Below are 72089 nucleotides of genomic sequence, written 5' to 3' on the forward strand. Positions count from 1 at the left end.
CCATCTAGTTCCCAAGGCGGGTTGCCACCATGCCAGACATACACATCCCGATTCTGTGATGGCCCAGTGTGTCCATCCACCACACACTCCCTTGAACTCAATTTAATCGCCACATGAAAGAGCACACAACACAATAACCTCTGATCCAATTGATAAGACGTAATTTCACACTTAGATAGACTCAGCTGGCTCATCTAGCTACACAAAATCCTATACACATCCATCCCTTAAAAATACTCATAACCACTTGTAAATGTGCAGAGAGGAATCTTAACATCTGCCTCCATGTTCACTCTGCTGCTCTCTCTCTCTGTGGCTCCAGCCTCCTCCGCCCCTCTCAAATTTTTCTCCTGCCCATTCTTCCTTCTCATCCAACGACAGGCCTCATTCTACCTTGTACCTGCCTTCACCTGCATAATGACATCATCCTACAATTGCTGATGTGCATCCTGACAGGAGCCTGATATAGCTGTCTCCTGAGATGTTCTGCCAGAGAATGACAAATGCAGAGGCAAATGCTCTCAGTCAACCATTGAACTAAGAACGGGTTCCCCATTTGAAGAGTTAGAGAAAGGATTGAAAGAGTTGAAGGGATTTGCAACTCCATATGAACAACAATACCAACCAACCAGAGCTCCCAAACTACCATCCAAAGACTACACATAAACAGGCCCATGGTTCCAGCCGCATATGTAGCAGAGGATGGCGTTGTTGGGCACCAAAAGGAGGAGGAGCCCTTAGTTGTGCCAAGGCTGGACCTCCCAGTGTAGGGGAATGTCAGGGCAGGGAGGTGGGAAGGGGTGGGTGGTTGGGTGGGGGAAAGGGGGTAACATATGAAATGTAAATAAAATGTATCCAATTAAAACAAATTCTCAACTGAGGAATATCAAATGGTTGAGAAGCACCTAAAGTAATGTTCAATATCCTTAGTCATCAGGGAAATAAAAATCAAAACAACCCTGAGAATCTACCTCACACCAGTCAGAATGGCTAAGATCAAAAACTCAGGTGACAGCAGATGCTGGTGAGGATGTGAAAAAATAGGTTCTACTCCTCCATTGTTGGTGGGATTGCAAGCTGGTACAACCACTCTGGAAATCAGTCTGGTGGTTCCTCAGAAAACTGGACATAGTACCACCTGAGGACCCAGCTATACCACTTCTCAGAAGCTCAAACATACAACAAGGACACATGCTCTGCTTTGTTCATAATGGCCTTATTTATAGTAGCCAGAAGCTGGAAAGAACCCAAATGTCCTTCAATATAATAATGGATACAGAAAATGTGGTACATTTACACAATGTAGTACTACTCACCTATTAAAAACAATGACTACATGAAATTCTTAGGCAAATGGACACAACTAGAAAATATTCTGAGTGAGTCACAAAATCACACCAATGGTATGCACTAGCCGATAAATTGATATTAGCCCCAAAGCTCAGAATACCCAGGGAACAATTCACAGAGAAGAATTCTCAAGAAGGAAGACCAAAATGTGAATGCTTCTGTCCTTCTTAGAAGGGTGAACCAAATACTCATGGCAGAAAATACAGGGAGAGAAAGTGGAGGAGGGACTGAAGGAAAGGTCATCCAGGGGCTGCCCAACCTGGGGATCCATCCCATATACAGCCACCAACCCAGTCACTACTGCTGATGTCAAGAAGTGCTTGCTGACAGTAACCTAGTATAGATGTCTCCTGAGAGGCTCTGCCAGAGCCTCCCTCATACAAATGAGGATGCTTGCAGCTAACCATTGGACTGAGCACACAGACCCCAATGAAGGAGTTAGAGAAAGGACTGAAGAAGCTGAAGGGGTTTGCAACCACATAGGAAGAACAACAATACTAATCAACCAGAGCCCTAGAGCTCCCAGTGACTAAACCACCAACCAAAGAGTACACATAGAGAGACCCATAGCTCCAGCTGCATATGTAGCAGAGGATGGCATTTTCTGGCATGAATAGGAGGAGAAGCTCTTGGTCCTATGAAGTCTTGTATCCCCAGTATAGGGGAATACCAGGGTGTTGTGGTGGGAATCCGTGGGTGGGAGTGGGTGCATCTTCACAGAAGCAGGGGTAGGGGTGGGGGTGGGTATGTGAGAGGGGGGAAAGGGGATAATGTTTGAAATGGAAATACATAAAATATCTATTAAAATGCTATAGAATACTCCCAATTGTGAGGGAACTGGCAAGGGATGACTGTACAGGAGGGGATCTTTCAAGGAGTGGGAAATAGAATATCGTGTTACAAAAAGATCAAAGGGCAAATAGAACAAGAGAACTAAGAGGAATGGGGAACAGGAGAACAGGATTGAGCAAGGGATCTGAAGAGTGGTAAGTAACACTAAAGGCCTTTTGAAAAGCTATGTGGAAACTCATTAATGTACAAGGTTCCCAAAACACATACATATGAAAAGGAGTTTAAATTGTATTACTGTATAATTGGGGAACCTTAACTAGACATCATATACTATAAAATAAAAACCCAGTACTAGGGAAAAAAATAGAAACCCCATAGGAAAAACAGCAATATCAAACAACCTGACCCCCCAAAATTTCCAGGGACTAAACCACTAACCAAAGAGTACACACAGAAAGACCCATCGCTCCAGCTGCATGTGTAGCAGAGGATGGCCTTGTCGGGCATCAATGGGAGGAGAGGCCCTGGGTCGTCTGAAGGCTCAATGCCCCAGTGTAGGGGAATGCCAGTGTGGGGAAGTGGGAATGGGTGGGTGGGGGAGCACCCTCATAGAAGCAGGGGAAAGGAATATAGGATAGGGGGTTTCTGGAGGGGAACCTGGTAAAGGGGATAACATTAAAAATGTAAATGAAATATCCAATACTAAAAAAAATTTTAAATTTAAGAAATTAAAAAAATGTTAAAAATTAAAAAACAGAAAAGATTTACTCAGTGTAAACTGAACTTTCCAAGTCAGTCTTGAGGGTTGAAATGAGATGAAAATTTAGAGGACCAAGGATAAGCAATCTAGGTCAAAGTATGGTCTTGCCCTACATTGAGCCATCTCTAAGGCTTGTTAAAGCTGTGTAAAAACTCTTTTTAGGACACATGTTCGCACCCTGGCTGGTGCCTTTTCCTTCTTCCAGCATGCAGTCCTGGGGAAATTTCCCTTTCTTTGGGGTCTATTGTATGAATAACCTGGTGGTCAGATTGAAAGACACGAGGGAATCTTTAGAATGTCTTTATTTCTGCCAGGTATGTTACAGAACAAAACTCACTTTTATTTTCTACTTGCATTCTGGGAGTTAGATGGATGAGTATTCACTGGGTACAGCCTAGTATAAACCCTGCGACAGCCTCTACATGTTCAGTTATATGGAGACATTTTACTCTCTTGAAAGAGCTTGAGAGTCAAACTCAAATCTATGAAAAAAAATCCTGTTTTCCATCCAGCCCTGCTCATGGAGTGACGACTCTGAGACTCATTATTTGTTAGGAAATGCCTGGGCCATAAGCTTCAGCTTGTTCTCGGACTCACTCTTACCTTACTTCTTAACTCATTATCTCTTTTGTTCTAACGTGGCTTTAGCTACATGGTGGCTTCCTCTCCTTGTCGTCTTACTCCCACCTCCTCAGCATTTTAGCTTGAATCCCTCTGTGTTCTAGCCCTTGAGTTTCTCTACCTGCTGGTTTATGTCCTTTTCCTTGGTGTTCCAAGAGAATCTCTACTCGAGATCTATCCTGAGTGACTGCTTGCCTCTGCTCAGCTCCTATGCCTCTGACCTTCTTTGTGTTCTCAGGCGAATCTTCAGGGCCCTCTTCTCCTATTTCCCAGAATTCTCTATATCCCTGCTGAATGTCCCACCTATTTCCTGTGTCAGCTCATTGGCCATAAGCTTTTTTATTGACAGGTGACGCTCTACACCAATCACTTCCAGGAATATCTGGCCACCACTTAGAAGATGCAGGGCCCAGTCACTGCACTCAGCTACGTAGTGAGTATACAGTGTGCAGGGGTGTGGATGAGAGAGCATGCTCAGACCACAGGAAAGGGTGCAACCCTTCAGCTTTAGGTTTTCACTCTAGAGGAAAGATGAGTTGAGATAGTCAGTTTCCTGAGGAAGTCACGCCCTTGGAACGTCAGGCCCAAGACTTAAGCTTCTGGTTGCCACTTTACTGGTTTGGATCCTCCTCTCTTGCCTGATGCCCTGCATGCCCTACACTCCTAGAGAGAACCCAGGGGCTCAAGGATGTGGCAGTTTTGCATTCTGTGCCTCTGTGTACTCATGGCTTTTGTGACTACAGGTCAGATGGCAATTGAGGAATCCAGTGGGTGGAGGGAGGGAAAGAGAGGCCGGGATCTTTAGCTTAGTAAGCAGAGAAGCCACCCTTAAGTCTACGACAGTCACCTGGCAAAGCCACTCTCCCTGTTCAAGGCTTCTCACAGCCTTCTGTCTGCATTATTCATAGATTTTCTTCTTCAGGATGTAGTTGAGTTGGCTATACATAGGGTTCACTAGTTTCCCCCCTTTCATCTTGTTTCAGACCCCACAGTGACTTTTCTGGAACAAACACCAAGGTGGCGTCTGGTACCACGTGGTCAAGCTGCGAACCTGCGCTGCATCTTGAAGAATTCCCAGTATCCCTTTATGAGCTGGTATCAGCAGGATCTCCAAAAGCAACTACAGTGGCTGGTCACTCTGCGAAGTCCTGGGGACAAAGAGGTCAAATCTCTTCCTGGTGTTGATTACCTGGCCACACGGGTCAGTGATACAGAGCTGAGGCTGCAAGTAGCCAACATGAGCCAGGGCAGAACTCTGTACTGCACCTGCAGTAGAGACACAGTGGTTAACTCTGCTGGGGCATTGGAACAAAAACCACACATACACCCTGCCCTCCCCTCCAACCCTTGTTCCTCTGCAAGCCCTTCTGAGCTTTCTTCTTTTCTACCCAGACTTCCCCATCACCTTGTCCTAGCAAAGAGTGCCCTCTACTTGCTGATTTGCCACTTTTTCTGTTTGTGTCTGATTTATTCTGTGACTCAAGGAGATCAGAGCATAGACTTTAGGTCTTCCATTGTGAGATTGAAGATGTCCTTATCCTCCTATATTGTAGTTTCTGATTTGTGGATGTAGACAGCTAATGTGGCCGCCCCAGCAGGCAGCCGGGCAACACAGTTCAGGTGCACTCTTTGGTACAATATGATGCAGAGCACCAAGGAAACCAGCGGTTGGCATTAGTTCTTCTCTCCACAATATGGGTAGTGAATAGCAGGTTGTGTGTGGTGCCTGAATCAATTCCCAATGTGGGGTTGGAGTAAAACCAAGAGAAATTTCCAGAGCTCATATAAACACTGGCTGAATGTGCAGCTGTGATGACACCCTTTAAATAAGCACCCTTGTTTCCACAATGCCCAAGTGTTTATTACCTGCACCCACTTTGCCTTCACAAACTCAATCTTAAAAGGGCTCTTTGTGTCCCTTTTTTTGTCTAATTTATTTTGCTTTAATTATGCTATTTAAAATATTTCAATATGACATTTAACATAGCAAAATAAATTTAAAAGAAAACTAAATCTCCTTCCCATATCAGACTTATGAGCTCAAAGCTACTAAATCTAGATTTTTTTTTAGCTAATTACTAGTTTATCAAAGCAGTTAAAGAAAAACTGATGAAGACTTATACCTGAAGAAAAACATTAAACAAATTACATTGAGCTTGGGGAATAGCTCAGAAGATAAAGCCTCTGTCTTACAAACTTGAAATAGCCATAATCCACACACACACACACACACACACACACACACACACACATACATATACATGTATATATATACAGAGTACACACACATATACACATACACATAGTGCACACATACAACAAATACACAAATACACATATGTATACATACATTTGCACACAGTATACAGGCATACACACAATACACATGTACATATACACACACTCATTCAAGACACAATACATTCACACACAGACATACACAATATACACACATATACACACTCAGGCATGTACATACACACATACATACATACATATATACATACATAGAGGGGGAGAGACAATTGCTCTAAATAGAGGTATATTTACTGAAGAGCTAATTTGACCACATATTACAGAAAACATGTCCATCAGAAGCATAAAGGTCTAAAATTAGCATTTAGGCAGCAGTAAATGTACTAGAAAGCCCTGAGTTAAACTCAATTTACAATCTGTGGAAGGCTACACCCAGAGTAAAGAGCAGAACAAGACTGCTCAACTGCCAGGCAAATAGCTAGAAATCAACAGGAAGTTCAGAATCACAGAGCAAGGCTGGGGTGTCAGGGGGGAGGAATGGAGGGAGAAAAGGGAGGAGAGTAGATCAGAGGGGAGAGGAAGAAGGAAAGGAGGGGGGAGGGGAAGGAGGTAGGAAGGGAGATGACAGAGAGTGGACTATCATGAAGCACAGGATCCTGAGCCCGGTCTGAGGTAGGTCATGGACAACTGAAAGGTGCGGGAGTGAGGAATTGCCAAGACAAATTAAAGCTTCCTCTTTGGTTGAGATACCTCAGTCCTATGGAGAATGAAGGGTCTTTCCACAAGGGGGAGCCATTTGCCATAATTCTTCATGGCGCTGAAGTTTGTTTGGTAACCCAACAAGGCTTCCTTGCTCTCTTACCTGTCTCTCTCATCTGCTCTTTCCAATCTTCAGAAGTTCATCTGCTTGAGACATTGACTTGCCTCATGCCGGAGTTGTATGCCCTGGCCCCAAAGCCCTGGCCATGGGCTGCTTTCTGTTTATGAACTTTTCTAAAACCCTGCTGTTGAAAAGGCTGCTTTTAATAAGACTCTCAGACATTCGAAAATGTTATCTGGGGTAAGAACAGAAACTGTTCCTCCAGAAATGGTGCCACCTCCACTTAGAGGACTCCTAAGTTCCCTGACTTTCACAGTAGCTTCCATGGCTTTTCTGTGACCTTGGTTTGGCCTCTCTATCTATGCCCCACATGTTAACACTCTCTAATGCTCTCACATAGCAGCAAATGGGAATGACTACCAAAATGTCCTCCTAGTGACCATATGACTTTTCACTCACATTCCTCATGTCCTGTGACAAAATCAGGGGGATAATTTAGGGCCACTAGACCTGGTAGAAATAAAATCACAGTCACAATCCTAGTCAGATTTGGTTAGAGGAGGGAGTGTGGGGTTCAGATGCAAGGAGCTAGTTAGCTGCTTGTATCTCATACAGGATAGGAAGGTGACAGGAGAATTAAAGATGAGCCATGGATAGAAATATGGAGTTGAAGAACCTGTACTTCAGACCAGAGACTGGGTTGCTCTCAAGTGAAAGCTCTCTGGATAGTTGTTCACATTACTGCAGAATTTGGTTTGGATCCTGTCCCTACTGTTTCCCTCAGTACAACCAAAGATTCCACATATGAAATCATACAGCTGCCCACTGTAGACTCCATGATCACACAACTGGACATGTCCAGACTCTGACGCCAAAGATGTAAACTGCCAGCAGAGATTCTGAGAACTTTAATTTTTTTTTTTTTGGTTCTTTTTTTTTTTTTTCTGGAGCTGGGGACCGAACCCAAGGCCTTGCGCTTTCTAGGCAAGCGCTCTACCACTGAGCTAAATCCCCAACCCCTTAATTTTTTTTTAAAGACAGGGTCTCATATAACTCAAGCTGTCTTCATGCAGCTAAGGCTGTTGAATTCCTAAGCATTCTGTTTCAACATCTCCAGTGCTGGGATTATAAGAGTGTGTTCCTATACCTAGAAAAATATTCTTTTAAAACATTAAACTTATAAATATGATTTTGAGGTGTTTGAAATATAAATATATCTATACCCTAAATCATTTCATCAATATTTTAGTAAAAACATCTAAGTCTTTTTCTTTGAGGTGTTTTTAGACACACAGTGTATAATTGTTGATGCTTTCTCTACTGTGCAGTAGCATCAAGGGACCTAGTCCAGTCTGAATAGATCACAGCCCCCCCCCACTGATCCACGTCTTCCCTCCCCTTCTTCTTTCTTATTTCTTCAGCCGCCTGGTAACCACCATCTCATTCTTTCTGTGGCTGAATAGTATTATGTTGTGTATATGTGTCAAATATTTTAATCTATTCATTTTATGGAAACTCAGTTTTTATTTCTTGGCTATTGCTATAATTATGTAATAAACATGGGAGTTCTAATCTTCCTTTGACATAGTGGCTCAATTTCCTTTTGATCTATTCCCAAGAATGGTATAGTTCCCTCATATGGTACTTCTATTTGAAAATTTTTGAGAAGCTTGCATATTGTTCTCTAAACTGGCTATATGAATTTATGTATACATCATTAGCCTACAAAGTTTCCTTTTCTTCACATCTTCACTATCATTTGTTATCGATTCTCTTTCTTTTCTCTTTTTTCTTGGATATTTTATGTATTTGCATTTTAAACATTATCCCCTTCTCCCTTCCCCATCTTTTCCCCTCCCCCTCTCCTTTCTTCTATGAAGATACTTCCACTCCCACCCACCCACTACAACCTCAATGTCCTGGCATTTCCCTACACTGCGGAAAGGAGCTTTCACAGGACCAAGAACTTTTCCTACTTTTGATGCCAGATAATGCCATCCTGTGCTACATATGCAGCTGGAGCCATGGGTCCCTTCATGTGTACTCATTGGTTGTTGGTTTAGTTCCTGGGAGCTCTAGGGTGTTTGACTGTTTAATATTGTTGTACTTATCTATTCTCTTTTTGACAAGTCATTCTTAGTGGGACAAAGCAATATCTTATATGGTATGACTTACATTTCCTTTATGATTATAATTCTGAAGAGCTAAATACTTTTTTGCATACATTAACTATTTGTATGTAGACAAGCAAGTCTGACTTCAAATCTAACACTATCAATGGACTCTAACATCTAATAAATCAGAAGTATTTCTGAAGAAATAATTCTAAATATTCATTGTGGTATTTGGTACTTGAGATCAACCTCACTGCCTTTATGGGAAGGTAGCCTTTTTCTTGGGAGAATGAAATCTGAGCCCATAAGATTAGACAGATATGTAAGGATGAGGACAGACAATGGTTGAACAGGAGACCATTGGTATCCACTGGGAACTGGAGAACTGCCAGATATATTTACATGAAGATGATGAGTAAGAAGATTGAAAGAAAATCCAAAGACAGGCTATTTGCTTTGTAATTTCCTTAGCTCAGTCCTTAGAAGTTGAAGCAACAATCCCTCTCCTATTTTATACTTAAGGACTCCTCTGTCATTCTAGATTAAATGTCAAATTATATCACAATATTTATCGGCTTTCTGATTCTGATTTTGTAATCTCTTCTCCGATTAAGTGCTACATTTGAATGTTTGTGTCCTCTCTAAGATGTATGTTGAAACTCACCTCAAGCATAGTAGTTTTAGAGGTGGGGGCTACATTTTCATGGATGTGAGTAGCATCTAGTAGAAGGATTCCAAGGAAATAAAATTATTCCTTTACTTATTCTTACTTTTTGCCATTTTGCATCCTTCCATTAAAGGATGTAGCAAAACAGCTGTCACCAGGTTTGTTTTCATTTGTAGTTTATAAGTTTCCAGTTTCATTTTTGAAGGAATTCCAAATAGACTAAGACAATAGGTATAAGGAGATGGTAATATGGATTCCAAATCAGTTCTGGACAGAGATGTGAGTGCCTTCAATGTGTTAATACAATTCTGCAGACTTGAGTAAACTGTCTTATTCATTCTTGCAACCCACAAGAGTCACTGGTCTCATCTTAAACCATTGTAAAACAAAGAACCAAACAAGAACGATGAGGATTTGTATTACATCATCTTTGTAATCACTCCCACTCTTGAACTGCACCATGACTTAATTGTTCTAACTCCCCTGTTACTAAATGTATTTCCAGTAAAGGATGTCATCTCTTAGAGCTCATGGTGAGACAGACAGATGGCACCCACACCCATGCAATTCAGATGCCTCAGCTGCTATGTGCCCTGCTCATAGTTTTTGTAGTGGATTAAGCTGGAAACCCTTTTTTTGCAAGGTGAGATGTTATGAGCTTATATGTTCCTTTCATTTCTTTTTTTTTTTTTTTTCCGGAGCTGGGGACCGAACCCAGGGCCTTGCGGTTGCTAGGCAAGCGCTCTACCACTGAGCTAAATCCCCAACCCTATATGTTCCTTTCATAATGAAAATTTCACTTCATAAAACAAGTGAAGATGAAGCTCTCAGATCCACACTTGGCAAGTCAAGTGCAGTTTTGGTTCCAGGAAATCTTAGGTGAGGCTAAGATAACTTGGAGGTTTTAGGACCTCTTTGAGGACAAGATTTGGCCTCAGAACTTTCGGTATTCAAAGGCTCCAGTGGTCTACTTGGAGTGGCTACAGATTGTCTTTGTGCTGCTTTTTAAACCTTTAGTCAACTGGCCAAGGAAAATTCCCCATGAAAACCTGTCAGTTAAATCTCATCGGCCATTAGTGAAGCTGTGCAAGTGAGCAGAAAGAGGAGGAGGAAGGATGCTTGAGTGATAATCAAAATGAAGTAGAGCTCCCAAGGCAGCTGATGTCAGTGCATGAAGGCAACGTGTGAGCTGAATGTGTGAGGATGCTGTGATGAAACCCATTTCTTGGAATATTATTCATCTCAAAACATTAGCTACATAAACAGGCAGACATACACTGGGAAAATTAAATCTTCAACCCTATTTATCTGCTGTTCTAAGTACCAGTGAACGTTGAACTTTAACCCTATGTTGCAGTACAGATTCCAAATGAGTGACTAAGCTTTATCCATGTCTGATATTCGAGTTGTACGGTTATGAGAATTAATGAAGTGCCTCTTCCAATTCCTATTTTAAAGTCCTTTCTCCAGTTGATACCCCCATTAGCTCCCTCACTGACAGACAATCTTTCCCCAAATGAAGTGTTTAACTTTCTGAAAACACGCATAGCAAGTTTGATAACCACAAATGACTGCAAAGTGGCCACCTTTAAATAACTCTGTTACCAGCTACATTGAGAAATGACAAGTTTTCAGCTTCCCATTGTCAGGGATAGGAAAAGAAGGGATTATATGCGAGTGACTACTAATCACTGAATTCACAGAAGTGAGACGCGGTGCCTCTCATGGTCCCATTTAATTGTGAGGTTGGATGTGGGCACATGCTTTGTCACATGTTTCAGAATTCCTCCTGTTGTGAGAGCTCAGTTATTTTTCATGATATTTTCAATCCAGGGCATGTAGTGAAAGATGCTAGCATAGATGCCAACATCAGCTCTCAAAACGCAGCCATCTGCATAAGACAATATTCCATAAAGTACCCCATTGCAGACCGCTGGGGCAGCCGTGACTTCCTACGGGAAAAGAAAACCAGGTTATCGTTCAAGCACCAGATAAGGAATCCAATGATGAAAGGAAGGTATCACGAGTCCATTACCTTGCAGGGCAGCCTCCGTCCTGGCACGATGCCCACACAGATCATGTTTTCTCGGATGTCAAAGGCTTTATAGGCATTATGACACTCAGCCTTGGAGATTACAGAGACGTTCACAGTCTGCAGTGAGTCAGGTTCCTTGGCTAGAGGAAAAAGGAAAGTCATATTTCCCGTGAGTTTTTCTAAGTATCAGAGCTTCCTATGCTTTCCTTCTTTTTTTTCATATCTATTCTATTATCAGGAAAGGAGTTCAAATTTTGAGAAATGAGAACCAAGAAGTTTAAACATTAAGTATACGAGAGATTTTCAGATTAACAACTTGTCATAATGCAAATGCCCATCCCCTTAGGAGGTTGGCTGGAAAGTGTCAGACATTCTTGCAACAAAATGAAACAAATTGCTTGAAATTTTTTCTGGAAATTTAAACATTTAGAGAGTGTCCTTTCCTATGCAAATTTTAGAGCTTGAGGTAACTTGTAAATATAGAGGCAGATGCTAAAACTAAATAATTATCTGATATAATAATAATAATAATAATAAAACAGTAATAGAACCACTTAAGGCATTAGTAAAAGTAGAGGAAAAAACCAACTAGACTAGGTGGTACAGTTTAATACTGTGTCTTCTGGTTTCTAATTCAAGCTGTTTTTTTTTTATATCAAAGTCTCATAATAAGAAAGGTTTTCTAATCTGTCAAGCAATGAGAATAAGGAAACCAGAGTACTATCTATCTATAGGTGCTCTTCTTAGGGATTCTTGGGCAAAAGTTCTATATTTGAGATTTTACCTTTTAAATTTGAATGAGTGCTTACTTCTAAACCTTTATTTGAAAATATGACACTTTTTACAAGTAAATATTGAGCTCCTTTGCCTTACTTTCTAGTATAACAATACATTCACAGATCCACATTTCTTTTGAGAGTAATTTCAGAAATGTTTACTTCATGAATTAGAGTTAATTAAGATACATTTATGTGTGTGGGGGTAAGGGGGTGAGGGAAGTCATTTTTCTTTTTTACACCCAGTGAAAGTAACCTAGGTAATAATTCTCTGGTGCTGCTAGCAATACTCAAAATTTATTATTTGATGAAGTTTTCTGTTTTGAAGTATACAATATTATTATTTATTACAATCACTTTACTGTGCATTCACTGTACTATACATCACTTGATCAACTTCTTCCCATTCTCCATCTCTTTAGTCTTCAGATATTTTTTTCAGTCCTACATAGTAATGCTCTGTCTGATTTGCCACAATATTATGATTTTATTTTATACTTGATATCTTATTATGCCTTTCCTCTTTCCAGAATTTGAGCTCATTCATTGCTTGAAATGGTTTGAAAACTTTTGATAGTATGTCATATTTCATTTTGGAGGGAAGAAAAGTAATACTCTGAGACAAAAATAAGAGTTCTGATACATATCATGAGGTATTCTATTGAAACTATTTCTTTTATATTTATAAGCCAAGAAGATATAAAGATATGTCAGAGGAAAGACTTTAATGTCTTCTAATGAGGTGAAGGAAAAGGAAATGGTGACAGCAGAAGCTTGAAGAAAGTCCTATGGAAGCAGAAGCTCAGAAGCTCAGAGGAGTCCTCAGAGAATGCCAGCAAAGTTAGACACCATCACTTTATGCTTTGAACTCACTGACGTCACATAGATTGTAGGCCCAGGTAGACACAGAGCACATGGCATTCACAGGCACAGTGTGTTGAGGTAGCTTGACTGCTTTTGCATAGTAACTGTGCTTAATCCCTCTTCTCAGTTTGATTAACATAAGGTCATATGAAATAGAAGAGACCGAGAAGTATGGATGACGGAACATTTTCTCATAGTCAGACACCTCCACGTCATGTTCTGTGGTATCTGCTGGGTTTGTTATCCCAAGAATCGCCCGGAGGTCCCTACAATGATAAGGAAATATTCATAAAAATAATTTATCAACTTTCTGCAATAATATGGACCTTAATTAGTTTTCCCCAAAGAACATCCCCTGAAGATCTTTCATGGATCATTTATTGAGAGTCATATATAAGTTGCTGGGTCTATGTGTGACTTGAGAACTCAAAGAGTAAAACAGTCTGAAGTTCTTATCACTCACGGTAAATTGCAGTGTGCAGATGTGACCACCCAAAGAGGATGGATCAGGACTCCAGTACAGGGCAAGTAATCAGACTTCAGGTAGACTAAGTAGGGGGGAGTGGTGCCAGCTATGTGATCTGGATTATAGGCAAAGGTACCTGGAAAGAAAGGAATGGGAATTTTTTTCATCAATCCCTAAGAAAAACATTGAAACAAAAACAAAATTTCAAAAGTACAACAACAAAAATCAAAAAAGGGGGGGGATATGTTTCACTATCTTCAAGTTATTGAACCCTCCTCTTCAGCACTTTTAAATAGTAAATCAAATCTTTAAAGTGACTTATTTTGTTCTGAAGACAATGACAGTTGATAGAAACAGTTACTTTAAAATTTTAAAACTGTTTATCCTTTTAATTGTAAAGAAATATTCTTCTACTTGAATTGTGAGTTCTCTTAGGCCTGTGAGAACTCTCAGTAGGTGGGACAGTTGTTGAGCAAGTCTGACAACCTGAGTTTGATTCCTCCAGAACTCAAAGATGAAAGGAGAGTACCTACCTCACAAAGTAGCCTACAACATTCACAAATGTACCATAACCAATGGATCCCCTCTTCTTACATATATAATAATAAAGAAATGACTTTTAAAAGAAATACAAGTGCTCTCATTTTATACAACTTCGTGGAATCTGTAAGAGTAGCTAATTACTAAACGAATTTACCAAGTTTAAATTGTTATTAACATTCGCCTGTAAAATGCCCTCTATAGGATCATATATTTGAACACTTGAATGCCAGCTGGTGGTGGTGTCTGGGGAAGTAGATCTCTAGAGAGCAAGCTTTGAGGTTGTTAGCCTATTCCACTTCCTGTCTAGTCTCTGATTTGCATAGATGTGAGCAAGCAGCCTCATGTTTCCACTACCAATTTAGAGGTTGCTCTTGTTGTCATGTCTTCTCCACAATAATAGACTGTTATCTCAGCTCATAAGCCAAGTGAGCCTTTCTTCTTTATGTTGCTTCTTGTCAGTTCTTGGTTATAGCAATAAGAATAGTAACCGATACAAGGACTTTCACAAGTTATCTCTTTCTTTCAACAGTTGTACCATGAACAATGAAAGCCAGTACCACGACAAGAACAGGGCAAATGCTCTCAGAGTCTAAGGACAACAAGGGAGTAAATAATTCCACCAATTAATGTCAGGTACTAGTATATGGCAGGCTCTGTTTAGGAATTTGAGCTAGCTTATAAGTGAAACAGATAACCATGCTCTCAAACATCTGAATTTGTAAACATATTAGAAAATAAAAACCAGAAAACCCAAGTAAATAAAATAGCATGTTTTGTGGTGATTAAAACTATGGGAATAAAGTTAGGCCCATTAAAGATATAAAGTACAAGTGCAGAAGGCAGGTATTCTCATAGGAAGTAGCTAAACTTGGTAGGTGCGGTGGCAGTGCTGAGAGATAGAGAAACAGTCAAACACTAAGTCTGAAATGATGTCTCTATCATTTTTCCTATCTTTCATGTCTTCCCAAGGACTCTTCTTTGACAAACAGTGGCAGATGTGAATATACTCACCAAGCAGGGTTGAAAGAATGAAGAAGACTAACTTCATTATGATGTTGAAAGCTAATTTGAGATGGAGTTTAGCTCAGTATCTCTGTAAAGTGTAAAGAAGAGAGAAGGAGATAAAACACTGATCAGTGGTGAAATTTACTTTTTGAAAAACTCTCCCCATCAGAGTACAGAGTGGTGTCAGAGGAAGGAAATAACTTGTCACAAACTTGGTCTCTCACGCTGTCTAGAGCTGAATTTTGACTTCTCTTGAAGTTACTTAATCCAAGTGAGATGTTCACAATGTCTCCACAGCCTCCTGCTCTTTGATTTGTGCAGGAAGGCTGATCCCTGCGCTACATACATGATGCAGACCCCTCCCATCTCTATGATGTTGTTTACCCCATTTGTGTGACACTAGAATTTATCTGTACTCTCGCACTGACAGTAACCCCTTTGCTTAGCACTTGGTGTTTCTTTGAAGTACTTTAGCTGTCTTTTTCATGACAAAAACCAGCCATCATTTAAAACCTCAAACCTTACCAGAGTTGGAATATGTCTTGATTTTGGTTGGGTACCCTTATATTTAAAGTTTCCATTTCTATCTTCAAGGAGCTCTCAAGCTGGAAGAAGTGATAGACAGTGAAGCAAATGGGTGCTACCAAAAGTATCCAGACACAAAGACACTGATATATTATACAGACTAGGTAATACTATTTGTAAATCACATCTGTTAAAATATCAGTAATCCAAAAATATAAAATATTAAAATGCAACAATCAACAAGCAACCTGACTTGAATGTAGGCCTAAGATCTGAGCAGGTTTAGTCTCCTTGGATTGCCAAAATAAATAGCACAGTCTATGTGCCTTGAACAACAAACATTAATCTTCTTATAGACCTGGAGGTTGTAACTTATTTCTCCAATTACTGACAAATTTGGTCAAGGTGGTTGAGGGATAGTTACCTTCTTCTGGGGGCTCACTTGGCTTTTCCAGTATGTGTATATGCACAGCAAAGGAGGGGAAATAAACTATTATTTTTCTTATAAGAATCTAATACTTAGAGAGTTCCCAAAATATGGAACAGAAATGACTGAGAAATAAATTTAAAATGTGCAACATCCATAGCCATGAGGAAATGCTAATTAAAATTACTTACTTTTATCTTACTTGAGTCAGAATGGTCAAGGTAATTAAACGAATTATAGCACCTTTTAGATAGTGAGGATGTGAGGGAAGGGTAACACCTATTTCTGGTGGGAGTGCAAACTAGGAGAGCCACCGTGGAAATCAGTGGGTGAGGTTTCTCAGGAATCTGGTAATTGATCTGCCTTAATATCTACTATAACTCTCTTGGGCATATACTTAAAGGATTTTATGTCCTACTAGAGAAGCTCACCTATGTTCATTGCTGCTCTCTATATAATAGCCAAAAATCAGTAGTGTGAACATCTGTCAAGTGATGAATGGATAATGAGATATGGTGCATTTACACAATGGAACACTGCTCCACTATTGAGAAAATGAACCATGAAATCTGAAGGCAAATGGATAACAATAGAAACAAATATCCTTCCAAGTGAGGTAACACAGACCTAAAAAGACAAATACTGCCTGCTTTTCTTATATGCAGATGTTAGCGTTTAAGTTTTCTTTGTGTCCTTTAATCTGCAGCTGTGAGTACCCAGTAAGGGACAGGAGATAGTGGTCCAAGAATGGGGAAATATAGTGTTATAATGAGAAAAATGAAAACTAGAACAAGATGTTGAAATGGAAGGGCAAGATAAATGAGGGAGTGTGGCAACGATAATTAACATTAAAGGTCTTTGAAAAAAACGATGAAAATATACTAAAACAAGCATTAAAGGAATTTAAATGAAATCATCATGTAATAGAGGAGATAATACCCTAATTAGTTGTCTTATACCACCAAGTCAATGTTTCAGTAATAGGGATAGTTTACATAGTGTGGAATCATTAACTAAAGGGATTCCTTAGTGCCCTTGAAACATCATGGGTTATTACCAAGGCTATTGGTTACTTTATGCAATATGATGACCAGGACTTATTACTGAAAACACTACTAAATTATGTCATCAAATTGAAGCAATCAAGCTGGTACACAAACAGAAGTTTCACCCCCTACTGTCTAGCATTCTATTGGAAGAGAAAATTAATCATTAATCACTGTGCTGCAAATCTTCTGGCCTATAACACAATTCTGATTATAAGATATACTCATGTAATAGTGGAGAAAATGTCATAGAAGTAACCAACCACATTTTAAATGTAATTCAAGGCCCACTGTGTGAGATGGAACTCACACCAGACACTACTAAAGTAGTCAGGAACCTGAAACTAAACAGGTTCTGGACCTTAGGGGAAGAATCTTCTACTACTATTCTGATAAGGGAATATAGCAATAAAATTGGCTTCTGATGACTTTGCTATATACAGAAATCAGTGCATTACTTAAACTTCACCAGAGTTTATTCTTGCAGTAGTTACTAAGACAGAAATCTGCAACTGGAAATGTAAAGAGTTAGAAACGTTGGCATACTCACACCTTTGTGAGTCATCCTTAATAAAATCCCTCCCTTCAAGGCTTAGGGATCTTTGTAGAAGAAGTGAGGAAAGACTATAAGAGCAAAAGGTAGTAGATGGCTCCGAGAAGGCATTATCTTTTAGTTACAACAGTATATGTATATATATATACATATACATATACATATACATATACATATACATATACATATACATATACATATACATATACATATACATATACATATACATATACATATACATATACATATGCAGAAAGTGTGACAGCATGCATAAAATTAGTACAGTTTCAAAGGAGACAAGATACCAGCACACAGAAAAAGAAAACACAAATCCCCACCCTAACCAAGAAGGTATTTTCAACTGATAACCACTGGGAATGGAAAATAAATACGTTTTCTCCAATTACATGCCACAGGTATATTAACCACACAACTCAGACCAAACCTTATGTTTAGGAGTAGTTGACCAGCACAAAACCACAAAATGGACTTCATACTTTTTTTCTTGGTATTTTGTTTCATGTGGATTTGATCTTTTTATCTTATTGTGTTTTGCTTTTGTTTTTGTTCAGAGAGAGAGAGAGAGAGAGAGAGAGAGAGAGAGAGAGAGAGACAGGGAGAGAGAGAGAGAGAGAGAGAGAGAGAGAGAGAGAGAGAAAGAGAAAGAGAGAGAGAGAGAAGTTAGGTGGGAACAGAGATAGAATATTATAGAAGTTGTAAGGAGAAGGAATATTATTAAAATATGTGGAAACTTTTAAGTAAAATAATTCTTTTTGGAAGAGTAGTAATTCTGAGGGTGGAGACATAGCTCAGCAGTTATGATTACTTACTAGTTTTGTAGAAGACTTCAGTTTATTTCACAAACACATGTCAGGTGGCTTGTAATCACTTTAGCTCCAGGGATCTAACTTCTTCTAGTCTTTGCACTCATATACATACTCTCATACAGATGCACAGGTATGCACATAATTAAAAATAAAAACCTTCAAAAGAGAATTCTACCTCTATTAGATTTTCTCCCTTCCTCTGTAATCTCATGTAATCCTGACAAAATATGGTAATGCTGGCTTTCAGGGAGTCTAGAAGTTTGCTCAGAAGCTAAATGTCAATATTCCATATATCCAACCAATCATATTCCTTGTTTTTTACCTAGTGAATTGAAAATATTTACACAAAAAATGAAGATTAATATTTACAAAATCACTATCCATAGTTGCACAACCTTGAAAGCAGGTAAGTGGATAAACAAGGTATGCTAAATCCACATGTGGAAATATTTAATTACATTTAACTACAAACATCACAGAAATCTATGTGGTCCTCTTCACTTAAACATGAGCAGTGCTTTTGACTTGCTTAATAGAGTACTCTAGAGGTTGTGGGATGTCTCCATATGATGATGCTACTGCATAAGGATAAATTATATGCTCTATGAATTTTTCCAATGCCCACAAGAGAATCTCCATGCTTGCTTGATTACATCAAATGTTGTGAAGCTTAAAGTCAAAGAAGGTATGGTGAGGAAGTTCAGCTGTTGCCAATCTCTCAAATCAATACAGTCTATGAACCTATTGTGGTACTCAGCTAACAGTAAGCAGGAAACCAGGGCCCTGTGAAGTGTAAACACTAGACATGAATTTTACTGGGAACTTGAATAATGGATGAATTGTTTGAAGGTTTCTCAGGAGCTGAGGAGTGAGTCTAGCTTAGTTGTGCCTGAACTATGAAACCAGGGAAACTGAGGTCATAAGAATTGTGCTATTTTAAGGCACTAAGTTTGAGTTAAAGACTTGCATACAGCAATAAAACATAATACAAATATATACTTTGTTTGAGACCATATAATAGTGTCTTTGAGAGGAATTTCTATACTCCATGAGAAAATGTTTGTGACTAGAGGGATGGTAAACAGTAAGAAATGGAAAAAATAGGGAGAAATCTGTGGAAAGATGAATCAGGGTTTAGGAGAAAAGAATTATGAGTAGAATGACAGAGAAGGACTATTATAGAGAGAAGGATCCTATAAAACTGTTGGAAAGTGGATCTAATTCTTTGTCTTAAATTGGCTCCCCAAATCGCATGGGAATCTGCATGTCCAGACTCTGAGGGTCCTTGTCCCCAATTGGTTTTTGATTAATCAATAAAGCTGCAATGGTTAATGGCTGGGCAGTGTGAAAAAGGTGGGACTTTTAGGATTCCCAGGCAAGAAGAACAAATCACCAAGACTCAGAAGAATGCATGTATCCCACCTTTGCCTTATCTTATGCTCGGGTCATTATCATTGAAGGACATTTATTTTCAACTGACTTGATTTTGTTCAAGTCGTGTGTGTGTGTGTGTGTGTGTGTGTGTGTGTGTGTGTGTGTGTGTGTTCAAGTATGCAGATGTGGGTATTATGTGTGAGTACAGATGCCCGTGAAAGCCCATTTGATCCCTGAGAGCTGCGGTTATAGTTGTAAACCACCTGATATAAGTGCTGGGTGAACTCAGGTCCTCTGGAAAAGCAGAACATGCACTTAATATCTGAACCATCTCTCCAGTCCATACTTTCACAGTTTTTGTGTGCTATTGGTGAATTTAAATTAGTGTTTCTTGCATAAGCCTGTAGCAAACTCATTAATTATAATATGAGGAACTCATTGGTAGCTAGTTCACCAGGGAAACTTTGAGGAGAAAGAAGCTTTGAAATAAAGGGCTTCTGTGGAGAATAATACGATTAATTGTAATGTATGCTTCTCAAATCCTGAAGATGTTATTTAAGAGTTATGGCAGGGAGCACTGCCAAGAGCCATCTAGGAGTAACTAAAAACTAGCAGGTGATCTTCCTAAGATGGTTCTACCATGGACTAATATTTATGACAGATTTTGCTTCTCTAGGCAAGGCCAAGAAGATTAAATCCTAGGAAAGATTTCTGCTGTATGATTTTCCTGTTATTATTATTATTATTATTAAATATGTAACAATCAATAGGTATTGGCCTACTTTCTGAGCAGATTTCTACAGACATACAAAGATGTACTACCTTGTAGTGATACTATATAAATAGATAATGACTCTATAGAATTCCTCATTTGATTCAAATAATTTCAGGAGAATGATTTTAGAGATGGTCTTAGTTGCTAGAAAGATGTAATAAAGTTAGAACCAGGAATATAAAGTGCCCACTCCTCATAATAGTAGGTAAAGGCTGAATTATAATAAATACAATGAGCTTTCATAATTACACTAAAAATAGAAATAGACTTGGGATAATTTTGTGTTCAAAGAAAAACATTTAGGTCCAAGGATAAACTAACAGTTGTGCACTTTGATTAAGCAAGGCAGTGTAAAAATTGTTGCTCTGAACTTATGAGTATATTATAATGAAACAATGCTTTGATGTTAACATCATCATTCATCTGTAACTTCCATCCTATGTAATATTTTATTTCTGAGGTAATTTTCTAAAAAACTTTTTGTCTGTGAAGGTATAAAAAGACCAGAGAAAAAGTTGCTGTTTGAATGGTTTGGCTTGGGAAGCTTTGCCTACATACATGCATGCATGCATGTATCCAGATGTATGTCTGTTTGTCTATATGTTTGTGTGTAGGTTTTGTGTATATATGTAAGCATATATGAATACTTGTTTGTGACAGACAGTCAGGCCTGGCCAGAGTGTGGATATTTGAATATTTGAATGTATATGTGTCTGTTGTCTGCATAAAGCATCTTACTCATTTTCCTTTTCTTCTCCTCTGGTTCACAAAGAGTTAACCAGCTTAGCCAGAAAGGCTTCTGGCATTCACCAGAGCAAGGGACACTAGCAGTAAATCCTTTTATTTAATTCCCTGCTGCTAAGCAGCAAGTGTTAATCTCCAGATATTAGCACTGATTAAAGCACAAGTAATAGAATTAGCTTTAAGCACTTAAGAAAACAGAGAAGAGTAAGAAAGAGTTAAGTTTTCCTAGTGCTTATTTAAGTATAAAATGTTGAATACAGCACAGAGAGTTATGTTAATAAAGCACAGAGTTAGAGTAAAGAAGACAGAGGTTTTGTTTTTTTAGTTTAAATTTTTTACAGTCCAGTTGTTGCCCCTCTCCCAATCTGCTCTCCCACAGTTCCTCATCCCATTGTCCCTCTCCCCTATTTCAAGAGGATGCCCCCTTCCCTCCTCCCACCAGGCCTTCCCACTCTTTGGGGCTTCAAGTCTCTCCAGGGTTAGGTGCATCTTCTCCCACTGAGGCCAAACCAGTCAGTCTTCTGCTGTGTATTTGTCTGGGTCCTTGGACCAGCAAGCGTATGCTGTCTGTTTGGTGGCTCAGTGTCTGAGATATCTCAGGGGTTTGGGTTAGTTGAGACTGCTGAAACCAGTTTTTTTTAAACCATAAAATAAGCAAGAAAGATTTTGGAACCTTTTAGAAGTTATCAGCAAGCATTCAATATAGTTAGAGAGCTAGATGGCCAAACTGCATCTGGAGAACATCAGTCTAAAAGGCAACATCCAGTGCTGAGTCCCACTTCAAGCCCACTTCAGGCCAGGCAGGCTCCTGGCAGAGCACCAGTCAGGGAAGCAAAGAGAGGACTTGGGTAAAATGGAATGAGATGGGAAGAGATGGGCAGAGAACAGCTTGTAGTTTAAATGTTGCCAGCGACTGACTGTGGGGAACATAAAATTATTTTATTATTTCTCCTTCCCTAAAGCCTGTTTTCCCCCCATGTATTGTTATGCGGTTATTTTTATGTTATTCACATATTTCTTAGGATGCATAGCAGTTATATACTCCTTTGTTTTTTAATCAATTATGTTTAGTTTATCTTCTCCAAGTTCCTTAGTGCCTCTCCCATCATGCAAAATAGTTAGAATTATGTTCCAGTGAAGGCTATCGGTCATTTCCATTAGAGTAATCATTACAAGATTACAGAATTGACTGAATTGTGACAAAGGACACTTTATACTCACACAGTTTCTCATTGCACAATCTTGTGTGTGTGTGTGTGTGTGTGTGTGTGCAAATAAACAAGTTTGTTACTAAATTTCTCATTGTTCTCAAGGTTTACATTCTGATAAGGGTAGGAGTCATACATTTCCGGTGATTTTTTATTGGGTGTTTCCCTTGGATTTTTTTTCATTAAGACAGACGATGAGTTGTCGATCCTCTGTAGAGACTGCATGATTTTACACTGAGTGGAGTGACTTCTCAGTGTGAATGCATCACTCTTAGGATCCATCTTGCATAAGGATGAATTTCAGTGAAGAAGCCTTCACTTCCGTTGGTTATACCTGCTTTCCCCCAGGACAGTATTCCATGCACCCTCCCACTGCAGATGGCTGGAGCAGCTGAGACTTCCTGACAAAAAGAGGTAAGATGTCAATGTCACTTTGTTGTCATAGATCAAGAAGAAATCCTAAGATATGGCATGTAGTAGTAGCCAAGTCATCTGGGGGAATGAATCCATTGTGTGGCAGAAGTGACAACTTTTACTTCTGTCCGCTGTATTCCCTCCCTTTTCAGTTCAAGTTTTATATAAGCTGAGTACAAGTAGGAGTAGGACAGATGGTCCCCCTAGAGTTCTCCTACTCTAAGATCTGGGAAGGGAATGAGGTACATTGCAGAATCCTAAGTCAGGGAGGGGGACTTGAGCTCTCTTCCCTTTGCTCTGTGGAGAATGCTTTTGATACGTGATGTTTGATATTCTAACACTACCTCTCTCCTTAGTGGATCCTGGACTATCTTCTTGGATGGAGAAAAACAAGGTACCTTAGTTGAAGATTTAACATTAAATGAATGTCCTATGCACATGATGTTTATTCTCGTTTCTTGTCTCTGTTGATGGAGAGTATTCCAGCAGTCACTTGGGGAACGAGAATACTGATTTGTCCATGTCAAAGTGTCAGGATCACTATCTGTGGGAGAGAAAAGACAGATGAGATTCAGAGCTGTTCTTCTGTCCAGTAATCATGCACCAGCCCCTAGTTTGTGAATAAATCAGTCCCTGAGTAGATTCAATGCAAGTAGATATAGACGCTCGAATCACTCTTGCAGAATCTCCATGTTGGAGAAGTAGATTCCAAAGTTCTTCATCTATCCATCATTAGATACATAGTTCTATCTGCTGTGCATAATTCATAATGGTTTGAAAACGTTGTATGGAGATTATAAATGTCCACAAAGAAAAAGAAGCAATATACCTGTTATCCAAAATTTCTACTACAAACCTTATTGGGTATCCATCTCATCTTCTTTACATTTTATCACATAAAAATGTACATAAAATTACTCTTTTGATCTATCTGTCTGTCTGTCTGTCTGCCTGCCTATCTATCTATCTATCTATCTATCTATCTATCTATCTATCTATCTATCTATCTGTTTATTGTGAGTATTTGTGTATGTGTACATGTATGTGCATGTCTGCATGTACTTTGTGAATTGGTGAAGGTCAAATGACAACTTGTGGGATTCAATTCTTTGCTTCGATTGTGTGGGTTCTGGATATTGAACTCAGACTGTGCCTTTACTAGAAAAGACACGTTGCTAGCCCCAAACCTCAAATCATGCCTCAGGTAACAATGGAATGCTCTGAGAAATGGATCACTAGGCAAAATATACTTGCACAAATCTAAATTGTAAAGACTACTACTTGTCTAAGCTACATTTTATAGTTTGTCATGCCTAGGCTATAAACCTGCCTAGCATGTGACATCAGTGAATGTTGTCACACGGTGGTAACAAATCATGCATTTAAACATACGTGAATGTAGAAAACTTTGGTATAATACTTTTGGTGTTTTTTAAGCTGTAAAACAGATTTTGCAGGATTGCTGTTGCATACCTCTCCTCATTGTCTGAAACACCGTTATGTAGATCTTGGTTATTAACGGTTATTTATTTGAATGTGTATCTCCGTAGAGATGCACATGCACATGTTCCCTGGAGAGCTTACATTGCTCGTCTCCATCAGAGAAATTGCCACTGTACTCTAAATGTCTGGGTAAAGGAACTTCAACCAATATACTAAGTATTTTAATCTCTAATAGAGATGTTAAGAAAAAAACCCAACAACTTATCAAGTGAAGCATTGTGATACCCAAGGAGCTGATAGCAAATCTAGTAAGACAGAGCCATGTAAATTAGACCAAAACATAACATGTAAGAGAGAGAGAGAGAGAGAGAGAGAGAGATAGATAGATAGATAGATAGATAGATAGATAGATAGAGAAAGAGAGAGAGATTGATTATGTTCAGTTTTAAGTATTTTATTTTCAAGAAAAAATCACTTGAAAAACTATGTGGAAATAGAAGGGGTCTTTTAGAGGTAGTCTGCCATTCATTTTTACTGTTTTGATATACAAAGCTGACACAATAAAATCTTCATATAGTGTAGTTGGCTTTATTTCAAATGACACCTAATAAATTAGTTTTGTAAGGTGTGATGAAATTTCAAATAAAGCTTAAAAAGTCAATGAGAAAAACCACGTGAAATGTATTTTGTTATTTATAAGGAATATGCTCTTCGATTCCTAGTCAGTTTCTAAAGTTAAAAGTTACAAACTACTGAGAAAATTCAAGTCCCTATAGTTTATTTTATGTGAAAAAACATATTTATTTGGAAAGTCCTCATTTTCTTTTCATGATACCAGAGGCTGGATTTAAACCTGACCAAGCAACTATGAGAAAATCTAAAATAAGCAGGAAGTAACAGCCATCAAGGACTAATAACGTGTATTAGAAAGCCATGTTGGAAGAGTAGCTCCTGCTCACAGCACATCTCTCTATTCTTCCCAAGTGGGGCCCATAGGGGAGAGAGGTGTGTGCTCATACTAGGGTCTGTGATTATTTTCCCATGACAGGTGTCACATTAGAGATATAAGTACAAGCATGCTGTAAGAGCCAGCTCCTCTATGAAACCTCCACGTGTGTACCCACAAGTGCAACACAAAGTATGAAAATTATACTCTGTAGGGAATCAGCACTGGCAAGAGGGTAGATTTTGCTCTTTCAACATTTCTTCGTCATACAGGGTTCAATGGAAAGAATGTGTCCGTATGCTGTAGACACAGTCTGGGTTCCTATGGTAGAGAGTTGAAAGCACCCTATCCCCTCACTCATAACAAAAGGTTTGTTTTGCTTTTCCTAACTTCTCCTCTAAGATGTGCATGGTAGGCTTTCAGCAGTTCCTGGACAGAAGCCCATCCTCCACCTAGAATATCATCTTAGTCAATAAGGACTACCAGTTTTTAAAATCTATTTGGATTTAGTTCATTAGTCCCAGTTCTCCAGTATTATAGAAATAGCACGATCTCTAAATTACTGCCTGCCCTATTTGCTGCTGTCAGAGTAGTTTTCCTGCACCACTCTCATGAGTTTATCCTGTCACCTCCTGGGAGACCAAGTCTTGCTGGGAATCACTGCAGATTAAGACCTTTAAATATTACCTCTTCCCATCATGTATAATCAACCACATCTTTCTCAGACACAACTTCCCCGGGATGAAGAAATCAGAGGCAAGCACTTACAGTTATTGTAGTGATTCCAGGTCCATGTGGGTATAAAGCAGGTTTCATTAAATACCATTGGTTCCATAGCTATGGCTATAGTCCCCACATACATGTCGATAGTAGCAGGATATGAGAGTTTTATCAGCATCAAGTCATTTTTCCGGATATTTGCATCAAAATTGGGGTGGACTACAGTCAATGAGTAACCATGTATCTGTTCTTTCTCATTTTTGATGTTGGGTCGGTAAACTCCCAGTCGGATTTTAGTTCTTCGAGAAAAAGAAAGACAGAGAGATGGAAGAGAATACAGTCACTGAATGTTAAACTACTAAAAAAAATGTAAAAAGTAACCTTATTCAATCAACCTAGCTTTACTTTTCATCTGCATAATTGAAGCTTACTAACACTGTGTATAAAATAATAGTTTACAGGATGATTATGTTTTTGCCATTCATATGGGATGACCAACATGGGATCTGATATCCAGAGCCAACTCAGTAGTTGGCTTTTTTTTTTTTTTTTTTTTTTTTTGAGCTGGGGACCAAACCCAGGGCCTTGCACTTGCTAGGCAAGCGCTCTACCACTGAGCTAAATCCCCAACCCCAGTAGATACTATCCTAATTAAGATTTGAACAATATGAACTAGCAGCCAGTAGATAATTTATAACATTTGATGGGTTCAGAGATTTTATGTATATTTGTGCAGGCAGATTTTGAGCAGTACCTAACTGCTGCTAACATTCTTAGCCTATCCAATGCTCTTCTTGGGACTATATAATTATTTTTGTCATGCATTTTCTACCCTTCCTAGATTCATAAAACTTCCTAAATAGTGTTGTAGAGATAGCAAGTCATCATTTCCTGTTATAGTTTCTAGGCAAATTCTGAGCCAAATAGATGCCCCTTTGACAAACTAACCAGTCATGCAACATAACAAAACAAACAAGCAAGCAAACAAACAAACAAACAAAAACACCATTCCATTTTCAAAGCAGTTCATAGTAATTATGGATGGTACTTTGATTTACAAACTGCAGCATCATATTAACTGCATTTGTTTCCTATATAAGTCATTCTAATGTAGAGAGCAGGCTTCAGACTCCATTGAGCTAAATTTGTCTTAAACAACCAGAATGCTGAGTCACAAACAGAGTCAAAGTTCTGAAGAAAACTTCCTTGTCCATTCTTCTTTTTTGAAAAATTCAAATATTGTTTTTATTTAATGTGTATGCATACTTTGCCCGCATATACGAATGTGTACCATGTATGTGGAAGCATTTCTGAAGGTCAGAAGAGGTCATAAAATTCTCCTGGATTTTTGAGTTGTGAGAAGCTATGTGGGTACTGGGAATCCAAGCCCTCTTGCAAGAGCAGCAAGCACTTTTTTTTTTATTAACTTGAGTATTTCTTATATACATTTCGAGTATTATTCCCTTTCCCGGTTTCCGGGCAAACATCCCCCTCCCCCTCCCCTTCCTTTTGGGTGTTCCCCTCCCCATCCTCCCCCCCTTGCCGCCCTCCCCCCAACAATCTAGTTCACTGGGGGTTTAGTCTTAGCAGGACCCAGGGCTTCCCCTTCCACTGGTGCTCTTACTAGGATATTCATTGCTACCTATGAGGTCAGAGTCCAGGGTCAGTCCATGTATAGTCTTTAGGTAGTGGCTTAGTCACTGGAAGCTCTGGTTGGTTGACATTGTTGTACATAAGGGGTCTCGAGCCCCTCCAAGCTCTTCCAGTTCTTTCTCTGATTCCTTCAACGGGGGTCCTATTCTCAGTTCAGTGGTTTGCTGCTGGCATACGCCTCTGTGTTTGCTGTATTCTGGCTGTGTCTCTCCGGAGAGATCTACATCCGGCTCCTGTCGGCCTGCACTTCTTTGCTTCATCCATCTTGTCTAATTGGATGGCTGTATATGCATGGGCCACATGTGGGGCAGGCTCTGAATGGGTGTTCCTTCTGTGTCTGTTTTAATCTTTGCCTCTCTATTCCCTGCCAAGGGTATTCTTGTTCCCCTTTTAAAGAAGGAGTGAAGCATTCACATTTTGATCATCTGTCTTGAGTTTCATTTGCTCTAGGCATCTAGGGTAATTCAAGCATTTGGGCTAATAGCCACTTATCAATGAGTGCATACCATGTGTCTTTCTGTGATTGGGTTAGCTCACTCAGGATGATATTTTCCAGTTCCGACCATTTGCCTACAAATTTCATAAAGTCATTGTTTTTGATAGCTGAGTAATATTCCACTGTGTAGATGTACCACATTTTCTGTATCCATTCCTCTGTTGAAGGGCATCTGGGTTCTTTCCAGCTTCTGGCTATTATAAATAAGGCTGCAATGAACATAGTGGAGCACGTGTCTTTTTTATATGTTGGGACATCTTTTGGGTATATGCCCAAGAGAGGTATAGCTGGATCCTCAGGCAGTTCAATGTCCAATTTTCTGAGGAACCTCCAGACTGATTTCCAGAATGGTTGTACCAGTCTGCAATCCCACCAACAATGGAGGAGTGTTCCTCTTTCTCTGCATCCTCGCCAGCATCTGCAGCAAGCACTTTTAACTGGCGAGCTGTGTCTCCATCATCTCAATAGATTTCGGACACCCACAAAAATAGATTTTCAGAAAGTAAAAGACACACGTTCTTCCTTATATGTGTATCCTAGCTTGTACTACAAATATGTATATATTAAGCTATTACACCTGGTTATAAAATAACACAGAAAGAAGGACAGTGTGTGGTTTAGTAGTGTGTAATGAAGAAGTATAACAGGCAGAAAAGGAACCCATGGGTTATGAAAGAAGATATAAAACTACGTTTTTCTCCTTCTAATTCTGTCGTGACTTTTTTCTTCTTGTGGTAAATACGTGCATAAGAATGTAAGTGATAATGAAACTGCAAATCCATATGTGGAGCTCCATGGCTTCAGAATAGCCACTCTAAATGTATAGAAACTCAATGATACTTATGGAGTTTGGGACTGGGCAGTGTTTGCTTGGGTGATTCTGTTACTCTAGTTGTTTGGTGTTGATATTTGTGAGTGCATTTCAATAAAATGATTGACAAATAGATTTTTAAGAGGTGCCTTATATTACACAGAGCTTCCTTGCCTTCTCTTGTTTACTACCTACATGATGTGATCTCCATCTAAGCCTTCAGTTTCATTCTGTGACTACTACCTCTATAGTCTGTGAGCATTGATTCTTTTTTTTTTTTTTTTTTTTTTTTTTATTAACTTGAGTATTTCTTATATACATTTCAAGTGTTATTCCCTTTCCCGGTTTCCGGGCAAACATCCCCCTCCCCCCTCCCCTTCCTTATGGGTGTTCCCCTCCCAACCCTCCCACCATTGCCGCCCTCCCCCCATAGACTAGTTCACTGGGGGTTCAGTCTTAGCAGGACCCAGGGCTTCCCCTTCCATTGGTGTGAGCATTGATTCTTAAACATGCCATACCCTCAGACCTTTGTTACATCACATCAGAGATTACTCAGTGTTGTTCCCTTGCTCTGGAACACCCCCAGGCTTTATTTATTTAGCAGACGTGTGTGTGTGTGTGTGTGTGTGTGTGTGTGTGTGTGTGCTTTCTTTTTGTTTGTTTGCCTCGTGTCTTCAAAGAGGTCTAACATAACCACATTATACATCCCACGTGACACATATCATTTCTTGCTCTACTGTTTTAATTTTACTCTGGATCCCTTCCCTACTTTGGATTATTTATATTAGAATGTCCACTCCACAGGGAAAAGTTCTACCTTATTCCCTCAATGGTTCTATGAAAAAGCATTTATGGTATAGTAAATGATTGATGGGCATTTATTGATGAATATTTGAAGTCGAGCTTCAAAGACTTCTCCTTGATTTCTTAAGGAAGTGCATAGAAGTGGAAGAAGAGTCTATCTTCTTGGAGCTTCTAATTCCATGGAAAGAGTGGAAAGTTGCTTCTCAGACCAGCTTCAATAGCACAGATCCCCCCAAGCTCCTAGGAGTAAGGAAACACTTACGGTAAGGAGCAATGAGCAGCAGTGAGCACCCACAGAGGGTCAATGAGAGTTCCAACACAAGGCTCTGGGCTGGACTTCAGATAGGCCATGTAAGGGACATTAAAATTTTCTGGTAAATATTCATCTGAATCCTGGTCTCCTTTTAGAACAACTTCTGGGTAACTAGCTACTAAAGGAAGAACAGAAGTGAAAATTTTAGTAAGCTAGTTTAGTTAGGGTAGCTTCCTCTAATCAAAGTTATTAAAAGATAGCAAGGTCTTTATTTTTGACATTTAAAAGTTTCACATAAAATAATGTGTCATACAATCTGCACATATGAAGGAAACTAATGGTTATTTTTGTTGAGATGTAACTATATCAACGTTGTCTAATACTATCACATGATCTTATCTGATGCTGTTCAGAAATTCTGACATCACTGTGTATTAGGAAAATGAACAAAATCAGTAAGTACTTTAAATATTAGATCTTAACAACCTTTGCCAATAACAGGTGCATAAATAACATACTTTTTTGACTTTGGCAAACTTAACTTAAAATTAGTCTACTTCCCTTCCTGATCCCAAATGTCTTAGCATCTTCTCAGGGAAAAGGAATGGTGGCTGTGCAGGAGAAATCATGTCTCAGGTGCCTCCTGTGGATTTCCTAGGGATGTCTCTACAGAGGTTTGGCCCAAAGGATATTCAAAATGCTCCCAGATATCAGAGAGACCTGGACAACATGTTGCTAGAAAAATATGAGAGTCTTTGATTTCCTTCAGCAACTAATTTTGTTTTTAAAATGATTTACCCCCCCATCCTATCTCATAAACTATGGGTCGTTATATCACCTTGAGGTCAACCACTGTTACACTTTTCTGGATCTCACCCTAGACAGAAACTAGACTCCAAACTCACCTGCTAGACTCAAGAGAGCAAAGATGATAAAAGTCTTCATATCAATTTATGATCTCACTAGAGCAGACTAGGTGTTCACACAGGCAACTGCCACAATCTTGAGACCTGGATCCTTGATCACAACAGCTGTAGGAGAAACACTGTGACAGGAGGAAAAGGCAAGGATCTTACAGAAGTCTTCAAATTGTTTCCTCAGGATCCAATCTATCAAGATGTACGGGAGTCAGCAGGGTTTGGCTCTAACATAGATGGAGAGGAAGAAGACCAAAACTGGTTCTTGGTGCTTCCTGTGTGATACTAAAACCTTTCCCAGTCATCAGATGTACCTGCTGACTGCTTCCCTCCCCTCTTTGTGACATGACTTTTCTCCCCTGTCTCCTGCTTGTGACTTTGGACCTGCCTCCCTGGGCACCTCTGCTTTTGCAGTCTCTGCCATCCTCAGAGGCTCTCAGAACATTGATGTATAAAATGCACCTATCAACCCCCTTTTCTTTCTCCTCCCACTTTGGAGCCAAAGAGCCTATTGTTTTTACAAAGATTTGTGGCAAAATCAGGACACAGTGAATTCTTCAAATTCCCTGTGACAAGACTGAGTTTTCCTGAGTCCTGAACAGTCCAGCAAACATCCTTGGCTATGAAACCTTCTCATAGGTAGATTCTGTGACTGGAAAAGTAATCAACACAGAGTACAATCTTCCCTGAGATTTAGGTCAGGCCTTCTGTACATTTTCTTTTCTGACTCCAGTAAGACCGTTCACTCCTTTGTTTTCCCACAAATCCAAAAGCTTATACTGGGCCAGATATAAACCTGCCAATCTCTCTTTTTTTTCTTATAAACAATGGGGTAAGATAGAAGTTTATTTCCTCAATATTAGCTATTCTTACACAGTTTTCTATTCAGCAAACTGGGATTTCCCCATAGATTGCAAAAACAACCCTGACTCTTTAATTTCTCCATCTAAAACTAACATAATCTTCCTCATCCCATAAAGGTTTGGGGCAAAACTGCCCTACAGATACTATTTGGATGGAATAGTAAATAAAACCAGTTTCTTTTTTACTTTTATGTTTTGTGACTTTTGTACACTGCTTTTTTTCCAAATGAACCATATTTTTTATAAGAAAATCTGACATAATTTCTTGATTGCTATCTGCACCCTGAGATAGGTAACAAATAGTTAATAGGTTTACCTATACTTTTATTGAGAATTTTATTAGTGCATATAATTATGATATATTTTTCCTCCAATTTTCCTCCCCTACTCTCTCCATATCTCTCTCAACAAAACGACGTGATTTAGTGACAACTAAGGAAATTATGCTGAGGTGGTGACTTTACACTTGGCATTGTATTGGGTTCACACTTAAGAAACTTCTTTAGCGTCATCTGAGGGGCAATAATAATACTACATTTTAACTCAGAGTATAGTATTAATACTTAAATATTCCCAGGTGTGGGGTTGCTACCCACTTCAATGGTTTATGTTTCCCAGTGAAAGACACACATACACAGCCTTTATATCTTAATATGCCTTAAGCACATAAATAGCTGAGTGACTGCTTAACTTCCATGCTGCTGGAATCTACCTTCTGCTGATTATTCTGAGTTACTACTTATTAATTTTTATGTTGCATTTTGGCTGCTCTCAACTTCAATTAGTCAGCCATCTGGGCCACGAAAACGTGGCCCAGAGCCTTGGGTGCTCTCCTAGCTTCTTTATCCCATGGTGGTTGCTGTGTTTCTCCTCTTTCCACACTCTCCTAAAGCAAGGCTGATCTTTCTCTCTCTCCTCCTGCTTCCTTGGAGTCCAAGCCCAGAACTCTAAATCCTGCCCACATCTCTCCTCAGCTATTGGCTGCTGCCATCTTTATTTTCCAATCAAAATTATTAGGGACAGGTTCCCAGACGCTATGTGCAGAGCCTCTTGTGCAAACAGTTTTGGGGGGGACCTAATTAGCATCAGAATATAAACCGATACACTGAGTTTATCTAATCAAAAACCAGTAGGAATTAAAAAGGGTTACCCAGCAGGTAATGGTATAGTTATCTTCCTGTATACTGTTTATTGTCAAAGTATCTTGCAGACAACTTGCTTGTATTCCTCTGATAGTTGTTTTAAAATATTAACCTGAGGTAAGATGGTTCAAAACAGAGGAGGCTTGAGAAGTAATTAGGGTGAACTACTTTGAGAAATGTGAACATCCTGTGAGGAACTGTTTTTAAGCTGGAAGGACTAGCGGTAGCTCGTGTGACCACATGAGGATGCAGTTATAGGAGGTATGAGGGCACACCAGAAAATCAGGACTCTCGCCCTCCCAAGACCTTTTGTTGCCTTGATCTTGGACTCAGCACCCTCCAAACCTGTGAAGTGTATATGACTTTTAGTCCCATGGGCTCTGGTGTTTGGCAATGGCTATTTGAGCTGACTTACACATTTTTTAAACCTTATCAGCAGGGTGGGCTGCACCATGGGTTGCTTCCTTATTAAAGCTACTCCATTTGCTCAGTGTTATCTGTGCTTAGGCACCACTTCTCATTGCGTCCTTTCCATTGCATCATTCTCCAGATGATATCAGGAACTAGGAGGTAGGATTTCTACCTGACGCATCCCTGGATGGACTGGTGGTGCAATGATGACTTGGGTGACAGCCAGTAAGGAACAAAGGCTGTGTGTGTGTGTGTGTGTGTGTGTGTGTGTGTGTATGTGTGTGTGTGTTTGTGCATGTGAGTATATGTGTGTGTGTGAGTATATGTGTGTGTGTGTGAGTATGTGAGTATGATTGTGAGTGTTTGTGTGCAGGTGGTTGTGTATGTGCAGGTGTTTGTGTGAGTATGTGTGTGCATGTGTATGTATGGATGTGTGTGTGTGTATGAGGGTGTATCAGTGTGACTGTGTGTGCATGTGTTTGTGTGTGTGTGAGAGAGAGTGTGTGTATGTGTGAGTGTGCTTGTTTGAATGTGTGTGTGTGTGTTTGAGTGAGTGTATGTGGTTATGCATGCATATGGGCGCATGTGGGTATGTGTGTGAGTATGAGTGAGTGTGAGTGTGTGTGTGTGTGTGTGTGTGTGTGTGTGTACTAAAAGCACAGATAATCACCATTGTTGGAACTAGATCTTAAATGTTTATACATTCTTTTTTTATTAGATATTTTTTATTTACATTTCAAATGTTATTCCCTTTCCTGGTTTCCCATCCATAAACACCTGATTCCATCCCTCTCCCCTTCTACAAGGGTGTTCCCACTCCCCAACCATTTCCCTTTCCCGATTCCCTGCCCTGACATTCCCCTACATGGGGGTCCAGCCTTGGCAGGACCAAGGGCTTCTCTTCCCATTGGTGCCCAACAAGGCCATCCTCTGCTACATAAGCAGTGGGAGCCATGGGTCTGTCCATGTTTAGTCTTTGGGTAGTGGTTTAGTCCCTGGGAGGTCTGGTTGGTTGATATTGTTGTTCTTATGGGGTTACAAGCCCCTTCAGCTACTTCAATCCTTTCTAGAATTCTTCCAACTGGAACCCCGTTCTCAGTTCAATGGTTGCTGTTAGCATTCGCCTCTGTATTTGTCATGCTCAGGTTGAGCCTCTCAGGAGATGGCTATATCAGGCTCCTGTCGGCGAGAACTTCTTGGCTTCATTACTATTGTCTAGTTATATATATATGCAGGATCCCTAAATGCTAAATGGGGCAGGCTCATTCTTTTTGAATTTTTCTCCTTAGTTACTTTCACACACATCTGGGTTGATTGGTGGTACGGGATGGGGTAGATTATTGCTAAGGACCACAGCTACATCAGTGGTGAGATCACCAGCTTTTCATTATTTGGAGCAATATCAAGATAATATGAGGAAGTACTTATTTTTGCTCATGATTTCAGAGGTCAACTATTTTACTCTACATTCATTTTTGGGTCGTGGTGAGGCAGAGCACTGTGGTGATGAAAGCATGTGGCAGAGGGTATACCTCAATGTGGACAAGAAGCTATCGAAAGGAGATGAGACTGAGGACCATGCATGTTCTACAAAGCTACACCCTCGGTGGTATATTTCCTCCATTTAGACCTTAGTTCCTAAAAATTCTATCGCGAAGATCCAAACATTCAACACAGACTCCATGATAAGTAATAGTGCACTTTTGGAATACTGGTGGATGAAGCTTAGTAAAATGGAGAAAGGCTGTGATTTTAGATTTTAAAAAATAGAATAATAATAAAGAGAAGGAGGAGGAGGAGGAGAAGAAGTAGAAGAAAGGAAAAGGTAGCACCATGTCACAGGAAGGAGCAGTGATGCTTTAGGAATGAGGACAGCCTGGAAACTGTTCTATCTTAATTGTGAGCTATTTGAATGACCTTGGGTAATTAATTTTAACTCTGAATTTTAGTGTCACTGTCTTAGTTTCACAACTAATGTTAAATGTTAATATTAATATTTAGCAAATGTAGCAAAATTTCTCTAATGCATTATGAAACATCTAATTTTTTTTAATGTAATGGACACTGTCACCTTATTCATTTTCACAACTGCAATGTTCACAGTCTGTCCCACATCAAGCCATCAGGGATCAGGGAGAATTTATTGGTTAGGTTAAATGACTGACAAAAAAAATCCTTCAAATTCTTTCCATAAAGTTGTTTGACATTCCGCCCAGGTTCTCATTTTTCATCTTTTTCTCTTTTGACCTATTTTTATTCTTTGACAATCTTATATATGTGTCTACTGCTTTTATATTTTATTCTTTTCTTATTCTTGAGATTATAATGCACTTATATTTCTCTTTTTCCTTTCCTTCATCCAAATGTTCCCATGTACCCTTCCTCACCCTCTCATTTCTTCTGTTTTTACTACTTGTTATTGCATGTACATATGCACATGTTTATAGATCTACATTCCTGTATATAAACTATTCAGCTTGTATAATTTTATTCTGAATTCTGAGCTTTCATCCCTTTTCCCCTTTCTTAGTCTCCTACCCCGATGAAATCTTTTTTTTCTTTTTTCCAAAAAAGCTTCCTTATGTTGGTGTCTTTAAAAAAGTCAGCCTAGTAAGGGCACCAGTGGAAGGGGAAGCCCTTGGTCCTGCCAAGACTGAACCCCCAGTGAACGTGATTGTTGGGGGAAGGACAGTAATGGGGGGAGGATGGGGAGGGGAACACTCATATAGAAGGAGAGGGGGAGGGTTTAGGGGATGTTGGCCTGAAACCCGGAAAAGTTAATAACAATTGAAATGTAAATAAGAAATACCTAATTTAATAAAGATGGAGAAAAAAAGTCATTGAGTTTAATTATGGTTGGTGCCATGCACAGGAATTTATTTACTGAAAAATGAGTAGTAAATAAGTGGCTGTGTCCTTGAAGAAAATGACAGCCTTCTCTCAGCAAGTTTGAAGAGAAAGTTCATCATTACCAAACAGACAACACATCAATAAGTGTGTGGCAGAATACAATGTTTTTATTTCCATAACCATCTCGGATTCAGTACAGAAGTGAAGTTGTCTATGAGAGGGTACCTCAGGAAAGATGCTTAGTTGGCATTAGTGGTCTGCTGAATCCAGTCCAGGTAGTTGCACACTTTGCTGTAGACACCAGTTTTCCCTTTCTCACCACAGCTTGTGCCCCAGGAGCGAATAACTTGGAATCCTTCATTGCGGATCATGGGGCTACCAGAGTCATACTGAACAAGAAGAAAAAGACCATCTGTGTTCTTGTTGATGCGCAGATGAGATAATGAGACTAGAGGTATTCTTTCATTATCCTAGGGACTATTTCTTCAGTCTTTCAAATGGTACTCACAATATTCCCAGCACACACAATCTTCTTACTATATCATGGATAAATTACTTTTTTATGGTCCTACTTCCTTCTGTTATAGTCTTGTAGGAGCAGTAAAAGGTGAAGACTGGAGATTTATGACCACCTCAACAGCTCTTCTTTTCCAGAAGAGTTTCTTGCAATCCACCTTAAAATGTTGCCTGTGTATATTGTCTGGATACCATTGCTGTGATATCCGTTTTTATTATCATTAAATTATTTTTATTTATTTACATTCTATACGTTGTCCCCCTTCCTGTTCCCCCCTCCCCAAGTTCTTTATTCCATCCCCCATCTCCTTTGCTTCTGAGTGGGTGGTCCCCTCACCTACCCACCCACCCACTCTCACTTCACCCTGCCAGCATCCCCATTCCCTGGGGTATCAAGTTTCTACAGGATTAAGTGCATCTTTTCCCACTGAGGCCAGACAAGGCCATCCTCTGCTACATATGTGCTGGGAACCATGGACTAGCCCATGTATGCTCTTTGGTTGGTGGCTTAGTCTGTGAGAGCTTTGAGGGGTCCTGGTTAGTTGATACTGTTGTCTTTCCTTTGGGTTACAATCTCCTTCAGCTCCTTCAGTCCTTCCCCTACCACTTCCTTAGGAGTCCCTGACCTCAATCCAAAGGTTGGCTGTAAGTATTTGCATCTGTCTTAGTTAGCTGCTGAGAAAGCCTCTGAGGACAGCCATGCTAGGCTCCATTGCTGTGGTGTCTTACCCCTGATTCTAACATAATGTCATCAATATAGTGCACCAATGTACTGTTTTGTTAGAAGAGAGAGGTGATCAAGATCCCCTCTAACTTAGTTATGACACAGGGCAGGAGGGTATTATATCCTTGAGGCAAAACTTCAAAGGTATTCCTCTGGCCTTTCCAACTGAAAGCAAATTGCTTTCAGTGGTCCTTATGGACAGGTACTGAGAAAGCATTTGCTAGATCAATACCTGCATACCAGGTACCAGGGGATGTGTTAATTTGCTCAAGTAGCTGCTAAACTACATCTGGTACAGCAGTTGTAATTGGTGTTACTACCCGATTTAGCATTTGGTGGTCAGCTGTCATTTTTACCATGATCCATCTGTCTTCAGTGGACAGATATGATAGTTAAAGGGAGATGTGGTGGAAACCACCACCCCTGCATCTTTCAAGTACTTGATGGTGGTAGTAATTTCTGCAATTCCTCCGGGAATATAATACTGGAATAATAATTTTCTTTGGCAGAGGCAATTCTAAAAGTTTCCATTTGGTCTTTCCAACCATAATATTCCTCACTCCACAGGGCAGGGAACCAATGTGAGAATTTTGCAAATTTCTAAGTATATCTATCCCAAGTATACATTCTGGAACTGGGAAAATGACTACAGGATGTGTTCAGGAACCTACTGGACCTACTGTGAGTCAAATATCAGCCAAAAACTCCATTAATCACCTGTCCTCAATAAGTGCCTTCTTTAATTGGCATTCTTTAATACAATGTTTCTTGGAATCTCTAGGAATCAGTGCCAATTCAGAACCAGTATCTGATAGATCCCAGAAAGTCTGATTATTTTCTTTCCCCCAGTGTACAGTTACCCTTGTAAAAGGCCACAGGTCTCTTGGAGAAGAACTGGAGAAAGGCTAACAGCAAAACTTTTATGTATCTTATCAAGATCCTTCCTCAGGGTAACCTGGCCACCCCTTCACTCAAGAGGTTCTTGGCCTGCAAACTGGCTCAAGCCTGGAAACTGATTCTCTGGCTAAGATTGCCTTTTGCCATGACACATTGTAGTGTTTCTTTCATTTGAGATTTTTTCTGCATATCCATATCAGATATGCAGTAGGCTTTCTATCTATTTCATGCCTGGAAACACCAGGAGTGATTATCTGGTAGCAAAAGTCTGTATGGGTCATGCCATTATAAATTTCACCTTTCCTGTGCTGACCATTAAGGACTACTAGGTCATTATAAATGTTGTTTTGTTTATGCTATCCATTATAACTATGATCACCTTGTCTCTGGCGATTTAATGCGGTCATCTGGTCCTTGCTACCTGGAGGCCCAATTAAACCCATTGCATTTAATTCATCTAATTGAGCAGCAGCATCTCCCACCCTAAGGTCTGGCACAAGAAAAAGGGAAAGGACAAAACTCTTCAAATGTGCTGCTGCCCATTTCACTAGTTTGAGTCTTACAGGATTTGTGAAGGGCCTATTTTCTGGGCCTTCCCACTGTGGAGGATTAGGTTTTACACAAAGTTTTCCACTCTAGCATTACAATTTCCCTGAGCTTTAAAATCCTTTCAACAACACTAAGCCAAGGGATATCAGGCATCTCCAACTCCTTTTCAGTAGGCCATCCTTTGATAAACGCTTCCGTCAACCATTCAAACAAACTTCTGACTTTTTTGTTTTTTTAGCTACGTGAGCTTCCACATTAAACCTAGAATCTCTAGTCTGAGGGCCCATGTCAATAAACTCAGGCTGGTCTAGTTTTATGTTCCTTCCACCATTATCCCACACCCTTAAAATCCATTCCCACACACATTCCCCAGACTTCTGCTTGAATTAATTAGAAACTCATTAAGCTCCTTAGTAGTGTATCACATTTCCTCATGGACTACACTTTCTACCTCCTCTCTAGAGGCCTGCTTTGCCTTGAGTCTGATAATAGTTCTAGAAGAAACTATTAGTGGAAGTTGAGGAACATCAGTATTGTCTTGCCTGACATTTTTTTCAGAGAAAGTCATCACTAGTTTGTCAGACTCTGAGGGATTAATTTCCTCATGTGAAAAAGGCATTATTTCAAGGAGTGGGCTGAGGGCACTACTTCCACTGGTGAGGTAAACCCCTGAAAATGAAAAAATTTAAATTTCTCAGCTTTAACAGGGCCCTCCCACCCATCCCTGTCCCAAGTGTGAGGATACAGTTCTTTGCCAATCAATGCCCTTATTTTAACTGCTGTTGCCCTCTGGGGCTGAGACTTGAATTTTCACTTTAATTCAGCCAACCTTATAATGAGGGCTTCAGTTTGATTTTCTGTAACGCAAGCTCTATGGCTGCTGGACAGATTCTCTTCAAGGGCACACTTTAGAGACCTTTAGATTGTTTATTTGCATCTGGAAATCTTTCGATTGTTTATTTGCATCTGGAGCTGTTCAATTTTATCATACAGCTCATTCTTTTCCTTCATCAATTTTTTCCAGAGATATTAAGAGCAATAGGCCAGCAAAATCATTTTCTGATTTTTTTCCCCTCAAATTTTATAAAAATTGGTAAACCGGGTCACCTAATATATTGCTACTTATCAATAATAAGGAATCAAGATAATCAAAGGTGTTAGCTTCTTTAAGCTTGAAATATAGTTTCCCCCACAGGTCTTCGATATCCTCCGAGCTCTCAGGAGAGAGAGAGCCTATGGAGAGGTTTCAGTAGTTGTAGGTGCTGGTGAATTAGAAGATACTAGCAAATTATTAACCCGACTCCAGATTCTTAAAAGATTCATCTTTATACTACCATTTCTTTAGAACCACTCCTGTTACCAACTTCTGTATTAGTCAGGGTTCTCTAGAGTCACGAAACATATGGAATGTTTTTCTAGATTGCGTTTAGAATGATGACTTACAGTCTGTAGTCCAACTCCCCAACAATGGTCTGAGGTGAATTAGCGGTTTAAGAATCTAGTAGTTGCTCAGTCTCACAAGGATAGTTGTTTCAGCTGGTCTTCTGGAGAAGTAGATTCTAGATGTGCTGGCAAGTAAATGCAAGCAAGTGAAGAGCAAATTTTCTTTTTTCCAATGTCCTTATGTAGGTCTCCAGCAGAGGATGTGGCCCAGATTAAAGGTGTGTACCACCATGCCTGGATCTGGGACTTGTTTCATTTCAGGCTGACCTTGAATTCAGAGATCTCCTTCCTAGTCTCCTGGGATTAAAGGCGGGTACTACTTGCCCGGACCTAAGCTTTACATAGCCACTATGCCTCAAGATCTCCATGCCAAGATACAGGTCAGAAAACTTGTGTCTTCAAGCCTCAAGATCTAGATCACAGGTGAGCTCTCCAATTCTGGATTGTAGTTCATTCCAGATAGTCAAGATGACAACCAGCAACAACCATTACAAGTAACAAAGTAATACAAATTTGATATTACTAGTACTAAAATAGAGAATTCCCTCATTTCCCCTCACAATCAAATGACATGTGACTTTATAGTAACAAGAATTCATTAACTGTTTTTTTTTTCAAAACACAGGTTAAGGTTTTATCTGTGGCACATAAGATATCTTTGCCATGCCATATCCCTTCTCCCTGGGAAATAACCAACTCTTCAGTCTGCAGGCTTGCACTGAACCATTAACACCATGTTTTTAGAGATCAGGACCATCATTTCTTCTATGTGGACTACTGTTTCCTTTTCTTCCCTAATTTAGAAAGCCTGCCAAGTAGTTTAGAACAGGTTTCAAACACTGGACACTGAAGTTTCCATGAATTTTCTCTGATGAAAATTAGGCATTTATAAACAGAAATGCTACACATTAATTTTCCTATATTTCTACCATCTTGCTTTCATGTTGATTTCTAAGCTCAAAACATATGTTTATATGCAATGCATATCTCTTTGGATGCATTCTTTTGAAATACTCACCAGCAGCTCCATGGTGAACCATGAAGAGAACGATCTTCATGGTTACTCAGTAGTTCTGCACTGGGCAATAGGAAAAAGGCTTTTTCCCCACAGCTATTTATATCTCCAGTTTTGATATTGACACTCAGGGCCATGGATGCCACAAGAGAGATTTCACTGTAAAGTAAAAGAAAAAAAATAGAGTTCAAGCCTTGACAGATGAAGGACGACTCAGGACCACATGTAAGCATTCCCTACTTTCTGAGACGGCTATGGGAATGGGCGCTGCAAACTCAACCTAGTGGGGACTGCCCATTGCAAAATGAAATAAGTTGTATTCAACACATGGTACAAAGCTGCATGGTTCTTATAAAATATAATATCCTAGTTGTGCACTTTAACCCAATGGGCTATGTGAAACCGTGTGTCCTTGGTATGTAACTAATAGCTGTTTCAACATACTTTGTTGATTTTTCTTGGCACAAAGTATATGACTAAATGTAATGCATATACCTGCTAATTCATTCATTAGAAAACCGGATGATAGCTCTGATCTTTTACATGCATGCTTACTTTTCATTGTTAGAGGGACTGAATTTGAGATCACCCTGGGCTGGTAGCAAGTTCAAGGCCAGTCTGTACAACTGTTCTGGTTTGAGTTTCCAAATGCTAGGATTACAGTTGTGTGCCACTGTGGGTGGTGTGACATCATTTTGTGACAATTCCCCCTTTTGTCTGAATAGTTTTCTCTGAATACACTGCTTATAAAACATTCTATGGTTTGATTTTAATTGTGCCTTGTCACTGGATGGCAAAAAGCTTAAAGCAGTCATGGTTCAAATTATAGAAAGTTTTTTATCCATTTGACACAACAGTACTCCTTTTGTTTCTCCATGCACCATCTAGGGAAAGATTTGTTTGAAAATATTTTGTCAGTGCTGTCAAGTTGTTCTTATTATTTACAAATGCATCTGAATTCTTGCTTCAGCTTAATAAGTAGCATAATTTGTCAATAATAGGATGTTAAAACATAAAAGACAACTTAACTTTTATTCTGAGGTAAAAATGGATAAAGTGGAATGTGTTCTATTTGTGTACAGCTATACTCTGTCAGTGACAAATCCTTTGAATTATTAGAGTAGTTGGGCTTGAAGTATTCAGTACCTGGTGATTTCTAGTTATCTTGATGCAGTTCAGAGCACAAGAATACCATTCCCAGATTTAGTTTGGAGTCCAAAAACCTGGTAAAGTATTCTTTAAAGCTTTGCTTTTTTGAAGGCACATATACTTAGGACACAACTTAATTTAATAAGGAAGAAATCGGTAACTATTAGCATTACAGTTACATAGAAATAATTTTTTACTTTTCTACATCCGTAGTAAAATTTAAAATCACTGGCTATATAAAATAGGAGGTCACCCACATTGACAAAACAATCAAGGCCCAAAGCCTTGTTGCTGTTTGGATGTGAAACACTTCTCACAGGCTTATGTGTTTGAATACTTGGTCCCCAGGAAGTAATGTTATTTGTAAAGGTGATAGAACCTTTAGGTGGCTGCTAGAGAAAGCCTGCCACTGCTACTGGGCTTGGAGGATTTGAGGTGTGGCTGTACTACCTCCTCCTCCTTTTCCTCCTTCCTCTATCTCTCTCCCATTCCTTTCTTCCCCCTCCCCTCCCCTCCCATTCCTCCCAGTCTTAGGCTGTAAAGTGATCTGCTTCTCTTGACCTCCATGCCTTTCCTTACCAGGATGGATTGTGTCCTCCCTAGAACAGTCAGCCAAAGTAAACACTTTCTCCCCTAAGCTGTTTTTGTCAGGGTATTCTATCAAAGTATCAGGAAAGCAACCAAGAGAGACTTCTTACTAATTTAGGGGGCTGTGTTAGAGACTGCAGAGAGGCTACTCCCTGGTGTGCAACATTGTTTCCCACTCCTGTGGACAGTAACAAAAGGGTTGCTTACACAAGGCATATAGGTGCAGACTACGTTTAAATAATTAAAAATAGGATTTACAAAAGTCAGAATGTCAAAAAAAAATTTAACGACTGGTTCATACTTTGAAGGACTACATGTGTATTGTTCAAAAGAGACCATACATTATTCATTTGGAATGCCTTAAACTCATTACCCTAAATTCTCTAAATCTTTGCATAATATTTTAATAAATAAATTAACAACATAATAAAGTTGAGATACCAGATATGCACATATCTGGTCATAGATATATAAAAGAACTTTCCAAAATTATACTTGCTTATAAGTTTATCATTTAAAAGATTTTACATGAAAAGATGTTTTGATGATCAGTGACTCTGTTAATGCTTAATTTCTTGGACCTGAAAAATGGCTAACACTTGAGTACTTGTTGATTTTGCAGAGGACTGATGTTTGGTTCCCAGAAAATATGAAGGCCTTGCCAAATCTCTAAAGGCAGATAGTATACAGGCATATGTGTTGTCAAATATTTAGACACATAAGATAAAAATAAATCATCTAAAATAAGTTTATTTCTTAAGTAATTATAGGTCTAAAATTATCAGAAATATTGGTAAAGCACAAAATCAATAGTGTTATTCATATAGTGTTTAGATAGTGCTAAGTGACTTAAAAGTAAATAACAGCTTATAAGTTGAAAATGTAAAAACCACTTTTCAAAGTTTGTATAACTTGGAAAAATTTTAGTAGATTACATGCAATACTGTTGGCTAAATAAAAATGAAGCTAAGCTTGATCAATTAACTTTATAAGGCACTTTTATCGAGATGGCCTTAAAAATACTTGCACAGCAAGACGGCCTCAGCAAAAGAGACAAATAGGAAGTAAAGACCATCTCCCTAGCACACTTTCTGGTTAAGGATGGTGGACGGGTGGAGAAACGTCTCTTTTCCCAAACCAGTTAGCTCAGTTGATGACACAGATGACCTGGAAGGAGATTTCTTAACAGTTTGTGGCTGTAGCTATGGATGGGTATGTTATGTACCTCCAAATGACCATTTCATCCCTCCCAGTGCTCCATGAAGCTCTTCCAGAACTCCGGGTCAACTGGTGCTATCTTCCCAAATAGCCACCCAACACACTACTTGCCTGGGGAACAATCTTCCTTCTGAGGTGAGAAACGACTCCTTTAAGGGATCCTTTAGATGATTAGATATCTGTGCCATGGCCTTACCACGTGAACCCAGCAATCCAGACAGATCGAAAGGTTTTGGTTACGCGAGTTTAAGGACCTGGATTTCCTGCTCAGTGCCCTGAGTCTCAGTGAAGCCTCTGGATAACAGGGAGAATTCCAGGAGACGTTGCAGGATATCAACCGTGGTGATTGTTCGTTTGGCAGGGCTAGAGATCGAGATTTGGTCGGGGACAAGACATGGACTGGAGGTCTTTATTCATCTTTCCACAGACGGCTTTGATGATGCCCTGCCCAAGAGAGGTGATAAATTTGGAGACAAGAAAGTATCGAGAGCGCTAATATTCAGACTAGTATCGAGATAGTGTGGGGAGTATGAGGATTGCCCTTGCCTAGATATAGATCCCCAGGATGACCCTAGGGCACCAGAGGCTACGACAGAGGTAGCCATAATACATACTCAAGGAAATTCCTTTTTTTCTTCTTTTTAAAAGGGGTCTCCCCCACCCCCCCTCCATTATGATTGTTATTTTTTTTTTTTTTTTTTTTTTACTTTTTTTTTTTTTTTATTAACTTGAGTATTTCTTATATACATTTCGAGTGTTATTCCCTTTCCCGGTTTCCGGGCAAACATCCCCCTCCCCCCTCCCCTTCCTTATGGGTGTTCCCCTCCCAACCCTCCCACCATTGCCGCCCTCCCCCCATAGACTAGTTCACTGGGGGTTCAGTCTTAGCAGGACCCAGGGCTTCCCCTTCCACTGGTGCTCTTACTAGGATATTCATTGCTACCTATGGGGTCAGAGTCCAGGGTCAGTCCATGTATAGTCTTTAGGTAGTGGCTTAGTCCCTGGAAGCTCTGGTTGCTTGGCATTGTTGTACTTTTGGGGTCTCGAGCCCCTTCAAGCTCTTCCAGTTCTTTCTCTGATTCCTTCAATAGGGGACCTATTCTCAGTTCAGTGGTTTGCTGCTGGCATTCGCCTCTGTATTTGCTGTATTCTGGCTGTGTCTCTCAGGAGCGATCTACATCCGGCTCCTGTCGGTCTGCACTTCTTTGCTTCATCCATCTAGTCCAATTGGGTGGCTGTATATGTATGGGCCAAATGTGGGACAGGCTCTGAATGGGTGTTCCTTCAGTCTCTGTTTTAATCTTTGCCTCTCCCTTCCCTGCCAAGGGTATTCTTTTTCCTCATTTAAAGAAGGAGTGAAGCATTCACATTTTGATCATCCGTCTTGAGTTTCGTTTGTTCTAGGGATCTAGGGTAATTCAAGCATTTGGGCTAATAGCCACTTATCAATGAGTGCATACCATGTATGTCTTTCTGTGATTGGGTTAGTTCACTCAGGATGATATTTTCCAGTTCCAACCATTTGCCTACGAATTTCATAAACTCGTTGTTTTTGATAGCTGAGTAGTATTCCATTGTGTAGATGTACCACATTTTCTGTATCCATTCCTCTGTTGAAGGGCATCTGGGTTCTTTCCATTTTCTGGCTATTATAAATAAGGCTGCGATGAACATAGTGGAGCACGTGTCTCTTTTATATGTTGAGGCATCTTTTGGGTATATGCCCAAGAGAGGTATAGCTGGATCCTCAGGCAGTTCAATGTCCAATTTTCTGAGGAACCTCCAGACTGATTTCCAGAATGGTTTTACCAGTCTGCAATCCCACCAACAATGGAGGAGTGTTCCTCTTTCTCCACAACCTCGCCAGCATCTGCTGTCACCTGAGTTTTTGATCTTAGCCATTCTCACTGGTGTGAGGTGAAATCTCAGGGTTGTTTTGATTTGCATTTCCCTTATGACTAAAGATGTTGAACATTTCTTTAGGTGTTTCTCAGCCATTCGGCATTCCTCAGCTGTGAATTCTTTGTTTAGCTCTGAACCCCATTTTTTAATAGGGTTATTTGTTTCCCTGCGGTCTAACTTCTTGAGTTCTTTGTATATTTTGGATATAAGGCCTCTATCTGTTGTAGGGTTGGTAAAGATCTTTTCCCAATCTGTTGGTTGCCGTTTTGTCCTAACCACAGTGTCCTTTGCCTTACAGAAGCTTTGCAGTTTTATGAGATCCCATTTGTCAATTCTTGATCTTAGAGCATAAGCCATTGGTGTTTTGTTCAGGAAATTTTTTCCAGTGCCCATGTGTTCCAGATGCTTCCCTAGTTTTTCTTCTATTAGTTTGAGTGTGTCTGGTTTGATGTGGAGGTCCTTGATCCACTTGGACTTAAGCTTTGTACAGGGTGATAAGCATGGATCGATCTGCATTCTTCTACATGTTGCCCTCCAGTTGAACCAGCACCATTTGCTGAAAATGCTATCTTTTTTCCATTGGATGGTTTTGGCTCCTTTGTCAAAAATCAAGTGACCATAGGTGTGTGGGTTCATTTCTGGGTCTTCAATTCTATTCCATTGGTCTATCTGTCTGTCTCTGTACCAATACCATGCAGTTTTTATCACTATTGCTCTGTAATACTGCTTGAGTTCAGGGATAGTGATTCCCCCTGAAGTCCTTTTATTGTTGAGGATAGGTTTAGCTATCCTGGGTTTTTTGTTATTCCAGATGAATTTGCAAATTGTTCTGTCTAACTCTTTGAAGAATTGGATTGGTATTTTGATGGGGATTGCATTGAATCTGTAGATTGCTTTTGGTAAAATGGCCATTTTTACTATATTAATCCTGCCAATCCATGAGCATGGGAGATCTTTCCATCTTCTGAGGTCTTCTTCAATTTCTTTCCTCAGTGTCTTGAAGTTCTTATTGTACAGATCTTTTACTTGCTTGGTTAAAGTCACACCGAGGTACTTTATATTATTTGGGTCTATTATGAAGGGTGTCGTTTCCCTAATTTCTTTCTCGGCTTGTTTCTCTTTTGTATAGAGGAAGGCAACTGATTTATTTGAGTTAATTTTATACCCAGCCACTTTGCTGAAGTTGTTTATCAGCTTTAGTAGTTCTCTGGTGGAACTTTTGGGATCACATGATTGTTATTTTAAATCTATTTTAAATCTATTTCCAGGCTATGATTCCAGGATAGGCAAGGCAGGCATTTAAATGCTGTAGTAGGTGCTCTTGCAATGTTGGCTGTAAAGGAAAGTGTGCTGTTGATGGGCGTGAAAAACGGACAATGACTATGGAGCTCCAGAGATTATGGTCTCATGGGGATTATGGGTGTAATGACAGAAAGCTGGCAAATGATAGCTGTAAATGATATTGTGCTTACCTTATGAAGCAGAGCACAGGGCAGAAAAGATCGGTCCAGGATTACAGGGCATAAAACATTTGCTTATCTTAAGACTTTGCAAGTAGAATTTCAGTTAAGATTTATTTAATAAACAGTAGGAACAGGAAAATCAACAAAATACCGAGATAATGGTCACCTAGATTTATTTAATGGCTCAGATTTTTCCATGAACAGTTCAAAACTTCTAAGAAGAGATAAATTTATAAATAAACATAAATAAAATCTTCAATGTTTCAATTTTTTAGTAACCTCAAGATATAAATCATGTTAAATCAAGCAATATTCTTCATTAGATGATTTGATTCTTCTCTGAAAGTTACATTTACTGTGATTGTATAATAATACAAAAATAAGAGTTTAGACAAGCTATGAAAGATTAAAATACTATTAAAAGACATATTTGGGTGCACAATGATTCTAGTCCCAAAATTAAACTTGAATCTTCTGTACTGAAATGAGAAGAAGGTTTGCCTGGAGACCCAATTTACTCAAATTAGAAATATTACTTTTTCTGTGCTTTTCAGTTAACTTGATTAACTGTCAGAATTGTGTCATGTAGATGTGTATGTCTTAAGAAGAAAAATGAGTTTGTCTTATGACTTGGAGTTTTATTTTACAATGATCCTGTTTTATTTGTATCTCAAACCACTAATATACATGATAAAATCTGAAATTATATGTTTTAGTCTAGAAGTAACTTTAGAATTCCTGGGAGGGGCCAGGAATATTAAAATATACAGATCTATATTTATATATTAATTGTAAATACATTTTCATAGACTGCTTGATATCCATAGGAATCTGTGTGTATACTTATTGGTATCTATACCAGTTTTCTCAATTGAAGGTTTCTGATAGAACTAAACAAATTTCCAAACAGTTATTTTTTTGGGGGGGTATCTGGATATTTTTATGAAAACATCTTACAAAAAATGTTTTTTGAATCAAAACTATCAAAACTGAATGCTTTTCAAGTTTTCTATGTTTTGGTTTATTTTCATGTAACAATTCTTGTGTTTAAATAGTGTAGATGTGCAACTCATGTGAGAGTATGTGATTGTAGAATGCTTGCCCTCAGAACAGATGAGATTAACCACAGTAGTGAATTCCAAAATGTATGAAGACAACTACTTTTAAATCTCTTGGTGGCTCAGTTATGCCAGAAGGAACCATGGTACCATCTCCTAGTCTTTTATAAGAGCCCTGTGATGTGGGATCAATGATAAGGACAGGACTTTCTATGTAGCCAAGAACATCACCATCATCATCATCATCATCAACAACAACATCTTAAGGATGGTTGTACAGTGATGTCTTCAGGTAAATCACACAGAGACAAAGTTGGACAATTGTCACCATCAAATTGTATTTACTTTTCTCATCTATACCCAAGAATTATGGATATAGTAGAAAACCAGGGAACCAGCCTTTCTTAGAAACCATAAATATGGATATCTTGTTCTAGGACTTAACAGCATTCATAGATAGGAAATTTAACTGTGCTAAGAAGACCCCTCAGTGAACGTGATTGATGGGGAGAGGGCAGCAATGGGGGGAGGATGGGGAGGGGAACACCCATAGAAAAGGGAAGGGGGAAGGGTTAGGGGGATGTTGGCCTGGAAACCGGGAAAGGGAATAACAATCGAAATGTAAATAAGAAATACCCAAGTTAATAAAGATAAAAAAAAAAGCCACTACCCAAAGACTATACATGGACTAACCCTGGCTCCAAATTCATAGGTAGCAATGAATAGCCTAGTAGGGGCACCAGTGGAAGGGGAAGCCCTTGGCCCTGCCAAGGTTGGATCCCCAGTGAACGGGATTGTTGGGGAGAGGGTGGTAATGGAGGGAGGATGGGGAAGGGAACACCCATGTAGAAGGGGAGGGGGTGGGACTAGGGGGATGTTGGCCTGGAAACCGGGAAAGGGAATAACATTCGAAATGTAAATAAGAAATACCCTCCAAAAAAGAAGACCTCCAACCCATGGGAATTTTGTCATAATAGTCTGAGCCAATTAAATTAGTATGCTTGCCTCACCTTACTGTAGAGGCTTCTTTTTCTACTTTAAACCTAACCCATTTATTTGAGGTAGTTTTGCTCATGTGCCATCCATCATGCTCTTTCCTCTGTCTTGTGCTAGATACTCCTAGGAATACTGCTTTGAGCCTCTGCTAAAACCATTTTCATTGTGTAAACAAACCACATTTTCTGTATCCATTCTTTGATTGAGGGACATCTGGGTTGCTTCCAGTTTCTGGCTATTAAGGGTAAGGGGATAGGGTGAAGAACTCTGAGAGGGGAGACTTGGAGAAGGGCAACATTTGGGCTATAAATGAATACAATTAATAAAAGATATGGTGGAGAAAAGCTGAAAATGAGTGACAAAGTATTCAAAAAACAATAATGTTTCTCTTAATTAATCTATTTTCCTTATCTTTTGTTGATAGCCTTTTCAGAATATATTATTAACTTGAGTATATAACATGCATATTTATGAGAGATATTTTTATAAAACCTAAACAAGTGTTGCCTCTTGAAGCTAGTAGAAAATTAAATTAAATAAAAAATGATTTCTGTATCTAATACTAAAGTAACCAAATTAGGAAAAATATATAAAAAATACTAAAAGTCAATCCAAAAAGCTATTACAGTTTCTTTTTGTTAAAAAGATTCATTGATTACTTTATTTATTTAGATTTCAATTGGGTTTCTTTTGGATATTTTATTTATTTATATTTCAAATGTTCTCCCCTTTCCTGGTTTCCCCCCTGAAAACCACCGATCCTATGCCCCCTGCATCTATGAGGATGCTCCCCCACCAACCCAACCACTCCATCCTGCCTTTCTGCCCTGGCATTCCCCTACACTGGGGGCATCAAGCTTTCACAAGACCAAGGATCTCTCCTCCCATTGATGCCCAGCAAAGTTATCTTTTGCTACATATGTGGCTGGAGTCACAGTCGCTCCATGTGTACTTTTTGGATGGTGATTTAGTCTCTGGGAGCTCTGGGTTGTCTGATTGGTTGATATTGTTGTTCTTCCTATGGCGTTGCAAACCCCTTCAGCTCCTTCAGTCCTTCTCTAACTCCTCCATTTGGAACCCCATTCTCAGTCCAATGGTTGGCTGCTAACATCTGCCTCTGTATTTGTCATGCTCTGGCAGAGCCTTTCAAGAGACAGCTATTTCAGGTTCCTGTCAGCATGTACTTCTTGACATCTGCAATAGTGTCTGAGTTTGGTGACTGTAAATGAGATGGATCCCCAAGTTTGGCAATCTCTAGACGACCTTTAGTTCAGTGTCTGCTCCACCCTTTGTCTCCATATTTCTTCCCATGAATACTTTGTTCCCCCTTTTAAGAAGGACTGAAGCATCCACAATTTGGTCTTCATTATTCTTGAGCTTCATGTGGTCTGGGAATTGTATCTTGGGTATTCCAAGGTTCCCAGTTATGCCGGGTGTTAGGAAAGATATTGTGGCCTCAACTGTGATCTTGAGTGTGTTAGACGTCCAGTGCTCCTGGTTGTGTCTGAACTCCTGGGAATTGAGCTTCCTCTGTGATCCTGTGATCCTGGGCATTTCAGAGCAACTAGGAGTACGGCTCCCTCTGGGTGTCATAGGAGTGGGTGTAGAGTCAGCACCCCAGGTCTGCTCCGGGTTCAGGTTCAAATTCTGATCCTGGATGTGTTAGAGCAACTGGGAGTCTGGCTTCTACTGGGTCTTGTGGTACTGGGCACAGAGCTAGCACTCAAGGTCTGCTCAGGGCACTGGTTCAGACTGGAAGGGACACAACACTAGCTGGACATAGGTTTCTGCATCCCTGGATCCTGGGGGACACAGTTACTCTGGGTGTTGAGGCAGATGTTGTGGCCTCTCCTGTGATCCTTGGGCGTGCTAGAGCCCCTGAAATTTGGGCTCCCTCTGGGTGTTGTGGGATTGAATGTGGAGTCAGTACCCAAGGTCTGCTCAGGGCATTGGTTCATTTTCTATTTAATGTAACGAATTCATATTTAAAGTAAATGTTGACTTACAATTTTAATTTTTGTATTCTCTTGATCACACCATATGCTGACACAAAAATGAAAGTAATTTTTATTCACCAGAAAACAAAACAAAACAAAACAAAAAACCTTGTCATAGTAATCCATGAGAAAAATTGAGAAATTAGAGGAGAGCTTCCAAGGACCCAAAGCAAAGAGTGATGTGTCTCAGCAAGATATGAAAATTTTAGGCAACCCGTCCATAACCTAACAACGTTTGTCCCCAAAGTAATACATCTGCATTTTGTAGACTTATCCTCTGTGATGCACTCTCAACTGGGCTTATATTTTTGTTCTGGGTTGGGTTTCCATAGATGACTCTGTAAATGGGTTTAAAAGGCTCTCCCGAGGTTACAGGAATACAAGATGATCATGGAGAACAGAAACAGGAGAGTAGGTGAAACTGGAAAATGTAAGAAACTTGTGAATCCAAACATTTTCAAATACTGAGTTTTCTCTTCTACTATGTCCATGTGTGGTTTGAAGATGAAAGACAAAGAGAACAGCGTATTATACAAGGAGCCATGCATCAGGGATAAGAACAGCCTGTGTGTTATCAAACTTTTTCTAATAACAGTTGGAATGAGTTTCAGTAACCGATTTTAAGTCTCTGTACTTCGTGGGATGTCATGTGCACAAGGTATACTACATAGATTGATTCAATGTGTAGGGGAAGAACATTTTACACCACGGGTAGTCTGAGAAACTAATTTTATTTATTTTAATAATTTTATTAAAGGAAACCTTATCTCCATCATGATTTCTATTGTAGAGTCTGGATTATAGCAGATGATGAGTGAAATTGTCTGATTAGGTCACATGGAAGACTGAATATTATCTAAACTCTCTTTAATGCTCAATGTTGTTCAAATTTCTTATTTAGCATTAAGATTCAAAACATTTAGAGCAAAGAAAAATATTTTATTTCCATACAGATTTTAGACATAGAAAAAGGTCATCACAGAGTGACTCCTTATGAGATAGAGGCACTTAGTTTTCAGCAATGGTCTGATGAATCCAGTTCAGGTAGTTGCAGACCTTGGTGTAGACACCAGGCTTCCCTTCCAAAGCACAGCCATCACCCCAGGAAACAATACCCTGGACTTCTCCATTGCAAACCACAGGGCCACCAGAGTCATACTGAGTAACAAAGGTAAGATAGAGTTGGTTATGCCCAGAGAAATAATGGGATTCAAGATGTTCATTGATGTTTCTGGGGCTAATTTTCCAGGCTACTGATCCTCCACAAAGCATTGATTATCTCTTTAAAAAAATCTAGTTTTCAGTTTATCCAGTATCTCTATCTATATTACTTCGTTCTTTTTATGGCTCCACCTCTTTTTTCTGCAGTCATTGTGGGAGTGGTGCGCAAAAAATAAGACTGCAGAGGTCAAATGTGACTCACAAGCTTTGCCTCTTTCATAGGGACTCCACCCTACAATTCAAGGGTTCTTGGGTTTAGTTTACACAGCATCAACTCTTTGGTCCCTTGACACTTATTTATCATCATATCAAAAAGAGAAAGCACATACATTTTCTCAAAGCTCTTTTTTCCCTCCCAGAGACACAGATAGAGATTTACCATTTTCTTTTTTTATATGAGAAATATGATGCGTAAGAGAAGTAGACAATCTCATGATAGACATAGAGATAGAGATAGAGATAGGCAACAAGAACTCACCTGGCAAGAGTCCTTTCCACCTTCCAGGAAGCCGAGACAGAACATGTTGTTAGTGATCTGACGTGGGTAGGCCTTGTGACAAACAGAATCAGACAGGACTGGAGCATCCAGACACTGAAGAACAGAAGGACTCTCAACTGTAGAGTATACAGGTGAAAATCAAATTATTCATACTGACTCTGAAGATTTACTTCCTCTTTTATCTATTAAATTTTATGAGCATGTCTCTTGTTGTCGAAGCTTTAACTGGTTCTGAGGGTACCAGGCATGAATGGTGTATGCACGCGCGCGCGCGCGCACACACACACACACACACACACACAAACACACACACACACACACACACACACAAGCAGAAAAAGAATGTATACAGAAAAATGATATAATTTAAAAAGAATTTATAATTTAGAAGGTTTTAGTTTGGTTTTTGTGAGATGAGGTTTCTTTGTATAACCAGCTCTGGCTGTCCTGGTCTTGCTCTGTAGAGCAGGCTGACCTCAAACTCACAGAGATCTACCTACCTCTGTCTCCCAAATGCTGGGCTTAAAGGTGTGGGTCACCATGTCTGGCTTAGAAAGCTTTTTATGGCATCTATGAATATTATTATCTTTATTTACAAAGGTACAAAGATGTACCATGGTACAAATGGGGCTTGTGATGCCCTGCACTGTGAGTATATGCAGATGACTTGAAAAATAAGAGTGATCTTTCCTTTTTAGTTGTTTCTGATTCTATGAATGATGCAAAGCTCAGTCCTTATCTCTCAGACTCTGGTCTATTACACTTAGCAATGCTACCATTCTCAAGTCCAGAGGTTCCTGTTAAACTGTGTCCCATAATCTCTCTTCTAGATATCTTCTGTATCTATAGTTTTTAGCTCAAATAATCAAGATATAGTTAAACTCCTTGACATCTTCCTAAGTTCATTTTATTTTCTGTTTCCATGGGCTGATTCGTCAGAAGTTTTGTAACTTCAGGAACATTTCTCAAATGGTCAGTTCAAAGCTGTCCTCTGATTACCATATTTGAATGAGAATTTGCATTGTCATTAAGGTGCCATTCACTCCTAGTACTCATATTTACTACTTATATATCACAGAGACACTTACAGCCAAATTTCAGAACACCCCAGCCAGACACCAGGCACTCAGTACCAGCTGTCGGACAGTACTGTGGCAGAGGGATCGTAGATACTTTAGAGTTGAGGGTGGCTGGTGACTTCAACTTAATCAGCATGATGTCATTATCAACAGTCCACTTATCATAGTCAGGATGAAGAATCATCTTGGCTGCATCAATGAATTGCTCAGCACCCTCAATTTCATAAATGTTATGTTCTCCAAGACGCACCTGTAGTTGGCTGGGTTTAAGAGTTAAAAGTTTAAGTGTCATTGTTCAGCTTGTGCTTAGGCAGTCATGTTGGTGAGACTTTGTGAGTATAGCTCTGAACAGGAATGACACTAATAGACACACTAAGGTTGACTGGAAAAAGGCCCCAAAGCCTCAACACTACACAAAGAACTACAAGCAACTAAAGGACGAGCCCATCAATTGGTTAACCAATATCAAATTATCAGCTCTGAAAATATTATAGTAACATACTATACATGTACACATACTCACATCAGACAGACACACACATACACACAGACACATAGAAAACATACAAGTAGCATTATACAAACTAAGGTTGTACACATACACACACACACACACACACACACACACACACACACACACACACACACTAAAAAAAGAGGCCATGAATTTGAAAGAAACTAATATATGGGTGGAGGGTTTCAAGGGAGGAAAGGGGGAAACCATGTAATTATAATATTAAAAATATAAGAAACAATTTAAAAAGTTTAACTATCCAATATGAATATCCTCTTCTCCAGCCCCTTCAATCATGAGCAAAAACAATACATTCTATTTAAGCACTGGATCACTGAAGTAAGTACACATTACTATTCCTGGCACAGGTTATAGGATTCCTTCATAAGTGTCTCTGCTAGTCAAGACTCATAGTCCATCATCAGCTTATAATTCAGAGGCATAGGAATAGAAACCAAATATACTCTATAAATAATTTTCAGGTGTAAAGTTTGATGGGTTGACTGGCATTTCCTCTTCTCCTGTTGTTAGGATCCCAAAGGCAAGAGTCAGGGGGATCAAAATAAATGTAAGGAAGAGATCAAATTACTTATTTGTACTATTATACTGGAAATATGTTCTTTGTTAACCCAGCATGCTATTTTGTTATGATTGAGCTATAATTATTGGGGCTTGGGTCAATTCAGTTTCTAATTTCTTTTAAGGATCTATCATCAACATCCTCCTACATATTTAGTATAATTAAGACAGCAGTGAACTTTAAGGTTACCAACCTATATAAACATCTTTTATAATAAATCTTTCATAACAAATTAGTATTACACATAAATCTGCAAGATGACTGATGAGTCCCACAGGACCAGAACACTTTATCAAGCATCACTCTTTTGCCAAATTGAATTCGGTAAGCCTAGAAGCTAAAGTGGTTTTTAGAGCATAAAATGTGGATATCGGTTACTTACGGATGATAGCAATGAGCAGCAGACAGTACCCATTGGTCAGTGATGAGAGAGCCCCCACATATGTGAGATCCAGCATTCAGTGACACCTGGTAGGGGACAGAATGCTCCTGACAAGTGTAGCCCCCAACAATTCTGTCATCGTTATCCTCAGTGGGGAAAGCAGCTGTGAGAGAAAATTATGAACACTCTATCACATGGCTCTATCATGTTATTTCATGCAACCTGAAGTTTATTTCAAACTAAGGACAAAAGAGATGACAATGTTCTTCTATACCATACGATCAAAACATGTCAATGTGATGGGTACATTTGATTGACAGCTCAACTGGTTTTGGAATTACCTGGAAGTCAAGCCTCTGTCTTTGTGAAGTTATCTCCATAGAGGTCTAATTGCAGAAGGAAGACTTACTCGAAACCTAGGTTGCACCCTTCCGTGGGGTGAACAACATGGGAAGGAGGGAGCATGACAGCACCAGCTCTGTCGGTTTCTCTGCTTCCTGACTGCCAGTATCATAGAGCGCCTGCCCATCTACCACCACTATTAGGAGTCATCCCCAGGACCACTTCCTTAAGAAACTTGACTATATCCTCTTCAACCTCAGACAAAATATTTCTGTCTTTAAGTGGTGTTTGGTTTTTGTAACAATACTGAGTAGCCAATATAACTAGCTTTAGATAATCTTTTTGATTATTCATTATTCTGCACCTTGAATATTGACCCTTATATAATGGTGAATAACCATGTACTTTTAAAATATATGCATTCTTTGATTAATCTGGCCTGTTCATCATATAAATTCATGTATATTATATGAATTTATATTTATTCATGTATACATTCATGAGCACATACATATAATTCATATACTTACCCACAGATTTATACAAATCAGAGGAACTTTGGAAAATAAATGTCTTCCTACCACCACTCAAGATCTAATCACTTAAAAGCATAGAATGCTTTGTGGTATGCTCATTGGGCACAGTCCGTTGTGCAAGCATGAAGATCTGAGTTAGCTCTTTTAGCATCCTCATAAAAGATATGGTAACATGTTCTATAGTCCCAATGCTGGGTTGGGAGGAGAGCAACTGGAGAAAGGGATAACTGAGCTTATTGGACAGTCACTTAAGCAGAAAATAGAAAAATTAAATTCAGTGAGAGTTCCTGTGTCAAAAAATATAATGTAGAGGACAACAGAGAAAGAGATATGACATTGACATCTTGTCTTCACATTCACAGGTGAGCCCACTAATACACACACATACACACACACACACACACACACACACACCACAAGGGGAAACTTTGTAATAGTTGTCGTTGTCCTGGTGTATTATATGGTAGTTGATAACTTGTTAGAATGAAAAAAGCTATCTCTAAGTTATTAGAAAGGGAAAAATTAAAGCCATAGCTATAAAGAAATGACAGCTTTGAATATTCAATCTACTTCGTTCTTGGAATCTAACATGAACTTTTCATACCATTTCCCTAAATATGAATTCTAGCCTAACAGGGATCTGAGTTTTAGGACAGTATAAACTATATGGTAAGGTATTCATTTCATCAAAACAACACCCTCATGTACCCAGAGACAAATGATAAAAATCTATTTGAACCCTTTTCATTATTATCTGGCTATCCTTCGAACATCAAGTGATTCATTCAGCATTTTCATATTTACTGTCTGTTGAGATTTCTCATAGCCCCATATGAATTTTATTAAATTATAAAATTTATTCTGATAATTTAAACCATTTTAGTATTATTAAAATTTAATTAGTAGTATTAAATGTTTATTTTTTATCACAGCTGCATAACGTGTGAATTTATATTAGAGAGATTTCACTTAAAATTGTCTTAAAACACAGTCCAAGACTTTTATCAATCAGAAATAAAATATTTCATTTATTGCAATTTCTTGGATAGATAACTACACCCCCAGTGTTCAGCACACTCAGACTTTTGCTATCACTGCCCTTTCAAGGAGTACAGATTAGATTAGTTTCAGTTATTAGTTATGAATTCTTACAAGTTAGTATAAGCATTTGTGTTTTTATGGAGAGATATGTCTTTGTGATCTCTCTCTCTCTCTCTCTCTCTCTCTCTCTCGTGTGTGTGTGTGTGTGTGTGTGTGTGTGTGTGTGTGTGTGTGTGTACTACCTTTTCCTTTTCTCCCAAATTCCTGGAATTTACAAAAACGTTCAAAACACCTTGCTTTATTATGAGACCTCTGAATTAATTCTCAACACTATGAGTTTCCTCCAACAAGTGAGATTTAATCATTAACAAACATGGGAACTATATACTCACATCTCTACTTTTTAATCTCCTTGCTTGCATCCCTCATAAGCAATAAGACTTGTTGATTTTCCCAACAAAAATGCCTACGTATAAAGACACTTGCAGATTCATTAATTTGAAAGACTCACCGACAGTTCCTAGGAGTGTAAAGAAAATGCAAATCTTCATGGTTGCTCCTTGGGTCTGTACCAGGCAATAAGAAAAAGGCATTTCTCTTGGGTTGTTATACCTCTACATCTGTCCATGACATCCATGTTCTTAGGTGCCAAAAAGTGATTTCACTGGAAAGTAACACATCTAAATTTAGAGTTCTATTTTGTGAAAGGTGAAGTAATATTCAAGACATAACATTTTCCGTGAAAGTTATGAGAATGGAAGTTTCAAACACACCTGGTGGGAATTGTTCCTCCTAAAAGGAAAATATGTTAGTATGAGGTCACAGATTACAGCTACAAGTTTCCAGATTCTCAGCCAAATATCTTGACAGTTTTTTTTCTAACAAGTGAACAATTTTCCAAGGGTCTCTCATAAATCCCAATTCTTGGTATATTGGTTGTTTTGTCTTAGAGTAGTACACATACATGACAATTGCCATTATTAATATGACAAATTGTTCTCCTGGTGCAAGTCATAGTTTTAGATTTAAAACGTAGTAGGTTAAGAAGCAAATCAAAGTAATAATGCCATTTCAATTATCTAAACCTAACCATCTGTAAGGGATGTAGAAATCACATTAACATGGAGTTTTACTATTCCTGAAATCAGTGATGTAGTGATTTCAAGACAAGTAAACAAGAAAAAAAAATAGTGAGTGGAAAATTCTAGAAGTGAATAATTCTTAAGTTTGAAATAATAAGGTCCATTCATACTTGGACATGCCATTAGTTCTTGAGTATGAGGTAGAGGTGGGGGGGTGGGATAAAGAATTTGAGTCATCACAAGTTCAAGGCCAACTTGTAGCATGACCTTCTTTCAAAACAACATTATTAGGTGGAGGGACCCTCTAGAATGTGTTAGAGACCTGGGAGGTGAGATGGCTTAGATGAAGGGCCAAACAGGGGAGAGGGAACCTGTAGAGTCTACCTCTAGTAGAAAGACAGGGCATCAAGTGAAGGGATAGTTTGCCATCCGACAGTCCAAAACTCTGACCCAGAATTGTTCCTGTCTAAAAGAACTGCAGGGACAAAGAATGATAAAGAGATTAAGGGAAAGGATATCCAATGACAGACCCAACTTGAGATCCATCTCAAGGGGAGGATCCAATACCTGACACTATCACTTATGCTATGGTGTGCTTACAGACAAGAGCCTAGCATGGCTGACCTCTGAGAGGCCCAACAAGCAGCTGAAAGAGTCAAACACAGATACACCCAAAGAATGGACTGAAGTTGGGGACATGTGTGGCTGAATTAGGAAAAGACTAGAAGAAGCTGAGGAGGAGGGCAACCCTATTGGAAAACCAGCAGTCTCAACTGACCAGGACCCATGAGATCTCTCAGAAACTGAGCCATTAATCAGGCACATACACTAGCTGGTCCAAGGCCCCTGACACATACCCAGCAGAGAACTGCCTAGTCTGGCCTCACTGAAAGAAGACACACCTAAGCCTCTAGAGAGTTTAGGCCCTAGGGAGTGGGGAGGCCTGGAAGGGGTGGGGTAGGGTGGGTACATCGTCTTGGAGACACAGTGGAGGAGGAATGGAATGAGGAACTCTGGGAGGGTAGACCTGGAGGGGGTTAGGGACTAGAGTGTAAAAAACTAAAATTAAACAAACAAAACATAGTTACAATAAATTCCAGTATTATTATTTTATTGAAAGTTACTACTGTTGGTTTTTTATTTAATAATACATATTATTAAATAAAATTAATATTATATATAATATATTATATATTATAAATATTATATTATATTATATATAATTAAATATAAAATTATATTATAATATAAATAAAATTATATATAATATATATATTATATATATATAAAATTAAATTCTATGTGAGGCTTTTTTTTTATTTGCCTTGTCATGCATTTAGTGAAGGTCCTGAAATATATCCTTCATGGGTAAAGTTATGAGTGCATTATAAGTTCCCTGAATTATTCTCCTGATAGCTATATGAGATTCCTATTAAACTCATTAAATTAAAGATAGACACATAAAATACCAAAGCATTAGGGGGCTGTATTAACAGCACATAGTAAGCACTGGTAGAGTCAGTCTGGCAAGAGCACATATAGAATCTCTGTCTCTACCATGGATGAAATTCAATGCATGAGTTTCACACAAAGTCATTTTGTCCAAACCAATAAATCTACTGTTGTTTCTGTTGTTTTAATGCCTGAGTGCCTGAGACTTTCATACATATAAAATGAAACATGATCATATACATTCATGATTTCTCCCCTTCAGCTCCTTCTAAATCTCCTTCAAATTGGCCCCCTCCCAACTTGATTTCTTCTTGCTCTTAAATGTACTTATTTTACGTGTGTGTGTGTGTGTGTGTGTGTGTGTGTGTGTGTGAGAGAGAGAGAGAGAGAGAGAGAGAGAGAGAGAGAGAGAGAGAGAGGAGGCGGCATACTTGAGCACCACATACAGCCTCATACTTACAGAGGCAGAAGAAAGCATTTGATGCCCTGGAGATGGAGTTAGCAAGTGGTTGTGAGCCACTCTATGAGGGAGCCAGAAACTGAACCTAAGGTTTTGGAAAGAGTATTAATATGCACACTTATTCACTGAACCATCTCTCCACTTAGCCCACTAGGTCCAGTAAGTGATCCCCATGTGTTTATAAGACCAGCCACGGGAGCATGAGAAGTCTACTAGTGACCACACAATAAAAAATAAAAGAATTTTCCTCTAATAGTCTCCATAGTAAGGAATAGGGCTTGGAGATTAGCCCCTCAATTTTTGCCTTGAATTTGTCTTGCTTGATCTTATGAAGGTATTGTGGGTTGATGAGTATGACAGCTGGGTTATGTTCATAATACACTTCATAGCACTTTTCCCCATGATCCAGCTCTTATATTTCTGTTTCTTCTTCCTGAGCTATGGTGGTGGTAGTGGTGGTGTTTGTGGTGGTGGTGGTGTGGTGTGGTGTGGTGTGATGCTGGCTGTAGTGATATGAAAAATACCTCTTAGTCTAAGCACTCTGAACAATTATGAGTCTCTTTACTGACTGCTCCCATTAAAAAAAAGAAACTTCTATGATCAATTCTGTGAATGGCATATCTATGGGTATAAACTAATACTCCAAAAGCTATTTGACAACATGACAATTTAGCAAAATGTACTAGAAGGCTCTGTTCTAGGTTCTATTCCTAGCCATCCATGAACATTTGACTAGAATTGCTGTGGCACTTGGTTCCCAGTTGAAAGGCACCCTGGTTCCCAGTTGAACTAGAGGGATGGTAGGAGTTTCTGCTGAGTCCCAGGAAAGGAGGCCGGTCACTAGCCCGCAGCCCTTCATAGATTTGTGGCCATCAGTCACATAAGGGAAACCCCCCATCCCCTCTACCGGTAGAGGATGTGATCACAGGTCACATAGGCTCCAGACAAATCTCTATTATAATGAGGAACCTAAAGGCCTTGTGGGTTTAGCTATCACATTTCCTTCCCAGACATTCCTCTCTGCAAAAGGTATTTAATCTCAGGCCCACTCTGAGAAGTGGGGTACGGTTTTACTCACCCACTTTCTACCATGACAATAAACGCCTTAAAACCACAGACAGTTTCTTTTCATCAGGATGTGCTGTGGGGAACTACAGAGAAGGCCTTTGCCTACAGAGCCGCCCTCTAATCTCCTGAAGAAAGCCTCCTTGCACTCCAAGCTGTGGTTGCCACCAAGCCTGCAACCTAAAGCCACAGACCAGCCAAAAACTCTTCCCTGAGGGACCAGCCGTAGAATCCTCTTTTTTTCCCCCCTCAGCCTTGGGCAAGATCCAGCCCTGCAGGCCCCCAGTCTGTACTCAGCTATTCCGCAGCATCCCAGTGGTACCTAGATGCCCAAGAATCTGAGAACCAGATGGCAAGGCCTCCTTACAGGCCCAGGGACCCCGAGCCAGCTCAGGCTGTGTTGCTCACCACAGACTGCACTTCCCCACCCCAGAGCGGTATCCCACAGATTTCCCGCAGTCTAGCAAGGTCTGGTTCTCTGAGCTCAGCCTGAGTCCTGTGACAAAGGGGCCTCAGGACTCCAAATGACCCTACAAATGGTGTCACTTATAAACCTACAAATTACCAAGTCAGGAATGAAAATCTCCTCACTTTGGAGGAGGCCTAAAATCCAATGAGAATGCTATTGTTACCCATAAGAACAGTTGTACCACTATTACCACTATTACAGTAGTTGGTACCTTTTGCCTAGGAGACTGGTATTGTAGCATGAACGGTACCACACAAGGTAAGACCATTGATATCATCTACCTACTGCCTCTAGTCTATGGAATGATGTTACACACACACACACACACACACACACACACACACACACACACACACACACACACACACAATCCTAACAGACATGGCATATAATAAAGTATCAGAATTCCTGGACCAACTGTTTCTTGGCCCAGGAGAACATAAGAAACCACAATTTCACATGCTTATCATGAATTCCATCATGTTGTTCCTGCCTTGACAAAAGAAAAGCCCCCTGAAACTGTCAGTCATATTAATTTCTCAATTAAGACATTTTTGTTAAGTGGTTGGTCATAATGACATTTTAAATATTTAATATTTGAGTGGTTTCAGTAGAAAAATAAGCATGCTGTTCTCGGGCTTTTGGAACTGGTTTGTAGGACAAATGTAGGTAAATTTAGAGATGAACAGTACAGTATATTCTGAACATTGGAAGCAGAGCCCTATGGGAGGTTCTAGTGTTAGGTCTAAAACACCAGAATGTTGACAGAAATGGAGATAGTAGAGACTGCAGAGATCTTTAGGAAAAGGCTAGCATTTCACAGAACATGGAGCAGTATCAGATTCTATTCAGGAAGCTTGTGAATGGGCTACCCATAAAGATGAGGTAGAAAATCCAAGTTATAATAAAGACCTTAGAGGAGCAAGGATTAGATTCTCTGCTCAGAAAAGCTGGAGGCTTTGAGTTGCATCTACCTGAGAATATGGACAGTGTGTGGCAAGGTCACAGGGTGGGGTTGTCTAAGCCTCTCTGAGCTCAGATGATATCAGCATGTGCGTCAGACACTTCAAAAAAGCCTTGTGATTTAATGCTTATTCTTTAGAGTTGTGTTGTTACTCTGGTTCATTGATTCCTTTAGTAATGGAAATGTGTACTTTGAACCATTTTATATTGGAAACATGTATCTTCTTGTGAATTTGTAGGAGCTTAGAGCTATGCTTATCTCGAGTCTCAGAAGGATTTAGAACTAGGTCTTTTGAAAATGTTTGGAACTGTTAAATTAGTGAAAACTACAGAAATATGAGAAATTGGGCTGTTTTTTGAAGCCATGTAGTATAGAATTTTTGATGGCAGCTAGAGCTAAGAACGTAGACTTTTTTCTTATCCCTAAGGATATGAGATATAGTTTACATCAATGTGTTATGCCTCAATCCCATTGCATCCTTAATTTCCCTTAATTATTCCAGATAATCTCACATTTTTATAGAATATTCTACAAGAAATATTTAATTTGGTGATGCATGACAAGATTGTGGGTAAAGGAAATCAGATGAAGAAATGTGACTTTTCTCACTATGCAGACTGAAATAAAACAACTAGGGGAATATGGCAAAAGACAGATGTCTTTACTTTTCAAGAGTGTTCATTAATTACTTTTATCATTGTTTTGACAAAACACCTAAATGAAACAATTTATGAAAGGTAGGTATTTTTGCATGTGAAAAGTTCTCAGAGAGAACTTTCCCTCGGGAAGGAGACCCTCAAGCCCATTGACCAGACCGAGACCACTGGATGCAATCAGCAAGTGGGTTTATTATCAGGATACACAGGCACCTGTGGGCGCTTCAGTCAACTCGGGGGACTGGCGTGCCCTGCGGAACCAGGGACGGGTTTTTTATAGGGTTCTGGGGAGCAGAAGCAAGCATACAGAAGCAGATGCATGGTTACAGGGACATAATTGGTGGATTCTAATGAGGCGAGGGTTCAGCCCGGGGGCAAGTTCCCTGGCCACCTTCCTGGAACATGACGGCTGACTCAGCCCTCCACTAGGGTGTGGGACCTCTCCCGGGGCTTTTCATTTCTCCCTTTTGTTGTCAGGCGCTCAACTACAAACATACTGTTTGGCAGCTGCTCTGAGTGTTCTGACCCTTCCCTGAACCAGTCATCTAAGTACAGCCTTGCAAAATGGCGTTACTGCTGCTAAGCCGGGGTCTCTCACATGTATTTTGAGAAAATAGTGAATCATGGTAGGAAAGCATCCTGCCAGATCATGAGGTTGATGGACACATTGTATCTAGAGTCAGGCACCATAGAGAGATACAAACTTATACAGCTAGCTGTGTCCTTTGCATACATTCTTGGCCCAAATCCAATTAATAGCTTTTGCTCAAATTAAATGGCTTTGCTCAGATTTGCTTCCTCTCCTTAATTAACCAAAGTTAGAAAATACTTTGTAGAATTACACAGAGATTTATTTCCAAGTTGATCCAAGATCCTGTCAAGTTCAATATCAATAAAACTGTCACATATTGAGAGTGAAGTAACTGTCATTAAATGTTTTCAGCATTAAAACAATCTTTTGTCTTCAGAAGAGTTAGTTTCTTGAATTTGAAATAAATGATTAAAAAAGGTTTCTAGGAATAAAAGTTTCTAGTGTTTGGAATATTTTAGGTAACTTTACGGAGTTAAATTGATCTTAAGCACATATAGGTGTATATTTTTGTTTTTTAAATATTTTTTATCTTTTTTATTGAATATTTAATTATTTACATTTCAAATGTTATCCCCTTTCCCAGTTTCCCCTCCGGAACACCCTATACCAATCCCCCTCCCCTGCTTCTATGAAGGTGCTCCCCATCCACCTACTCACTCCTGCCTCTCTGTCCTGGCATTTCCTTACAAAGGCATCAAACCTTCACAGGACCAAGGGCCTCTCCTCCTATCGATGTCAAACAAAGTCATCCTCTGCTACATATGCCCCTGGAGCCATGGGTCAGTCCATGTGTACTCTTTGTTGGTGGTTTACTCCCTGCAAGCTCTGGGGAATCTGGTGCATTGATATTGTTGTTCTTACTATGGGGTTGTAAACTCCTTCAGCTCCTTCAGTCCTTTCTCTAATTCTTTCATTGGGGACCCAATGGTTGGCTGAGAGCATCCTCCTTTGTATTTATAAGGCTCAGGCAGAGGCTCTCAAGAGACAGCTTTATCAAGCTCCTGTCAAAACACTTCTTGGCATCCACATTATTGTATGGGTTTGGTATCTGTATATGGGATGGATTCCACAGGTGGGTCAGTCTTTGGATGGCTTTTCCTTCAGTCTGCTCCACACATTCTCTTTGTATTTCTTCCCTTAAGTATTTTGTTCCCCCTTCTAAGAAGGACTGAAGCATCCAGACTGTGGTATTCCTTCTTCTTGAGCTTCACGTTGTCTGTGAATTGTATTTTGAATATTCTTAGCTTTTGGGCTAATATCTACTTATCAGTGAGTACATACCATGTGTCTTCTTTTGTGACTGGGTTACCTTACTCAGGATGATATTTTCTAATTCCATCCATTTTCATTAGAATTTCATGAAGTTACTGTTTTTAATAACTGAGTAGTACTCCATTGTGTAAATATACCATATTGTCTGTATCCATTCTTCTGTTGAAGGACATCTGGGTTCTTTCCAGCCTCTGACTATTATAAATAATCTGATATGAACATAGTGGAGCTGTGTCCTTGTTATATGTTGGAGTTTTGGTTATATGTCCAGGAGTGGTATTGCTGGCTCCTCAGGTAGTACTACATACAATTTTCTGAGGAACTGCCAGATTGATTTCCAGAATGGTTGTACAAGCTTACAATCGCACCAACAATGGAGGAGTGTTCCTCTTTCTCCACATCCTCCTTTGCATCTGCTGTCACCTGAGTTTTTGCTCTCAGCCATTCTGACTGGTGTGAGCTGGAATCTCAGGGTTGTTTTGATTTTCATTTCCCTGATGACTAAGGATGTTAAACATTTCTTTGGGTGCTTCTCAGCCATTCAGTATTCCTCAGTTGAAAATTCTTTGTTTAGCTCCATATCCCATTTTAAATAGAGTTATTTGGTTCTCTGGAGTTTAACTTCTTGAGATCTTTGTATATTTTGGATATTAGCCCTTCATCAGATGTAGGATTGGGAAAGATCTTTTCCCAATATATTGATGCCATGTTGTCCTAGTGACAGTGTCCTTTGCCTTACAGAAGCTTTGCAATTTTATGAGGTCCCAATTGTTGATTCTTGATCTTAGAGCAGAAGCCATTGGTTTTCTGTTCAGGAAAAATTTCCCTATGCCCACATGTTTGAGGCTTTTCCCCACTTTCTCTTCACTTAGTTTCATTGTATCTGTTTTTATGTGGAAGTCCTTGATCTACTTGGACTTGAGCTTTGTACGAGGTGATAAGAATGGATTGATTTGCATTTTTCTACTAGCTGACTGCCAGTTGAACCAGTACCATTTGGTGAAAATTCTACCTTTTTCCCCACTGGATGGTTTTAACTCCTTTGTCAAAGATCAAGTGACCATAGGTGTGTGGGTTTATTTCTGGGTCTTCAGTTCTATTGCATTGATCTACCTGCCTGTCCCTGTATTAATATCATACACTTTTTCTTAAATCACTATTGCTCTGTAAATACAGCTTCAGACAAGGGATGGTGATTCTCCTAGAAGTTCTTTTGTTATTGAGAATAGTTTTCGCTATCCTAGGTTTTTTGTTATTCCAAATATATTTGCAAATTGCTCTTTCTAACTCTATGTAGAACTGAGTGGAATTTTGATGGGGATTTCATTGAATCTGTAGATTGCTTTCAGCAAGATAAACATTTTTACTATATTAATCTTGCCAATGCATGAGCATGGGAGGTCTTTCCATCTTCTGAGATCTTCTTCAATTTCTTTCTTCAGAGACTTGAATACAGATATTTCACTTGCTTGGTTAGAGTCAAACCAAGATATTTTATGTTATTTGGGACTATTGTGTAGGGTGTCATTTCCCTAATTTCTTTCTCAGCCTATTTATCCTTTGAGTAGAGGAAGGCTACTGATTTGTTTGAGTTTATTTTATATCCAGCCAATTTGCTGAAGTTGTTTATCAGGTATAGGAGTTCTCTGGTGAATATTTTAGGGTCACTCAAGTATATTATCATATCATCTGCAAATAGGGATATTTTGATTTCTTCCTTTCCAATTTTTATCCCTTTGACCTTCTTCTGTTCATTTGCCCTGGCTAGGATTTTGAGTACTATATTGAATATGTAGAAAGAGAATGGGCAGGTTTGTTTAGACCCTGTTACAAAGAATCAACAAAACCACAAGCTGGCTCTTTGAGAAAATCAACAACAACCCTTAACCAGACTAACCTGAGGGCACAGAGACAGTATTAAAATTAACAAAATCAGAAATGAAAAGGGAGACATAACAACAGAAACTGAGGAATTCCAAAAAAATCATTAGATTCTACTATAAAAGCCTATACTCAACAAAACTGGAAAATCTGGGTAAAATGGATAATTTTTGAGACAGATACCAGGTACCAAAGTTAAATCAGGATCAGATAAACCATCTGAACATTCCCATAACCTCTAAAGAAATAGAGGCACTCATTAGAAGACTCCCAGCCAAAAAAACCCAGGACCAGATGGGTTTACTGCAGAATTGTATCAGACCTTCAAAGAAGACTTAATACCAATACTCCTCAAACTATCATAGAAAACAGAAGCAAAAGGAACAGTACCCAATTCGTTCTATGAAGCCACAATTATGCTCATACCAAAATCACACAAAAACCCAACAAAGAAAGCAAACTTCAGACCAATTTCACTTATAAATATAGATGCAAACATACTCAGTAAAATTCTCACAAACACAAGAACACATCAAAACAATCATCCATCATGATCAAGTAGGCTTCATCCCAGGGATGCAGGGGTGGTTCTACTATATATGGAAATCCATCAATGTCGTCCACTATATAAACTAACTCAAAGAAAAAAAAAACATGATCATTTCATTATATGCTGAGAAAGCATTTGGCAAAATTCAACACCCCTTCATGACAAAAGTCTTGGAACTATCAAGAATTCAAGACCTATATCTAAACCTAGTAAAAGTAATATATAGTAAACAGGAAGTATGCAATCCTTTATGATCTCTTTCAGGAGCTTCATAGACAGCTGAACTTGCTTTGTGTCGCTGAGGGGATTTTTTTCACTTGTGCTTTTGATCCATTAGCATTCCCTCTCCCCATTGAAAATTTAATGATAATGAAGAAAAATGAGAAGTGTCCTTGTGCTTTCAAGCTTGGATCTGAATTTCTTTTTAATCATTGCAGCCTGAGCTGCCTTATACAATATGTTTCTTTTTCTTGTCTTCAAGGATATAGTTTTTGTTCCTAAACTTTTCCACTCTTCCATTTATTTCACTCTGCATTGACTCAAGTTTATTATGTCTTTAATTTTCCTTGATAATTCTGGTTAATCACAGGGAGCATTTGAAGCATCTTCTACAACACATATTTGGTTTAGTGATCCATGACTAAATAGTGATTGGTAGAAAGCATGTGTGGAAATGTGGTTGTTTCTCACTCTGCAGTCTGTGCTAAAACACAGATGACAGTTCTGTACCCAGAGGAATATGACAGTAGAGGGCTGAACCTACATTGTGAAAACTTAAATGATTCATTTTTGATTGCATATAGCTTTAATTTATATATTTTCTGGTCTTTATTTGGGGTTTAAGTGAGGAGAGGTAATTCAGTGGCCAAAACTTAGAAGAAAAATATGTATTTAAAAATAATTCCTCAAGGGCTTTAGAGATGGCTCAGAGGTAAAGAACATATACTATTCTTGTAGAAGACTGGAGTTAGTTCCCAGAAGTCATCAGGCAGCTCTGAAATCTCTGTACGTTCAGAACAAAGGTCTCTAGCAGCTCTTTACAGGTGCTTGCTTAACTGTATATACCTCCCCATAGATACACGCATATGTGTGATTGAAAAATTACATCTTAATAATACTTCACTTGGAGTTTTTACTCACTAAGCACCATAAAGATTCTCAGATTTTAAAAGATTAACAATAAAATTAAAAAACATAAGGAAGACAACATTGTGTTTTAGGGCATGCAAGATACCAGGCAATAGGACTATTCACACTGAATTCCAGTTTTTCAAGGAAATACTTGGTGATTGGTAAAACAGATAGCAGCTTCATGCTCTCTATTTTAAGTGATAAATATGCAATGTACCATGAAAGAAGTTCAACACAAATGTATGATAGCTGTATCTTAAAACAAAATGTATCCTACCTATTTATAAAACATTATAATTATTCTGTAAAAATATAGTTAATGTAAGCACTTTACTATTGTATCCATCATATGTCACAGACCATAGAACAATATGAGAAAATTCTTATTGTTAGATGAATGTTGAACCATTTAGAATTTTTCAACTCTCTGATTATGTTCTCATTTAGTAACAAATTTTAAGAGAATGTTAAATAATAGACTACAAAAGCAAAATTCTGTCAGATATAGAGCAGGAGAAAATTATTTATTTTAACCTCATTTCAGGTATAGGAAGAAAGGGAAATGGATAGTGAACCGGTGATTTACGAAAGGTAAGAGAACTCAGTTGTTCGCCATAGTCTCCTGAATCCAGCTCAGGTAGTTGCAGACTTTGGTGTAAACACCAGGCTTCCCTCTCATTGCACAGACTGAACCCCAGGAGACAATGCCCTGGATCTCTCCATTGCAGACAACAGGGCCACCAGAGTCACCCTGGTCAGAAAGAAAATACAATTACAATATGCTTATGTTGAGGTGAGAGAATAGACTTCGAGGTATTTTCCTGTTTTCACGGAGCCAGGATAGCAGGTACTGACACTAAAACAATGCAGACTCCCTGCACAGTTAATTGAAACGGTTTTCTTTCTTCCTTCCTTCCTTCCTTTCTCTTTCTTTCTTTCTTCCTTCCTTCCTTCCTTTCTTTCTTTCTTTCTTTCTTTCTTTCTTTCTTTCTTTCTTTCTTTCTTTCTAAATACTATCTCTATAAGCCCATATTTCATTAGTTGGCAAAGGACAGTAAAAAGTGATATTTCTTTCTGTTCTTTTGGCTGTCTTTCAAGAATGGCCAAATGCCATAAACCAATATCTTAGAAGTTTGCTTTTATGTACTGTTTGCATACTATATCTGTACATAGTTCAACCTTGAGCTTCTCCATAAATGTTACAATGAGAAAAACTGTTTTTACTCATGGGATTCTTTGAGACAGATGTACATGGTTCTCAGCCAAGGAAAAGGACCCTGAAGAGGGTGAGGGAGAGAGGGAGAGAGAGGGGCAGGGAAAGGGAGAGGGGGAAGGAAATGGAGAGAGGGGAGGGAGAGATGGGGAGAGGGAGAAGGAGATGGAGAGAGGGAGAGAAGGTGAGAGGGAGAGAGGGAGAGAGAGGGGGAGGAAGAGAGGGGAAGAGAGAGAAGGGGAAAGAAGGAGAAGGATGGAGAGGGAGAGGGGGAGGGGGAGGGGATAAAAGGGGACAGAAGGGGAGGGGAGAGGGGGGAGGAAAAAAGGAGGAGAGGGAGAGGGAGAGGGAGAAAAAGGAAGAGAGGGAGAGATTTGTAGAAAGAGTCAAAGAACACTCACATCACAGGAGTCCTTTCCACCCTCCAGGAAGCCCAGGCAGAACATATTGCTGGTGATCTGGCCTGGGTAGGATTTTTTGCAAGAACTAGCAGAGAGGACAGGGGCTTCCAGGCATTGAAGGAGTGCTGGGTATTTACCTATTGAAAGAAAACAAAGGCAAGATCACTCAATGTCTTCCATGAAATTTCTAATTCTTTCTATTTGACAAACATCATAATTTAGAAGTACTTTTCTTTTAGAACATTTTCCCAATAGTTTTAAGAAGCTGTTCTTTTATGACCATAACATCATTGGCTTTTAGATTTCAAATATGGGGACAGTATTTCCTCCATGAGATAGATTCCTCAGGGAACAACAAATCCTGAGTACCTCTTCTATTTGTCACTTGAGTTTCCATTCCCTCATATAACTGATCCCACCACATAAATACTTTAGCATCTTGCTAATCATTCATTTTTCTTGATTTTTACCCCCTTGGTCTCAGTGAAGCAATGTTCTGGCCTACAAATCATACATTGCAAGACTGCCTACGTTAAAAACTTCTAGAAGTATCTCTCACAGTGAGAATTTCACTATGTGGACCACCAATATACCTTTTGTCTCCCATATTTGTATACATGGGACTTAAGTTCCATTTGACACTTACCACCAATGCTCACAGTGTTTCCCCAGCCAGACACAAGGCACTGAGCATCTGTAGATGCACAGGATCTGGGCAGAGAGACCGTAGATACTTGGGAGTTAAGGACGGCAGGTGACTTCAATTTAATCAGCATGATGTCATTGTCCAGAGTGTCCTTGTTATACTCAGGGTGTCGAATGATCTTTTCTGCATCAATGAATTGCTCTCCACCCTCAAGAACATGAATATTGTGTTCACCAAGGCGAACCTGGAGTTTCCTGCATTAAAAGATAAAGGCT

The 72089-nt window shown here is 39.3% G+C and overlaps 4 protein-coding genes across 9 annotated transcripts in view; all 4 read right to left on the reverse strand.

The window, feature by feature from the left end:
• Positions 1–10081: 10081 nt before the first annotated feature.
• Positions 10082–15398, reverse strand: Prss58 (serine protease 58). 2 transcript variants are annotated; one of them, XM_087658402.1, is made up of 6 exons: positions 15282–15398; positions 15076–15157; positions 13519–13657; positions 13065–13321; positions 11416–11555; positions 10082–11332 (listed from the first exon to the last, which is right to left on the reverse strand). In XM_087658402.1, the coding sequence occupies exons 2-6, from the start codon at positions 15110–15112 to the stop codon at positions 11183–11185; spliced, it is 723 nt and encodes a 240-aa protein (XP_087514528.1). In that variant the 5' UTR covers positions 15113–15157; positions 15282–15398; the 3' UTR covers positions 10082–11182.
• Positions 15399–15594: 196 nt separating this feature from the next.
• Positions 15595–44692, reverse strand: Prss59 (protease, serine 59). 4 transcript variants are annotated; one of them, XM_087658404.1, is made up of 7 exons: positions 44482–44692; positions 41419–41574; positions 30994–31133; positions 30098–30266; positions 26120–26370; positions 23361–23506; positions 22685–22949 (listed from the first exon to the last, which is right to left on the reverse strand). In XM_087658404.1, the coding sequence occupies exons 3-7, from the start codon at positions 31031–31033 to the stop codon at positions 22800–22802; spliced, it is 756 nt and encodes a 251-aa protein (XP_087514530.1). In that variant the 5' UTR covers positions 31034–31133; positions 41419–41574; positions 44482–44692; the 3' UTR covers positions 22685–22799.
• A 7944-nt stretch (positions 44693–52636) lies between these two features.
• On the reverse strand, positions 52637–58562 carry Prss3bl1 (protease, serine, 3B like 1). Its single transcript, NM_001107856.1, is given in 5 exon segments — positions 52637–52944; positions 53486–53622; positions 54595–54845; positions 56062–56224; positions 58492–58562. Coding segments are annotated over 5 exon segments (741 nt in total). The 5' UTR covers positions 58532–58562; the 3' UTR covers positions 52637–52794.
• Positions 58563–70049: 11487 nt separating this feature from the next.
• 1810009J06Rikl (RIKEN cDNA 1810009J06 gene like) overlaps positions 70050–72089 on the reverse strand; it is a 3854-nt gene continuing 1814 nt past the window's right edge. The window contains exons 2-4 of one of the 2 annotated variants that reach the window (XM_087656224.1): positions 71815–72068; positions 71169–71305; positions 70050–70305 (exon numbers count right to left, since the gene is read on the reverse strand). In XM_087656224.1, the coding sequence (XP_087512350.1) occupies positions 70156–70305; positions 71169–71305; positions 71815–72068 (541 nt within the window). In that variant the 3' untranslated portion in view covers positions 70050–70155. 2 annotated transcript variants of the gene reach the window in all.

This window comes from Rattus norvegicus, chromosome 4 (assembly GCF_021556685.1).
Source record: "Rattus norvegicus strain SHRSP/BbbUtx chromosome 4, alternate assembly SHRSP_T2T, whole genome shotgun sequence".
Lineage (NCBI taxonomy): Eukaryota > Metazoa > Chordata > Mammalia > Rodentia > Muridae > Rattus > Rattus norvegicus.

Bases quoted from the DNA above. Each gene is read 5' to 3' on its own strand.
- Prss58 (XM_087658402.1), bottom strand. From the start codon at position 15,112: ATGAAGTTAGTCTTCTTCATTCTTTCAACCCTGCTTG. The intron at 11,556-13,064 runs GTGAGTTCAAAG...TTTTTCCTCTAG, and splicing joins CTACAATCTATGTGACGTCA to CCAAGGAACCTGACTCACTG. The intron at 11,333-11,415 runs GTAATGGACTCG...CTTTTCCCGTAG, and splicing joins GACGGAGGCTGCCCTGCAAG to GAAGTCACGGCTGCCCCAGC.
- Prss59 (XM_087658403.1), bottom strand. From the start codon at position 31,033: ATGAAGACTTTTATCATCTTTGCTCTCTTGAGTCTAGCAG. The intron at 26,371-30,097 runs GTAAGTGTTTCC...TTTTTCTCGAAG, and splicing joins GCTGCTCATTGCTCCTTACC to AACTAAAATCCGACTGGGAG. The intron at 22,950-23,360 runs GTACCTTGTTTT...TCTTTTTGTCAG, and splicing joins ATGTTAAATCTTCAACTAAG to GAAGTCTCAGCTGCTCCAGC.